The sequence below is a fragment of the Bidens hawaiensis genome, unplaced genomic scaffold, assembly GCF_021521415.1.
Source record: "Bidens hawaiensis isolate Kalapana, Puna unplaced genomic scaffold, B.hawaiensis_p1.1 tig00000512_1, whole genome shotgun sequence".
NCBI classification, from domain to species: Eukaryota; Viridiplantae; Streptophyta; class Magnoliopsida; order Asterales; family Asteraceae; genus Bidens; species Bidens hawaiensis.
The window spans coordinates 4767984-4830166 of NW_027491033.1; the positions used below are offsets into that span (position 1 = coordinate 4767984).

Sequence of the window (62183 nt, forward strand, 5' to 3'; positions counted from 1 at the left end):
GAGGATATGCTCCGATCTTGTGTTCTTGATTTTGGAGGTAATTGGGATTCCCACCTGCCTTTGATTGAGTTCTCTTATAATAACAGCTATCATTCCAGTATCGGTATGGCCCCATTTGAAGCACTTTACGGTCGTAAGTGCCGCTCCCCGATTTGTTGGAGCGAAGTGGGAGAAACTCAAATCACAGGACCCGAACTTGTTCAAGAGACAACCGATAAAATCGCCAAGATCCGTGATCATCTGCTGACTGCCAGAAGCCGACAGAAGAGTTACGCAGATCGTAGGCGAAAGCCTCTCGAATTTCAAGTTGGTGATCTTGTTCTCCTCAAAGTGTCGCCTTGGAAGGGTGTTGTCCGCTTTGGGAAGAAAGGTAAGCTTGCTCCTCGTTATGTTGGTCCATTCAAGATTCTCGCGCGTGTGGGAAAAGTTGCCTACAGACTTGACCTGCCGCCCGCGCTCAGTAATGTGCATCCAACGTTCCATGTATCCAATCTCAAGAAGTGTTTAGCTGACGAGAACCTTCACATTCCACTTGATGAAGTTCAAGTTGATGAAACTATGCATTTCGTTGAGAAGCCTGTTGAGATTATGGATCGCGAGGTTAAGCAAACCAAGCGCAGTCGTATCCCTATTGTTAAAGTTCGCTGGGAGTCCAAGCGCGGAGCCGAGTTTACATGGGAAAGGGAAGATCAAATGAAGATCAAGTACCCGCACCTGTTCGCTGCGCAACCTACTTCGAGATAAATTTCGGGACGAAATTTCTTAAAGTAGGGGAGACTGTGACATCTGCCCCGATCCGACCCGACCCAGGTACCCGTTTCTCTGACCCGATCTCTTTCTTTTATGATTTAATATTTATTTATACTTATATTTTACTTTTAATAATAATATATATTTTCCTTCCCGCCTCTCTCTCTCTTTTTCTTTCCGCCGTCCCGTCCCTCTCCTTCTCTCTTTCCGCCCTCTTTTCCCTCTTGTCGCCGTCCCGCCCTTACGCCTTGTTTCCCTCCTAACTCTTTGCTTGTCCTTTGTTCCTTCCCGCCTAAGGTTGTCTGCGCAGCTTCACGCGCCAGACCCCTTACAAGGAATCCTGCGTGAAGACCACCTGTTTCAGCGATACGCGAGACGAACTCTTCTCGCAGCGCGCTAAGAATTGTAATTCTTCTCGCAGCGCGCTAAGAACGGTAGTTCTTCCCGCGACGCGCTAAGGATTTGTAGTTCTTCTCGCAGCGCGCTAAGAATCGTAGTTCATCCCTCGACGCGCGAAGAATTATAGTTCTTCCCGCGGCGCGCTAGGAATTTTAGTTCCTCCCGCGGCGCGCTAAGAAATGTGATTCTTCCCGCGGCGCGCTTAGAAATGTATTTCTTTCCGCGACGCGTTAAGGTTGGTTCTGTCTGCCTTCGCGCTCGCGCTCTCTTGACCTTCTGTGTCTGCCTTCGCGCTCGAGCTTTCTCGCGCTGAACCCTTTGAGTTTTCTTCTGTTGAATCTAGCCGTTTGCTTTTGTGTTGTCTTATCTTTTGAGCTGTTGACCTAATCTGCTTTATGTCTGAAAAGCCACTTTTGGCTCAGCATGCGCACCAACCCCATTGGTTGGCAGAAAAAGTGACTGACATTATCTTTTGAGATCTGCTTTTTCCATGCTTGACCAGTACCTTTATCTGACCCGCCCATGCTTTTTTACTGTTCCCTGTCAGCTTTATCTTGCCTCTGCAGCTGCCATATCTTTCCATATCTTTTGCTTTTGGATTCTTATGCTTTTTGATATCTTTTGCTTGATCCTGTTAAAGATCCTTTCCCCTTTTCTAGGGATTATGTCTCCTAGGGTTTTCCTATAAATAATAGTAATATTTTCATAACACTACACACACAAAACACTTAATCTCTCCTGTTCTCTTGCCCCTTGCTCTCTCTGCCGTCTTCCTCTCTGCCTCCGTCTTCCTCCCTGTTCTGCCCTGCTTTTCCGGTAATATATATATATAATAATTTACTTATTAATTATGCTAACTTATGATCAAGACTTAAATCAATTCGTTAAAACAATAATCTTATTTATAGGTTAACTTGTGCTTGTTTAAAGTTGGTTCTTGCTTTATCTTACACCGCATCGTTTATCAAGTGAGTAATCTCGTACCTAATCCCTTTTTATTTTTACTGTTTTGGGATGTTCATGTGTTCATACAAACTTAGAGTCTTAAACTTGTTTATGAACTTTAGTCGCGCAGTATCCCATGTGTTGAGGACGTTTACTTGGCTGTTATTTGTATGTGTGTATCATTAACCGCTTTGTTCGGCCTATTCCGAAGTTTTCATGGATCCATTAGATGAACACGGGAGACCTATCGTTTACGGTTTTCTTTGTTTACACTTGCACAGATGTTTTCTCGTTTTTGTGCTCAATTGGGAGCACGGATTGAACTATGAACTATGAGCTATGATATATTTAGGCTTGATCACAATCTGATTGCACCCTTGTTAAACACCAGACATACATGTGTTGCGCGCAGATTTATGGTTATCTATGTATTGTATTAAACTTGATTTCTCACCAACACGCAAGTGTTTGACGTTTATTTTAACACATGTTCAGGTTTGCAGTAGCTGTTTTGGAGCTTGTGGACACATAGGAAGTTTCTTTATTTTGGACCTAGATTAAAATGTATCAAGACAAGTTTTTGCTGTTCGAATATTATGATTTATAATATATTGATTTATGATGTTTTATGTTATCTTGTGTTTACCCTGCGCGTGCGCGAATGAATGTATTTATTAAATATTGACACCCAATAGTGTCACGAGTAATGAAACAATATGTGGCGCCCCGATGTATAATCCGCCTTTGGTCGGGGTGTTACAGCCTATCCAATGGATCCGAATGAAGATCATTAAAATCAATTGTATGTAGAATTGAAGGACTTGAAGTCGAAGGAATGTTTAGACCAAAATTATCATCATCATCATCTTGTTCTTGCACATCATTACCAATATTTGGACTTCCATCAACATCATCAAACTCTTGAAATTTTCTTTTAAAAAATTTGCCAATAAGAACTTGCTTAGGATGTGGTTTCATCTTCAAAGTTCCAAATACCCTAATGGCCTAATTATATAAGAAAGCAAGAGTTAAAATCTTAGTTATAAACAAAGTCAATAACTAAAAATAACAACCAAACCCTAACCTAAAGTCCAATTTCATCTCTTTTACATATAACTATATAAATCCTAAAATAAACTAAAAACAAACAAGAACAATACCTTTGAAGAAGGGGTTGGTGAACAGCGGTGATGACTGGAGAAAGGGCTGGCGGACGGCGGTGGTGGCTGAGGAAGGGGCCGACGGTGGTGGCTGGAGTGATGGACTGATGGTTGATTGGTTGGTCTGGATATGGTGGGAGCAGAGACGAGACGATGGTAATTGTTTTATTATATTATTTTTTTTGGTTTTATTTTATTAAGTTGTGTGGGCTTTTAACTAATGTGTGGGCTTATCAAAATCTTTGAGGGGAAACCCAGTTTTCGTTTAGGGGTAACCAGATATATAAAACGACGAAAATAAAAAAAATTTTACACTACGGAATAGAAGTTGAGGGATAACCCGGGTTACCCCTGCCTATACCATATGTCCGCCACTGTTACCACCTCAACGTGTGAGACCGACATTGCTAGGGTTTTACCACTGTCTATGTGTAAAACACTAATTACTATTAAAACAAAGATAAATCACGATAATAAACCTTCTAAGAAAATTCAAGCTATATTCTTATAAAGGGCGGATTAGAGATTAAAGCAAAGTAGAGAAATATTCATTTTCGGGTTTAGGGACTTATGATCTCTCATCCCTGGCTTCCTTAATCGGAGATTTCTAGTTGCCATCCTTATTCCCGATCAAAGCAAGTTTGGGTGTCTGATTCCGGTTCTTCATCAGTCATCAATTTGGTTAAAGCTATGATTTGTAAAAGATTGTAAATCAAGTGGCCAAATTAGAAGTTTTAAACTATGGGTTTTGTAAGTGAAATATAAGGACGAAACAGGAGAACAAAAAAGACGAAAAAAGATGTTCTTTCATGAGGTCATCACATGCGCAATTGGACGCCCATTGATTTGTTTAATTCATAGCACTTTTTAGTCCACATTCTAGAAAATCACACACATGCAAATTCAATTTTTTAGCTTAAATGTTTTTTAGCTTGTGTAAATGCTACATAGGAGAAATCCGGAGCTTAAATGTTATTAAATGTTTTAGCCTAAATGTTTTTATAATCTTTTCTTTTCCCACATGATTTTAAAATGGACATGATTTTTTCTTACATTTATATTTTTTTTCAATATAACTTACACCATAATGAGGATGCCTTATAATCTCATTAATAATTTGGTGCAAACACAAATTAAACAAACAATACAAATATAAAAAGAGTCTTCCGATTCATCATGACCACGGAATGATAAAGAATTTTCTAACAAGAATCTGGTACTACGAACCGAACCCATTAATCGAAAATGATTTCCAATCCTTTCTTCTTTACTTTGCTTGTTGAATTTCTCATTAATCGAACCGAACCCATTAATAGATTGTTGAATTTCTCATGAATAGATTGTTGAATTTTCTAACAAGAATCTGATTTTTGCATCGCCTTATTATGATAGCTATCAACCTTCCCAACATGTTCTTTTAAAGCACATGGTTTACTCCAATTACAAAAGCCTTCAGTTGAAAAAGTAAACAAATTAAACAAACAATACAAATATAAAAAGAGTCTTCCGATTCATCATGACCACGGAATGATAAAGAATTTTCTAACAAGAATCTGGTACTACGAACCGAACCCATTAATCGAAACTGATTTCCAATCCTTTCTTCTTTACTTTGCTTGTTGAATTTCTCATTAATCGAACCGAACCCATTAATAGATTGTTGAATTTCTCATGAATAGATTGTTGAATTTTCTAACAAGAATCAGATTTTTTTTCTCATGAATATATTTTTTTTCAATATAACTTACACCATAATGAGGATGCCTTATAATCTCATTAATAATTTGGTGCAAACACAAATTAAACAAACAATACAAATATAAAAAGAGTCTTCCGATTCATCATGACCACGGAATGATAAAGAATTTTCTAACAAGAATCTGGTACTACGAACCGAACCCATTAATCGAAACTGATTTCCAATCCTTTCTTCTTTACTTTGCTTGTTGAATTTCTCATTAATCGAACCGAACCCATTAATAGATTGTTGAATTGTGTACATATAATATAATAGTAGTTTGTACATACATAACAAAAAATACAACTCAACAAGAAATATATATATATATATATATATATATACTAGTTTTTGTCCCCCGTATTACGGGGGCTGTTTTACATGACTTGTTTTTAATATTTATATACTTTTTTGAGTTTAATTTTATTTATTCTAAGGGAATTTATAATATACTTATGTTTGATGATAAAAGTGTTTCACAGATAACTAGGATGCTATAACCCGGTTTAAAAGTTATCTAGGTTGGTGAGACCCAAGACCCGCTTATTTTTTTTACTATAAAATTGTTTCTTAATTATAAATAATATCTTTTAAAAAAATCATATAATATCTTTTAGTATATCCTATTTTATAGGATTTTTACATCAATAAATTGGTGAGAATAACTTTTAATTTAATGAGATGTTATAACCCGTTTAAGAAATATCTGGATTGGTAAGACCCATACCCGTGAATTCGAGTCAAATGCATGAGAAGCCTCCATTTAAAAATCAAGCAAATCTGGTGACTCCAAAAAAAGGGGGAGCGACCACATCGCGACACTTAGGATTTTTTTGTTTTCGTTTATATATATTATAGATATATAGAATCAAGATCATGAGAGAACCTTTTTGAAATTGAGAACGTTGAGAAACATTTTGAATCACAAAAAACACAAAAATAAAAAAAATCATAAAATAAAAAAACACACAAAAATGAAAAAAAGTAAAAAAAAAACCAAAATTCTTATTTTAACATCCCAGTTTCATTAAAAAAAAACTCGGTTTAGCAAATTATATACACATATGTATAATACATACAGATATGTACATTTACATGATTTTTTTATATACATGTGTATAATTTAAGATAAATGATACTATACATATGTGTATATTACGTAACTAAAGATTAAATAAAATTATACATATGTGTATAATACAACGTTTTTTTTTTGTTTTTAATGAAACCGGACAGAAATATAAGAATTTTGTTTTTTTTTACTTTTTTAAAATTTTTGTTTTATGATTTTTTAAAATATTTTTTTAAAGGTGTTTTTAGTTGTCTAAAATGGTTCTCAATTTGTAATGGGTTCTCTTAAGATCCTTACCCTATATATATATATATAAATATATATATATGTATATAATAAAAAGAAATAGGATCTTGATTATGTCGGGTCAGGACCGTGATCTGCTTGGCCAGCACCCCAATGTACCTGGCTAAGATCTAATTGATACGTCGTGGTGCTGATCGTGTTGAAGGCTGGCTCTATACCGGCAGAGTGTGACCTCTCGAACTCGTGGTCAACCAGCCACATCAGTATGTCCTTGGGGCGGTCAACAAAAAACAATAAAACATAGTTTGACACTCTAGTCTAATACTTTCTCTAAAACAACTCATTTTAATCCACTCCATTTTGTTTAAAACCTGTTTTAACCTGAATCAAATAAATATGTATATATATTTTTAATGATGCTAGTTTTGTCCATGACTTATTTTTCTTATAACCTGCATTGACTCAAACCCGTTCTCACTTGAATCCATAACCCAATTAATCCCGCTCGACCTTCTCAGTTTACGTGGCTTAATTTGAAACACCAGAACTTTGGTGAAGTTTCTGCTAAGAAATAAAAAATGAAAAGGTCGCAAATAATAATTACATTCGAAATAAAAAATATAAAGCGTTGATCGTCCACTTCAGGTGGTGGATGGCTGCTAGCAGCTTCTTCGTGTGAAGTCAAAGTGTGTATTCTCTGCCTCCAAATCATTCACATGGAACCTGACGTCTATAAGTACCACTTCATTGTTGGCTTCTGATCTCAAACTCATTCACAGAATTAATATCCCATCGAAGCTATATATAAGTTATAACAATGACATACAAAAACGTGGAAGAAGATGCCAAAAGCCCACTTGTCACTCCCTACAAAATGGGCAAATTTCAGCTTTCTCACAGGTACGTAATCAATTTCTACACACCAACGACATGACAAACATTGCATTCTTTTAATAACTTAATTTTATGAGCGTATATATAGAGTTGTTTTGGCCCCTTTAGCAAGGCAACGATCGTACGGCAATGTCCCTCAGCCACATGCAATCTTATATTATTCACAAAGATCAACCAAAGGAGGGTTACTTATTTCGGAAGCCACTGGTGTTTCCGACACTGCGCAAGGGTTACCGGAGACTCCGGGTATATGGACCAAAGAACAAGTGGAAGCTTGGAAGCCTATTGTGGATGCTGTTCATGCCAAAGGCGGAGTCTTTTTCTGTCAAATTTTGCATGTTGGCAGGGTTTCTAATACTGGTATTGTTCTTAATTAATCACCTATTTTGCAACCAAAATCTGTTAAAATGGTTATGGAATTTACCCTTTATACGTTTTTAAAACAGGTTTTCAGCTGAACGGGCTAGCCCCAATATCTTGTACCGACAAAGGATTAACGAATCTAAAACAAGGCAGTGGCACTGATATTACAAGCTTTACACCTCCAAGGAAGCTCACAACCGAAGAGATACCACTCGTTGTTGATGATTTTAGAACCGCTGCAAGAAATGCAATTGAAGCTGGTAACATAAGTTCTTGATCATTGCTAGAGGCTGTTAATTATTATATATTCTATCATACTAAGAAACAAATAAAGTTGGTCCTTTCGGTATTGGGCTAAAACCAAAAAATTGTTTTTTAAGTTTTTAAAAATCGTTTGGTTTTGGTTTTAGGTTTGGGTTGAAAATTTTGAGTCGCAAAAAAAGTTGGCCAACAAAAATGCATTCGGGCTTAAATCTTTTTTTTTATAATTATTATTTAATTGATTATAATACATTTGAGCTAAAATAAATGGGTTACACTATTTATTTATTTATTTACTTTTTACAACTTTGTATGAAATTACAGGTTTTGACGGAGTCGAGATTCACGGGGCCCACGGCTTCCTAATCGACCAGTTCATGAAAGACGGCGTGAACGACAGAACCGACAAGTACGGTGGTTCTCTAGAAAACCGTTGCAGATTTGCTCTAGAAGTAGTTGAAGCCGTTGTGAACGAGATTGGGGCTGATAAAGTTGGCATCCGATTATCCCCATTTGCGGACTACAGGGAGTCGGGTGACTCAAACCCAAAAGCTTTAGGTCTTTACATGGCTGAATCTATTAACAAGTACAATATTGTTTATTGTCATATGGTGGAACCTAGGATGAAAACTCTTGGTGAAAAGGATGATTGTGCTGATAGTCTTGTACCTATGAGGAAAGCGTTTAATGGGACGTTTGTTTCGGCTGGTGGGTATGATATGGAAGATGGTAATAATGCTGTGGCTGAGAATCGGACCGATCTTGTTGCGTATGGTCGTTTGTTTTTGGCGAATCCAGATTTGCCGAAAAGGTTTGAGCTTAATGCGCCTCTTAATAAGTATAACAGGGAGACGTTTTACACATCGGATCCGGTTATTGGGTATACGGATTATCCATTTTTGGAATCCGGGGTCTGAGTTGAATGGAAGCGAGTTTGGTGAAAACTGAAGATTCCAGGAATCTTGGCATTGCCAATTTAGTGTCTGCTTGTTTGTTTGGTGCTCTCTTTTGTATTAAAGCATGATTTATTATTGTGTAATTTTGTATTCAAACATGATTTATTATTGTGTAATTATATATATATATATATAGTTTGGTATTTTATATATGAATCAACCCGATATATCGTAAAGCTGAATAGAAGGATCGATGAAAACGATGGTTTAATAGAAGCATCCTTAAGCTTATATGGTCAAAAATTGGCAGAAGTGTATTAATCTTTTCTTTTCTTTTTAAATATCAATTCATTTTCAGACACTCACACCTATTTGCTTTCGTTTTTAATCACCATACTATTATCCTTTTATATAGTTTTTATTCATATAACACTTACAAATTAAAATATGAAATATTACACATATAATAAAATATGAAATATTACATAATTATGTAATATTTACTTTACCTGATTAAAACAAGGACTCGTCATAGATTAACTATGAATACCATAAATGTATCACAGAGACGTACTGATACGATAGGGTTTCGATTGGTATTTATTTTTTCTTAGTGATTGTAAAGGAGGGCGCTTGGCTATATTGGAAATCATAGATTAATTATTATAGAGTAATTATGTAATTAAATCATAGATTAATTATTATAGAGTAATTACATAATTAATTACTCTACTTGTATATATAATTACTTTACTTGATTCTCACGTTTAACACGTTAATTTTATTTATATATATGCTTCACATCACACAAATATATAAATATATCTATAACTACAAATTTCATAAAAAAATAAATATTTTATATATATATATAGCCAACTAAAAAGAAATATTAATACACAATGGTTAACGGGAATGACAAATTATAAATATAAATATTTGGGATATGATTCGTGTAGACTGGTATGTGATTTCAGATGATTGAGCCGAGTATCATCCAATCCCATACTGACTATATCTATACTATATACAACATAAATCCAATGCACCTCTTAAATTTAAGAGGTATAGTAAACTAAGCAAAATATACAACACAATGCATGAAAAATATGAGATTCTAGGGCATCACGTACGGTTGTATTCAAATTTTATAACAAGATAGTTTTAATTTTCGTCCTTCAACTTTAATCAATTCTTATTAATTTATATAATAGTTACACTTTTACCCCTTATTATAAAAACCTAACACTACGACTTTTAAACGGTCATAACATTTTCACACGTTAATATTTTGTTTTTTTTAAATTACATCCTAAAAAGAAGCATTTTATTCGTTTTAACTTGAGTATATGATATTGCTACAGATTATTAATTTTAAATACCTAACGTGTAATGTGATTACCATTTAGTACCGGCATACGGGTCGGGTGGGTTTGTCTCATGGGTCAGAACGGATTGGAGTCGGAACATGTCAATACAAAAGGGTTAATTTGGTCTCATTTGGGACGGGTTCATGTCAAAAGCAACCAGATCAAAATTAACGAGCTTCGGGTTAAAGCGATGTCAAGTCAGAACGGGTTTTGTATCAAAATGGTTGGGTTAAAAAGAGGCTTATTTGAAATTATTGTACATTTCATCCTTGCTTCTTGATTTCCGCGGATGAAATGTGCGTGCTGGATTGCTCAGGTATAGGTAGTATAGGCGCTGTGTGACACGCTTATCAACACCAGTTACCCATCCGATGCCACGTTAACCACCTACCATTGCCGGGTAACGCACGTACCATTGCGAGGTTACGTGCGTACCAACACAGGTAACGTTCGCATGTACCTCGTTACATGTAACAACATGAAAATTTCGAGTTCAAAAATGTCAACTTTTCAAAGTTAAGGGACTAAAATGGCTAAATTCCAAAGTTGAGGGTTAAAAATAAAAATTCTGTTTTCTTGACCCATAGCGGTACGCGCCGAGTCAAAAGGAAAACCCATCGCGGTACGCGATGGGATTTCTGACAGCGAGACGCGAGGCGAGCCACATGTCCACACGTGGCACATCGGTCGCCACGTGTCCTGACACGTGGCCACACGTGGCACGACGTCCGCCACGTGTCAACACGTGGCACATCGTCTGCCACGTGTCAACACGTGGCAGACCTACTGGGAGACTCACCTGGGCTACGTCGCAGTACGCGACGGGTGCCCATGGACCGGGCGCGGTACGCGATGGGACCCCAGAGATGGTCAATAAATAGCGGCCAAGGGCAGCTCATTTCTGCACACCAAATCTGCTCTCACTTCTCTCTAATCTCTCTCTAGCCATACCTCGTTAAGCATACCATATTTCCTCGATAAACGTGTCCCGATCTTTCGCTTGTGTATCAACATTTCCTCGAAGTGCGTGCCACCCTCCACCCACATACATACCAAGCATGGTGTTTGTTCTCGAAGCATGTGCCATCGTGTGTTGAAGATTGGCGTTCATCGATTTGCGTGTCGAGAAAAGAATTGATCAAGAAGTAAAGCGGCGTCGGAGTGCTGCTCAATTTTGTAGGGTTTCCAATACGCCAATAAGGTTAGGCGTAATGTCAACTGAATATAATATAATATTATACTAAAAGGCTTAAGCCTTAAGTCGAGGTTATACTCGATACCTCGATAAAAGAGAAATAAACATAACAAAGAAATGAATGAAAGATAAAATATTGAATATTGATACGTATATATATGTGTGTGTGTAAGTATATATGTATGCTCTTTGTTATGAAAATATTATTTAATGAATAATGAGTATTCTTAAATAATAAAAGAAAAATCATACGTTTCTTGGAGAAGAAGAAACGTCGGGTTTTTAATATAAACTAAAGGTTTATAATTTACTTTTAAACTAAAGGTTTTCAAGTAAAAGAAAATGAACTAAAGGTTCATCGAGGATTGAGATAAGACTAAAGGAGCCGGATCGTGTATCCGACTAACAAATATTTATACTCGTACTATAGGTGCGAGATAAAGAAGGGAAAGACCCTTGGACGGTGAGTGAAGCCGATCCTAAAGAGATTAGGTGAATACGCCCCCAAACTTTTACTTATTTTAAAATGAGTCAACTTGTTTTATGAAATTGTTTACAAGGAACTATGTGTTCCTAAAACCGTTATAAATAAAGGGTATAAACCTAGCCCTCAAGCTATGGTATACGTATGTCTGGATCCTTACATAGGTGGTACTATGCGATGAATGGGCATGATCGCACCACCCTTGGTCGTAGGATGCTCTCCTGCAGGGAGTACGACCGTTGTGTATATTTACGGGTACTTAACTAAGTCGAACGCTGCGGTGTTTGCTGAGGTGACCTAGAGTAGAGGCTCGTATTTATAATGTGTTATAAGTAATATTTTTGTTACAACTTAAACGGGTATTTTTAGATTTCCGTCTTTTGAATGTATATATAAATTACACTTTCGATCCTTAAAGTTATATAAGTCTTCCGCAAATTAACGCGACTCTGATTTAATTACAAATACGATACCAACTATTGGGTCGCACTCCTAGGCCCTAGATGGGGGTCTGATAGGTTGATATCAAAGCCATCGATCTTAGCGAATTTTGTATCATAAAACAATACCCAAGCTTCGATCCAAGTATAGGAAATAATTGTTTATGTGTTTTAGGGATAAGATAGGCTGGTAACCTTTTCTTTCCCTCCACATTCTAAACCACCTGAAATGTAGATGTCATTCAAAGCACATATCGCAAACTTTATACGCAAAGCTAAAGAAGCAGGAATTGCCGAACCCTATCCCGAAGACAACATGAGTGATGGATACTACGAGGCATACTTTGACCAAGACGTGGAACACGATTTGACCAAACCGGTGTATTAACCCGGAAGCCGACACTACCCGATAGATGTTCCCGAAAGTCCACCAAAACCAAGAGTCGAACCATCAAGACACTCCAGCTATCACCCACCAACCATGTCGATGTATCAACCATCTGAAATACCGACATACCATCCCTCGGAGATTCCCACTTATCAACCATCACAAGAGCCACAACACTACCCCACTGGATATTTCCCAAATGCACACCTATCCTATACCTTCCTTTCAAATCGACCCATAAAAGAAGAACCACGAACCCCATCCTCTGACTGGATGCAGTGTCACTCTGACCCACGGAGATGGCTTACTGGAAGCTCCACCATGAATGAAGTCAACTCACAACCCAACAATGGCGAAAGGCCGTCCCGCAAGCCCAAGATGAGGGTGATGATGCCCTACGAAAGTTTCAAGATGCCCTCAATGGAGAACGAAACTACACAACCTATGGAGGAAGGTGAACCAGAAGAAGAGGAGGATCCCGAAGAAGAGGAGGATCCCGAAGAAGAAGAGGACCCTGATGAAGAGGAGGACCTTGAAGAAGAAAATGAAGAAGAACAGAAAGAAGAGCATCCTGGAAACCCCAACGATATATCAAGCTCAATGGAAGGATTACTCACTTCCCGAAATCCAAGCTACGGTTCCGTCGACCCGTATGTTCAATATCTGGAGCAACTAAGGAACCAAGCTTCGTCAAGCTTCCCGCCATTTCAAGGGAGAATTCCTTCAATTCAAGAGCAAGCTGATGAGATTCGCGAGCAAAATCAAGCCGCTAAGACATACCTCTACCTTGCATCTGACCAGACTTACGTCCTGTATCCTGAACCGCGGAATCATTACGAGATGGTGACACTGGGTTACTGCGACCCACCTCCGCAATACGGATACTCAAACGTAGTCCCGCAGTCGTATGAAGAGCATTTGGATCGTGCTCTGCACGAGACCGACGACTGGAGAAAGAAGGTAGATGAGGAAGGAAAGAAGAAGAAAAAGATGGGAGAGAAACTTCTTCACAAATGCAACAAGTTAACAAGGGTAGTGAAGAAGTTCTTGAAAGACTGAAGATGGTGGGGAGAAGTGGAATATGAAGATGTGTGTTAATATAATCCTATGTGTAATATGTGTATAATAAAGAACATTTGAAACGTTCTAATGTAATGATAGGATAATATATATATCGTTGGAACGATATATATATTTGTATTGTAAAATATATATATATATATATATATATATATATATATCTTATGTGATATATATATATGTGTGAAATAAAAATGTGTATTTAATGAAAGAAACGTTGTTAAAATTTTCAGACTATATTGAAAAAGATAAAAGAAAATGTTTGAACAAAGCAATAATAACGAGAATGCTCGTAAAGAAAAAGAAATCAAAGACAATGGGAAAGGCCCCGAGAACGAGCAAGAGGAAGAAATTCCCGAAAAATACATGAATAAAATTCAAAAGATGATAAAAGATGCGGTTAGGGAGGAATCTTTGAATAGATCTCACTCTTGACAATCTCGAAAATCTCAATCTGTTAATCCTTCTAAACCTGTTAAATCTCGTCCTAATCCATCTCGAGTTGAAGAGAGTGTGCATGAGTCTAACGCCGATGGTGGAGTTAGGCAAAAGTTTAAGAAAATGAAAATTAGTGGGTGTTCGTTTAAGGACTTCAAGTACTATGGACCAAAAGAATTCCATGGTGACAAGGGAGCCATCACTACGGTGAGGTTGCTTGAGGATATGGAAACGATTGTAATAACAAGTAAGTGTTCCGAGGAAGAGAAAATTCAATACTCAGCTCTAATGTTCAAAGGAGAAGCGCACGAATGGTGGAATGCGTTGTTGATGAGTAAGGGAAGAGACGTGATGTATGGCCTGACATGGGAGGAGTTTAAGGCCGTGGTGATGGAAAAGTTTTGTCCCATGCACGAAACCAATCAAATCCAAACGAAATTTCTCAATCATAAGGTTGTGGGGACAAATCTTCGGGAGTACAACACTAAATTCCTGGAGTACTGTCGCCTTGTTCCCCAGCTGGTTAACCCTGAGTCCAGCAAAGTTACAAGATATATTTGGGGACTCCCGCGGGAAATCCGCGATATGGTAAGGTCACACCTACCCTAAACCGCTGACTCTGCGATGGAGTTGACCGGTTATTTGATGGGCGGCATGGTTCGTAACAAGGAAGAAGACAAGAAGGTTACGACAACATCAACTCAAGGAAGAACGAGCGGTGGAAACAATCGATTCAAAGGTAAAGGCGTGAACCAAAGCCGATTTAATTCAAACGCCACGCAATGCAAGATTTGTAGGAGGTATCACAAGGGACGATGCAACTTCGCCCCGCCTTCTAAAGTTTGTGAATCATGCAATCGCACAGGTCACGATGTTGCTGATTGCTGGAAAAAGAAGATGACTTTCTACAATTGCAAGGAGATGGGACATTTGAGTTTCGAGTGCCCAAAGAACAAACCCGCCGCTAGTGGTGCGGGTGGAAGTGGCCAAAACAAGAAAGGAAACGCTCGAGTCTTTGTACTCGACACAAAGAAAGCCGCCGACCTGCCGGAAACCATCACCGGTATGTTTTAGTCAACGACACCTATGCTAGAGTTTTATTTGATTCGGGTGCCAATCTAAGTTTTATAGATTATAATTTTTGTAGTCTATTAAACGAACCATTAACAAAATTAGATAAAACTCTAAGCGTCGAGACTGCTAGTGGTGAAATCGTTAAGATCTCCAAAGCCCTTGAAACGGAAAAATCCTTTTAGCTGGTTATTTGTTGCCTATCTGTTTATTGCCTATGAGTCTGGATGGTTTTGATATTGTACTTGGTATGGATTGGTTATCCGATAACCATGCCCGTATCATCTGCAATAGCAAAATCATTGAACTTCAAGCCCCCGATAAGCGAACGATTCGAATTGAAGGGGACAAAGACGCTGGCCAAGTTAGCATAATCTCTATGATTAGGGCTAACAAATGTTTAAATCAAGGATGCCTCACATTCATGGCCTACGTCATTGAAGAGTCCAAGACAAAAGAAATTAAAGATGTTCCTATCGTTTCTGACTTTTCTGATGTCTTTCCTGATGAACTTCCCGGAATCCCTCCCGATCGTGAAGTAGAGTTTAGGATCGATCTTGTTCCCGGTACTGATCCTATCGCCAAAGCTCCGTATCGCTTAGCGCCAACTGAAATGAAGGAGTTAAAGAAACAACTTGATGAATTACTGGAGAAGGGTTTCATTCGACCAAGTTCGACGCCGTGGGGAATGCCAATTTTGTTTGTCAAGAAGAAGGATGGTTCCATGCAAATGTGTATTGATTATCGTGCGTTGAACAAAGTCACAATCAATAACCGTTATCCACTCCCTCGTATCGATGATCTTTTCGACCAACTTCAAGGTGATAGCTTCTTTTCAAAAATTGATCTTCGTTCCGGCTATCACCAACTTAAAGTCCAATCCGAAGATATTCCAAAGACCGTGTTTCGAACAAAGTATGGACATTATGAGTTCACGGTTATGCCGTTTGGACTTACTAATGCTCCGGCCGCGTTCATGGACATGATGAACCGTATTTGCAAACCTTACTTGTATAAATTTGTTATCGTATTCATCGACGACATACTTATTTATTCTAAGTCAAAGTCCGATCATGAAGTCCACCTCCGTACTTTGCTTGAAATTCTTAGAACCGAGAAGTTGTACGCCAAGTTCTCGAAATGCGAGTTCTGGTTGCACGAGGTGCAATTTCTTGGTCACATCATCAATGTTAACGGTATTCAAGTGGACCCCGCTAAGATTGAAGCTATCTCCAAGTGGGAGGTCCCGAAGTCGCCAACAGAGATCCGAAGTTTCTTAGGTTTGGCCGGCTATTACCGTAGGTTCATCGAAAATTTCTCTCGAATCGCCGTTCCCCTAACTTCTTTAACTCGCAAGAACATCAAGTATGAATGGGGAACGAAGCAACAAGAGGCGTTTGATATACTTAAACAAAAACTCACCCACGAACCTATCTTGGCTTTGCCAGAAGGTACTGAGGATTTTGTAGTCTTTAGTGACGCATCCCATTCTGGTTTGGGATGTGTACTAATGCAACGCAAGAAAGTTATCGCTTATGCGTCTCGACAACTCAAGGTACACGAAAAGAACTATACGACTCACGATCTAGAGTTATGCGCCATAATCTTTGCACTAAAGATATGGAGGCACTATCTCTGTGGAGCAAGATTTACCGTGTACACTGATCATAAAAGCCTGAAACACATTTTTGATCAAAAAGAGCTCAACATGCGCCAACGGCGATGGATGGAAACGCTCAATGATTACGATTATGAGATTGTTTACCATAAAGGCAAGGCCAACGTTGTGGCTGATGCCTTAAGTCGCAAGGAACATGAGAAGCCCAAAAGAGTTCGAGCATTGCGCTTAGAACTTCAAATCAATCTCTTTGAACAAATCAAATCCGCGCAAACGCAAGCGATCAATGAAAACCAAATCTCCGACGAAAAACGTAATGGCACCATTGACTCATTAGTCAAGGGTGACGATGGTATCCTTAGACTCGGAAATAGAATTTGGGTACCAATCGTTGGAGGACTGCGTGAGAAAATCTTGAATGAAGCTCACAAGTAGAAATACACGATGCATCCCGGAAGTGATAAGATGTACCATAATCTAAAGGCAAACTATTGGTGGAATGGAATGAAAAGGGATGTCGATTCGCATGTTGCGAAATGTTTGAAAGTCAAGGCTGAACATCAAAGGCTTTCAGGATTGCTTCAGCAACCCGAACTTCCCGTTTGGAAGTGGGAGTTAATAACTATGGATTTCATTACTAAACTCCCGAAGAAGACTCGACAACACAATGCAATATGGGTAATTGTGGATCGTCTTACGAAATCCGCACACTTTATACCTATTAATGAGTCGTACTCTATGGATAGATTAGCGCGTATCTATGTAAACACTATCGTTTCGTTACATGGAGTACCGCTTTCTATAATATCTGATCGAGATAGTCGTTTTACGTCTCATTTCTGGAAAAGCTTCCAACAAGCTCTTGGTACGAAACTTAACCTTAGCACTGCCTATCATCCACAAACCGATGGGCAAAGCGAAAGGACGATTCAAACGTTGGAAGATATGCTCCGCGCTTGTGTGATCGACTTAGGTGGAAGTTGGGATGACCACTTACCCCTAATGGAATTTTCGTATAATAATAGTTATCACGCATGTATTCAAACCGCACCATTCGAGGCGTTATATGGTTGTAGGTGTAGAACGCCTGTGTGTTGGTCTGAAACCGGAGACAATCAATTATCTGGACCCGAGATAGTCCAAGAAACCACCGACAAGATTCTCCAAATCCGTGAACGACTTAAGACGGCACGTGATCGCCAAAAGAGTTACACCGATGTCCGTCGTAAGCCTTTAGAGTTTAATGTTGGTGACAAAGTGTTATTGAAAGTCTCGCCTTGGAAAGGCGTTGTTCGCTTCGGTAAGAAAGGAAAGTTAAGTCCTCGATTCGTTGGACCCTTCGAGGTACTTGAACGAATCGGCACTGTTGCATACCGATTGCGACTGCCCGAGGAAATGTAAGGGATACATGATGTATTCCATGTTTCGAATCTGCGTAAGTGCTTGACCGATGAATCTTTGGCTATGCCATTAAAAGACATAGAAATAAACGAGAACTTAAAATTCGTAGAACGTCCAATACAAATCGAAGATTCGAAAACAAAGAAACTAAAAAAGAACGTTGAAAATTGTGAAAGTAAAATGGGACTCGCGTAGAGGGCTCGAATATACTTGGGAACTCGAATCAGAAATGAGAAAGAAATACCCCCATTTGTTTATGTAAAGCAATCTCGAGGACGAGATTTGTTTCAAGGTGGGGAGGATGTAACAACACGAAAATTTCGAGTTCAAAAATATCAACTTTCCAAAGTTAAGGGACTAAAATGGCCAAATTCCAAAGTTGAGGGTTAAAAATAAAAATTCTGTTTTCTAGACCCACAGCGGTACGCGCCGGGTCAAAAGGAAAACCCATCGCGGTACGCGATGGGATGTCTGACAGCGAGACGCGTGGCGAGCCACGTTTCCACACGTGGCACATCAGTCGCCACGTGTCCTGACACGTGGCCACACGTGGCACGACGTCCACCACGTGTCAACACGTGGCACATCTTCTGCCACGTGTCAACACGTGGCAGACCTACTGGGAGACTCACCTGGGCTACGTCGCTGTACGCGACGGGTGCCCAGGGACTGGGCGCGGTACGCGATGGGACCCCAGAGATGGTCTATAAATAGCAGCCAAGGGCAGCTCATTTCTGCACACCAAATCTGCTCTCACTTCTCTCTAATCTCTCTTTAGTCATACCTCGTTAAGCGTACCATATTTCCTCGATAAACGTGTCCCGATCTTTCGCTTGTGTATAAACATTTCCTCGAAGTGCGTGCCACCCTCCACCCACATACATACCAAGCATGGTGTTTGTTCTCGAAGTACGTGCCATCGTGTGTTGAAGATTGGCGTTCATCGATTTGCGTGTCGAGAAAAGAATTGATCAAGAAGTAAAGCGGCGTCGGAGTGCTGCTCAATTTTGTAGGGTTTCCAATACGCCAATAAGGTTAGGCGTAATGTCAACTGAATATAATATAATATTATATTAAAATGCTTAAGCTTTAAGTCGAGGTTATACTCGATACCTCGATAAAAGATAAATAAACATAACAAAGAAATGAATGAAAGATAAAATATTGAATATTGATACGTATATATATATATATATGTGTGTGTAAGTATATATGTATGCTCTTTGTTATGAAAATATTATTTAATGAATAATGAGTATTCTTAAATAATAAAAGAAAAATAATACGTTTCTTGGAGAAGAAGAAACGTCGGGTTTTTAATAGAAACTAAAGGTTTATAATTTACTTTTAAACTAAAGGTTTTCAAGTAAAAGAAAATGAACTAAAGTTTCATCGAGGATTGAGATAAGACTAAAGGTCTTAAGCCGGATCGTGTATCCGACTAACAAATATTTATACTCGTACTATAGGTGGGAGATAAAGAAGGGAAAGACCCTTGGACGGTGAGTGAAGCCGATCCTAAAGAGATAAGGTGAATACGCCCCCAAACTTTTACTTATTTTAAAATGAGTCAACTTGTTTTATGAAATTGTTTACAAGGAACTATGTGTTCCTAAAACCGTAATAAATAAAGGGTATACACCTAGACCTAAAGATGTGGTATACATATGTCTGGATCCTTACATAGGTGATACTATGCGATGAATGGGCATGATCGCACCACCCTTGGTCGTAGGATGCTCTCCTGCAGGGAGTAAAACCGTTGTGTATATTTACGGGTACTTAACTAAGTCGAACGCTGCGGTGTTTGCTGAGGTGACCTAGAGTAGAGGCTCGTATTTATAATGTGTTATTTGACTTTGTTATTCCTAAGCCACGTTGGGCCGAGGCAGGCGTAGTCTCGAGGGGTAATAAAGTAAAAGAAAATAATTTTTCGTCAGCGTGTTCACCAGCATTCGTTGCTGACGTATTTTCTTACATTTTGCAGGTGAACAATGATAGCGCTTGGAATGACGAAGTGCTACTAATATCCGATGGCTCGGATTTATTTTGTATAAGTTTAATATGGTGGTTTGTAAACATAAACAAATAATATTTTTGTAACAACTTAAACGGGTATTTTATAATTCCCGTCTTTTGAATGTATATATAAATTACACTTTCGATCCTTAAAGTTTTATAAGTCTTCCGCAAATTAACGCAACTCTGATTTATTTACAAATACGATACCAACTATTGGGTCGCACTCCTAGGCCCTAGATGGGGGTGTGACATTACATCGTGCGGACGTCTGACTAGTTTATACAAAGATAAATCATAGTAGATAATAAACTTTTTAAGAAATTTAAGCTATATTCTTATAAAGGGCGAACTAGAAATTAAACAAAGCAGAAGAATATTATAGTTCGAGTTTAGGTATTTATGGTCGCTCATCCCTTGTTTCCTCTATAGTAGATTTCTAATTAGCATCCTTATTCCCGACCAAAGCAAGTTCGGGTATCGATATTTCCTCATCATTTTCGTAGAAGATTTTATTTGAAGGGTCAAGTTATTCTACAAAGGGGAACAAAAATGAGAAGGATGGGAAAAAACTGTAGCCACACAAAAAAACTCCTCAAAAAAAATTAAAATAAATAAATAAATCATAACTAAAAATTTAATTAAAAAGAAAAATGTAAAAACACAATAATGTTTACACCGTCTTTCTCGTTCTCATAAAAAAACACAATGGTACGTGAATTTTTTTCGTAATTGATTATGTCTTTTTTGTTTGACATTGTGTCTTTTTTTCTTTATATTGTGTTATATTACTCAACATTGTGCTATATTATATTCGGCATTGTTTATATTGTGTCTGTTTTCAGTTATAATTGTGTATTTTGTTAATTTTCGTCATTGTGTCTTTGATCTCGGCATTGTGTTTTTTCGTCAAATTTTTTTTATATTTTTATTATTTGAACGGAATGACGGCGGAAACATTTTAGTTTTTAATTTTTTTTCGTTTTCTATTTATATTTTGAGTTATGATTTTTTTATTATTTTTTTTGAATTTATTTTAAAGGTTTTTTATGTGATCACAAATCATTCTTACATTTCTCATTTTTGTATTCTTTTATATTTTAACTTTACCAATCAAGTGGCCAAATTAAGAATTTTGGAACTATGAGTCTTGTAAGTGAAATATAAGGACGAAACACAAGAATAAAAAAAGAGTCTTCTTTCATGAGGTCACCACTTGCGCAATAGAATGCACATTGACCTGGGCTATTATCAACCGTATCTTTTTCCTTTTTTTAAAATATAATTATCAACTGTATCTTAGTATCTTAATTCTTACCACTTTTAGTCCACATTCATGAAAAAGACGCACATGCACATTTAATTTTTAAGGGTTTGTCTTTTTAATTATATTTTTTTAACCACCATTTGTTTTCTTTGTTTTCTTAGTTCTTTTCGTTACATCCCAAAACTCTTCCAATCTATCTAAGTGTGATTAAAGATTTTGTCTTTGTTAGTGAATACCAACCCCATTGTTTGACTTTCAACACCATACAAGCGTAACATAAACTCAAAAAAATTATAACACAATACACGCAATGGTGTATTGCATATTCTGAATAAAATGTTTTTTTTCAAATCTATATAAAGGTCAAATAAAAATAACTCTCATCAGCAATATTATATATATATATGTGTGCGTGCGCGCGCGCCCTTCATGACATTTTATAATGGCATCTTGGTATATGAATGGTCTATGTCATATTATGAAATGCAGCTGCAGTACTAATAAGACCTATTCGAAACGGTCAATCTCCAAGAGAAAAAAATAAAGAATAACAAGAATGTGGAAAAATAAATTTTTCAGATGATTTTTATTCCAAAACACAAGAGTATTAAAGGAAAAAAATAACAAAATTTGAGCACGAAGAAACAATCTTCTAAACAAATACGATATTCAAATAACATAAATTAAGGACGGTAAATAATTATATTTTTCTCTTACAATCTTCCAATATTGTTGCATCATTCTTGTAACGGGCCGGTATGTGAATAGTTAGTTTAGGCCTTTGAGTGTAGTTTTGCACCTACTGGCCCGTTTCCGGTTTCTCTTGGACCGGATCAATCATACCTGATAGGCTGGGTATTTCGAGATCCAACGTATCAAGTACCTTGTCGCAAGGTCTAACTATTCACATATCAGGCACCACATCATTTTTGATAACTTGAAAATGATGGAATTGTATTATACTAAACAAAATGCATTTATAAACTAATTGGATAAAGTTTGCATTAGGTGCTCTGGCTCCTTGCCAATTGCCATGACCGTTTTGTTTTGTTAAAAATTTTTGCCTGCTGCCGTCCAACAAAAATCACTAATCGCCTATAGAGCAATTTACTATTATAATAATGTTAAGTGAAGGTGGTGTTTCTTTACCAGCATTTGAGGGTTCAATACTCATTATAACTAGTAGTTGACCTGTTCGGTGGACGGGAATATCAACTTAGAAATGTGATTACATTAATTAATTTAGTAACAAATTATAATTGTATTGCTTCAACATGATGCACAATGCTTACCTTTTTCAGAATTTAAAATCAAATTATTTCAATGAAGGCAATAGGCGCAAGCATTGTGCATGAAAACGTAATAAAGGTTATAAGTAACATTCGTGTTGCATGTAAGCTTTGTTTTAGGTATTAATGGTATTTTGTAAAACAAATAATGCATCCCTCATATCATGTTTAAACCTTAATATATAATATAGATATGAAACAATTATTATAGAAATTTATAAAATCTTGAATTGAAAAGCAAACCCAAATTATAGCATGCTAACAAACGGTATAGGTTCCCTTATTTTGTGGGAGATCATGGGTTATATGTAAAATGGGGTTAGTGGGTGTTAGGAATAACAAAAAGATTTATTATTTGAATGTTGCACACTTGCACATATAAATCTATAACCGCATAACATGTGATTAATTTTGATATAATAAACAATTGGGGTTAACATTTATCAATCTACATAAAAATAAATAAATAAATAAATAGCACACACCAAAAAGTGCAACAATACAACTCATATGTTAACAATAAAATTAAAATGCAAGAGTCACATAATTCACCATGTTAATGAAAATAATACATAGTTTAAACGACACTAAAAAAACAAAACCAAAAAAAAAAGAAAAGAAAAACAAAGCATGTGAAACAACTGACACGAGAACATAAGTGCAGATACATCATGATATTACTAAAAAAAAGTAAGTGACGCCATCTTCAGTCAAGATCAACTCGATTGTCAACCCAACCATACTTGGTCCTTTTAGTAGGCACACGACCCTCATCAGACTCATCTTTAGAGCTAACAATCGCTATAACATCCTCCCATTTCCATTTATCAAGTGCCTTGTAGCGTTTGTTGATTCTGTTAGCCTTGACAACCTAAGACAAAATATATTAATCAACTATTAAATAATTTCAGCAAACACAACTATCAAATAGGTACCTCCTTGTTAAACTCGAGGTCAACGTCCTTTTTGCAACACACAACAATACAAAGGGATGTTATCCAAGGAGTCTAACTCGTTGGAAAAAGAATATGTTTCTTGTAATTTATATAATAGAAAATATGTTAGCAGTTGATTTTGGTAGCCTAACTAACAAATAAGCTAATTATATTATAACCCTTTGAAGAATGGACGGTTCAATTTCAACCTTGACAACTTGCTGCAGCTAAAACCACAAAACCAAACAGTTAGAAAATCCTTGTAAAACCAACATTAACAATTTTACATCCTAACAATTAAAGAAACCAAAAAAACATCAACGTACATGTGGGTATTGTTTGGGAGCTTCAACAGAAATTTCTTGTATTCAAACACATTGCTAGGTTAGCAAACTTCATATGTCACAAATTTATATTATTGTAATAGCAAAATAATCAAAACAAACCGAAATAAGTTAAACATGCCTACCTTCACGGGAATGTCATCAACAATGTTATCGGTTTCAAGAATAGACGAAAACTACAAGTAAAAAGGGATAAATGATTAGACGATTAGATCCTACAAACTTAGAAAAAAATAAATTAATTGACGTTCCTCCTCATCATAGAGAGTTGTGTGATGATTATATTCTTTATCCATGATAAGATTCACTTAACAACAAAATAAATAATGCATTTGTGGTAACTAGAATTCAATATATAGAGTCATAGTCACTATCATAGTAGTTAAAACTCCACTTCCCAACTTTGTAGGAGATAGTGGACATGTTGTGTGAGAAGAACCGTTGAAAATCAAAACTAAAACTTTAATATGGTTGCATGCATAACGAAAGCTTAAAATTTTTTATAACTATGTTAAGTAGTGGGTGGTACCCATGTAAATGGGTTAGTGGGGTAGTTAGTATGTGATGAAAGATAACCGCTTTTAATCCATCCTTATCGAATGGCCTATATTCAATCTTGAATCTTATCGGACGGCCAGCATTAATTTCCAATCTTCAGTAACCTATTATTATAATTTATAAGTAACGGTAGAGATTAACATTGGTGTGTGAGCGTGTGAGTTAACTACTGCAAATAATATTAATTAAAATAAAGCTAAGTAACTAAAAATGTCAGTTTAATATTAAAAGGTTACTACTTTGATAATACAAATTCAAACACAAACCATGTACCAATTACAAATAGACGCTGTCTTTGATGCAAAACTAATTTTAAATAGACAAATTGTAAAAATTGGATATCATGTTAATCAGATGTAGTGAGAGTGTGACATTGGTCATAATACTGTCTTATTTATTAAATTTAAAATGTTATGCACATTAGGAGCAACCATTCTCGACATTATCCGTAACACAACACAAAAACAATTAATTAGTTGTTTGATCGGCAAGTGTAACCAATTTGTTAAACAAATTACCCAAACACGATTAATTTAATAAATAAGTTTACTTGTGACGTTTCAGTTAATAAAAATTAGTTGACCTGATAACATTTTAAGCTCAAAGATCTAGAACAAAAGTTCTATTCGATTTTAAAGTGATTATGAGAATGTTTAAATTTGAATTTTGATTGACAATATTTTTTATTTGTTGATTCTATACGTTTCATGGTTGTAGAAAACAATTACAAGCTAGATAACCTAATTTAAGGGTAAATGTATTTTTACCAACATTTTTATCATTTGGACCTATGCGAGTTTTTTTTAATATATTTTAATGTTTTTCTTTGATAATTTTAGTACATAATGTTATATAAAAAAATTATAGGGTTGCGATCTATTATATATATCTACATTTTGATATAAACTTTATAGAACATGTAGCCATATCTAATATAAAACTTCACTGGTCGTAATATTTGATACTACTCCGTTTTTATAAAATTATTGTAACGTAAATAAAAAATAAATAAGCTCACAATACTATAAAAAACCGTTTTTAACCTCAATTAGAAAAATAAAAATTTAAAGCTACTCGTTTTAACCATAACTTATTTTTCCAATTTTCTTATAATCCGTATAGACTCGGGTATGTTCTCACTTGAATCCATTTTAACTCGTCACCCAAGCCTGACCGACCTTCTCAATTTACGTGGCTTAATTTAAAACAACATAACTTTGGTGAACTTTCTATTAAAAAATGAAAATAAAAGTGTCACAAATTAATATATTCGAAATAATAATTTTAAAGCGTTGAAGGTCCACTTCACGAGGTAGACAGGTGCTTCATTTCGATCATTGTGTGAAATCAAGGTCTGAATTCTCTGCCTTCAAATCATTCACGGAACCAGACGCCTATAAATCATTCGAACAAATCTGCAATAGAATCAATATCAGATACTCCAAAAATGGCATACAAGAACGGTGTAGCAGCAGCAGCAGCTAAAATCCCACTTCTCACTCCCTACAAAATGGGCAAATTTGACCTTTCTCACAGGTAATTTCATTGACTTTATCTGCACACCAACTGTTCGACGAAATGCCAAAGAGAAAATTATTTTCAATTAACTTGATTTTATCAACTTATACAGGGTTGTTTTGGCACCGCTAACAAGGCAACGATCCTACGGCAATGTTCCTCAGCCACACGCGATCTTATATTACTCACAAAGAACAACCAAAGGTGGGTTTCTGATTTCGGAAGCCACTGGTGTGTCTGACACTGCACAAGGGTACCCGGAGACTCCGGGTATATGGACCAAAGAACAAGTGGAAGCTTGGAAGCCTATTGTGGATGCTGTTCATGCCAAAGGCGGAGTCTTTTTCTGTCAAATTTGGCATGTTGGCAGGGTTTCTAATACTGGTATTGTTCTTAATTAATCTCCTATTTTGCAACCAAAATCTGTTAAATTTTGTAACTTTTTTTCGTATATTTTAAAGTTCAAAGTCCTTTGAAAAGCCCTAATTTGTTCAAAATCGTTCCCCCGAATCAATCGAACCTTATTTCGAAGCGATTTTGATGAGGATTGAGAAAGGATAAAATATGAGAAAATTATAAGAATACCCAATATGACTGAGATGATTAATAAAGTAATGGGCTTTTTAATATTATTGATCAACCAAAACGCGATATGTGTCAATTTGGTGCCATAAGTTTTATACTGGCGCAACAGATTTGATCACTTTGGCACAACAGATTTAATAAAAAAAAGTTAAGGGGCAATGATTAAAATGGTTATTTTTGCTAATTTTGCTTAATATTATTACCATGAAACATTATTAAGCTTTTTTAACATATGTTTTTGCATCAGGTTTTCAGCCAAATGGGCAAGCCCCAATATCTAGTACAGACAAAGGACTAACGAATCAAATACGAGCCAATGGCATTGACGTTGCAAGGTTTACACCTCCAAGGAAGCTCACAACCGAAGAGATTCCTCTTATTGTTAATGATTTCAGAGTTGCTGCAAGAAATGCAATAGAAGCTGGTAACATAAGTTCTTCATTAATGCTAGAATCGGTTTATTATATATAATCCATCAAACAAACAAAGGTTTTTTCGGCTTTGGGATAAAACCAAAACCAAAAACCAAAAAAATCAATATTTGAGTTTTTGACAATTAAATGGTTTTGGTTTTTGGTTTGGTCTTGGGGTTGGTTCTATTTTCGGTTTTACCATTTGGCTTGAAATTTTTGGGTCGAAAAAAAGGTTGGCCCAAAATAATGCATTTGGGCTTAAATCTTTTTGTTAATTAATGATTAATTGATTATTATACATTTTGGCTGAAAAATTTGGGTTACACTATTTATTAAATATTTATAAATTTATTTTTTTTTGAAGGCATATAACTTACTTAACGTTCAAATAACAAATGAAACTCTATACATTCGGTTCGGTTTTAGTTTCATGCAAAACCAAAATCAAACCGAAAGTTTGTTTTCTACAAAAGGATAAAACTAAACAGTCGGTTTTTTTTGTTTGGGTTCGGTTATTATGGTTTGGTTTTTTCAGTTTTATGCATAGCGAAACCCTTGGTTCCAAGTTTTTCTATAAATTTATTTGGTTATTTTGGTTCACAACTTTTTACTAAATTACAGGTTTTGATGGAGTCGAGATTCATGGGGCCCACGGCTATCTAATTGATCAATTCATGAAAGATGGAGTAAACGACCGAACAGACGAGTACGGTGGTTCTCTAGAAAACCGTTGCAGATTTGCTCTAGAAGTAATTGAAGCCATCGTGAATGAGATCGGGGCAGATAAAGTTGGCATCCGATTATCCCCATTTGCGGACTACATGGAGTCGGATGATTCAAACCCAAAAACTTTAGGCCTTTACATGGCTGAATCTTTGAATAAGTATAACATTCTTTATTGTCACATGGTGGAACCTAGGATGAAAACTGTTGGTGAAATAATTGATTGCCCTCATAGTCTTGTACCTATGAGGAAAGCTTTTAAAGGAACATTTATTTCAGCTGGTGGGTATGATATGGAAGATGGTAATAATGCCGTGGTTGAAAATCGGACCGATCTTGTTGCGTATGGTCGTTTGTTTTTGGCGAATCCTGATCTGCCGAAAAGGTTTGAGCTTAATGCGCCTCTTAATAAGTATAATAGGGAGACATTTTATACACTGGATCCGGTTGTTGGGTATACGGATTATCCGTTTTTGGAATCCGTGGTTTGAGTAAAATGGAAGTGAGTTTGGTGAAAATGAAGAATCTGGGAATCTTGGCATTGCCAGTATAGTGCTTGTTTTGTTTGTTTTGCAATTATTGTTTACATGTATGTGTTTGGTGATATCTTGTCTTATTGCATGAGTTAAATAAATGAGATAAAATTGTCGATGTCTTAAAAGTAATAGCTACTTATAATGCCATGCCTCCCCACCCTTAGTTTGTTTTGAGGCTCTATTATTATTGGTTTATTGAGGGTTATTGTTAAAAGAAACTGGCTCCCACTTTGATTCTATATATTGTATTACTCCGTATTTTACTTCTTGTCATCGGGCCACAAACCAATGGGTCCAAACCGATTCTTCTGCAAAAATCCAACCGGTCTCAAACCAACGGTTTCAAACTGGTTTCTGTTGTATTGGATCCAAACCGGCTCGGTTCATGTCATGGAACCGGTTTATTTGTACACCTCTAAATTTGGCCACAACTTATTTAGTCTTGTCTTCAAGTCCTAGTAATGGGCCATCACCTGTGGCAGTAGCATGAAATCATAAATGAGTCCAAATTAAATTACGAAACACGCAAATTTTGGTCTTTAACCAGAAGTAGGGTTGTTCGCTGGTCGAACCAAAAGAAGTGAGGGTTTGCTTGTGCTTGGCCATTTACAAACTGAGCAAAAATCGAACGAGAATTTTCCAAGCATTTCTCAATCGTGCAAGTTTCAAGCGACGACCAATTTAAAAAACCCTAGTGTGAGGAATAAGGCCATGAAATGTGACCGTGAATTGAGAGCAGACAAGCGCAGCTGAGGTCTGAGTTGGCTAATATGTTTATGGAAATAGGGTTTTGACAAATTTAGAACTTAAAAAGACTAGATATATAGTGGGTCTATTTAACTGTATGATCGAGTGTGTGTGTGTGCATACATAACAATTAACAAATTAAAAAGTAAGCCGAGCCAAACGAGCAAGCATACCTTTGCTCGTGTTTAGCTTGTTTACAAATCGAACCGAGCTACCCTGCTTGTTTATAAACCGAGCCGAATTAAATCGAGTGAGCACTTTCAAACATTTTTGTGAGCGCGCGGAAGAGAAGAGTAATAAGCAAATATTATCTAATTGTGAATAATTGAATAAGATAGATTTGGAAGACTAGAAGGTTTTTAAAAGATCACAAAAGAACTCTCACCAATTGAAAGACTTGATTTGGTGTGAAGTCATTAATCTATTCTTTCCCCCCATCCTTGGTACTAATTATTCATTTTCAGATGTGAGTCCTCTCAGGGAGTGAGTCTTTACATTTCTCTCTATTTTAAAGAATGAGATAAGAGAATAAGAAGTGAGCCTTTATATTTCTATCTCAACTTAACCCATGTAAATTGAATAAGTTATTACTTAGTCTGTTTGGTATTAAAAATAAATAAATAAAAAATACAGAAATAAAATAGAAATGAAAAATATATTCTTATATCAAAATATATAGATATAAAATACTATAAAAAAATGGCAATTACGACTGTGACAACGACAACTTTGATGATGGCGGTGACGACGGTGGTGGTGGCAGCCAAGTAGCGAAAGTGGTTGTGGCGGTTGGGCGACGTCAATCAATTACAATGGTGGTGATAGCTATTGAGACAATGGTCGTGGTGGCAATGACGGTCGATCAGGTGGGGGCGATGGTCAAGCAATGGCGCTAGCGTTGGTGGTCAGGTGGTGGCGGTTGTAACGCTAGTGGTGGCAGTGGTAGTGGTGGCGACGATGGTGGCAGTTGACAGATGGTGTTGTCGAGAGAGTAGGGTGAAAAATGGAAAAAAAAAAAAAGAAAGGCGAGAAAGAATGATTTTAATAGAATAAGATTCCTTGTGTAATAATTCATTGCATTATATTTGCCAACCAAGCACCTCTCTCTTCATTCATTTATAATGTCTCATTTCATATTTCCTTTTATTCTTACAAGTTACATACCAAATGCCACAAAGTACTCATCATCATCATCATCATCATCATCATCATCATCCCACTAATAGCAAAACTATGGTAAACTTTGAGGAGAGCGGTAAGATGTAGACAACTTACCTCCACCCTTTAGGAATAGAGATGTTGCTTCCGATGAGACTGCCGACTCGATAATAGTTTTGCATCAAGCCTTGGACATAAGGCACATAACACTCAACCATCGGGACACCACCGATTGGTGCATCTACCATTGTCTTTCGGCTATTAACGCCACCACATGATGTCTTATTAACCTTCTGCCACTTTTAACGTTATTTTCACGAGATTAGTAAAATAACGTCAAAATTAGTGCAATTTCACTTTTGCTCACCCGAGAAATCACACATATCTTACTATACTATTAAAGCAATACAAGAATTCCACATGGCATTCAACTAGCATGTCCACATTGGATTCCAAGTCATCTGGTTTCCATCTATAGAATTGCCACATATTCACCAATTAATGTTTTTAATAATCATATATAACCTCACTAATTAATGTTTTCTATAATCATAACTAACTATTTCCTATCAAATGATTTAAAAACCAATTTTGACCACAATTAATTATTTATAACTGATTTTGTGTTTCCCTTTTTAGTATAACTATTATTTTAGCAATTCAATGATTTGTATATTTATATATTTTCTCATTCCACAATTTATACATATTTTTCCTACATCTTATGGTTTTGCAGAAAATACGGTAAAGAATTATTATGGAATCTACACACATATATATATGACGTTTGAAATAGTTTTTACCCGTATGTAACACGGGCCAACATCCTCGTATACATTATATGCGCGCACTGTAAGCAAAGCGAATCAAAGTAAATAGTATGGTATTAGAAACCTGTACAACTATACATTGCATTTGCACCTACACCACTCATTTTCTAAGGCACAAAAATCTCCATCTCAATCCAAAACTAATAATTGGCTGCAGGGAAGCTATAGGGCTAGCTGTACTTTTAAGACGAACCAGGCCACTTCTTCTGATCTATTAATCAACATCAGGAAGCTTATTAAAAATGGCCAGCAAAGAAGCAAAAATATTCCCTCTTCTCACCCCCTACAAAATGGGAAAATTTGAGCTTTCTCACAGGTAGTAAATACATATATATATATATATGCTTGATCATCTACTCCAAACGTAATAGAGCAGCTGATTCCATGAACTTTACACGTACAGAGTTGTTTTGGCACCATTAACAAGGCAAAGAGCCTATGGCAATGTCCCTCAGCCACATATGATCTTATATTATTCACAAAGAACAACCAAAGGAGGATTTCTTATTTCAGAAGCCACAGTTGTGTCCGACACGGCGCGAGGGTAAGTAACTAAGGGTGTATGTTTATGAGTTATGATCCATTTGTTTTGGTTCTCAAGATGCATGTTTTGTGATTTTTTAAGGTATCCGGACACTCCGGGTATATGGACCAAAGAACAAGTGGAAGCTTGGAAGCCTATTGTGGATGCCGTTCATGCCAAAGGCGGAATCTTTTTCTGTCAAATTTGGCATGTTGGCAGGGTTTCAAATACTGGTATACTCTTTGTTCCTAATGTTTTTTCTCCGTGAACTAAGCGGGGTTATTGACTTTGTTTAAGAAATGATAAAAATGTTAAATTACTGATGTTGAAGAATGAAGAGCTTTCCTCACTTCTTGGGCAAATAGATTTTTGAAAATTAAGTGCGTTAAGAGCATTCACATTCAATTCCTTATCTCCAAATATAAAGTTACATTATAAATCATTTTCTTTCTCCTTACAATTAAATAATATTTTTTATAAACCTACTATTACCATTTTTCTTTTATTCTCTCACAATCACTTTCAAAATATATTAAAAAGTTATAGGGTGTGAACAATAAGTTTTCAAATGTACAGAAAAATCATTACATGTCTTTCTTCTCACTCATAACACACTAAACCAATCTTTATATTACAAAAACTCTAACTCACATAATTTGATAGATTGAATGTGAATGCTCTAATACCGCTTGTGAAAAGCTCTTTGCTACAAATAGGCATTAATTTACTTTTTTTTTTTGAAATAACAGTATCTAAAGACTAAAAGTGACCAACCGATCACAAACACACATATAAGTGGAGCCGGCTAAAAGGTTGGAATTTAGCCGGCACAAAAATTAATGGGCCCACAAAACCGCAGAACATGTGATCACTCAGCTCAAGTAGCATATGCAAGTTTAGTGATTACACTAGGGATGAACAAATTTGGTATCGGTACCGATTGGTACTGGTACCGAATCGGTACCAAAGTCTTGAGTTTTGAGTTTCGGTATCGGTATGGTACCGTTACGGTATCAGTATTTTCCCGAATTTTACATTCAATACCGGTACCAAGAATTTACGATTTTTGGTATCGGAATTTTTAGTACAGGTACCGTACAGTATCGATCTCATCCCTAGATTACACGTGTAAACCGCAATTATGTAAAGTGCCTGTAAGATCTTAGTCGAACCTTTTACTTAGTGGAGAGTTTATCGCATTTGATGATGGTTTCTTGGTAAGAGGTCAGATTTTTGTGGTTTTTGGGTGTTTTGTAAATGGCATTTACGGAAGTTTCCTACGTGGCAGCATATGTCAAGTTCCACGGCAGGTTTCGTGAATGGATTTGCGGATTTGTAAATGGCATTTGCAGATCTAAGTTTTCTACTAGTTGGTAATTCATATTTTTACTATGCTTTTTATTTTCTATTGTTTAGATTCTATAAGAAACACAAGCATGATGTTTCTAGCATACTTTTCATGTCTAGATTCGGTTTTAGAGTCGGGAGTCTCTCTGAAAAAACCCTCTCTATCAATAATTTTGCTAAAATTGAATGATTGTTGGTTTCTAACATATTTAAAAAAAAAAAGCTTTTCAGCCAAACGGGCAAGCTCCAGTATCTTCTACAAACAAAGGTCTAACAAATCAAGCACGAGCCGATGGCACTGAGGTTACACCTCCAAGGAAGCTAACAATACAAGAGATTCCTCTGGTTGTTGATGATTTCAGAGTTGCTGCAAGAAATGCAATTGAAGCTGGTAACATATTAGTTCTTAATCAATGTCTACAACCCGTTTACTATCTAATTGATCAATTTATGAGATTACAGGCTTTGATGGAGTTGAGATTCATGGGGCTCATGGGTATCTAGTCGACCATTTTATGAAAGACGGAGTAAATGACAGAACCGACGAGTATGGTGGTTCTCTAGAGAACCGTTGCAGATTTGCTCTAGAAGTAGTTGATGCGATCGTTAAGGAAATCGGAGCAGATAAAGTAGGCGTACGATTATCCCCATTTGCGGACTACTTGGAGTCGAGTGATTCAAATCCAAATGCTTTAGGTCTTTACATGGCTAAATCTTTGAATAAGTAAGACATTCTTTACTGCCATGTGTTGGAACCAAGGATGAAATTAGTAGATGAAATAGTTGATTGTCCTCATAGTCTTGTCCCTATGAGAAAAGCATTCAAAGGGACTTTTATTTCTGCTGGTGGGTATGATATGGAAGATGGTAATAATGCTGTGGCTGAGAATCGGACCGATCTTGTTGCATATGGTCGTTTGTTTTTGGCTAATCCTGATTTGCCAAAAAGATTTGAGCTTAGTGCTCCTCTTAACACGTATAACAGGGAAACGTATTATACACCCGATCCAGTTATAGGGTATACGGATTATCCATTTTTGGAATCCACATTTTGAGACCGTTGGTGTTGTTGAAAAATGATCCAAACTAAGTTGTTGCAGGATGTGATTCTCAAGATCATGCATGTGCATGTATCCTGATTCTCTTGTGTAAGTTTGATTTAGTATCTTGTATAAAATCCATTGTGGCTTAGTTGTTATGTTTACCTAGGTTGTTTACGTTACATGTTTGCTTATATAAGAGATCAGATGATCTCAAGTATTGTATTCAATTTCCAAAAACCCTAATAAAGAGAATCCCTTTGCTGTCGTCTCTATTCTTATTATGTTCTAAAATACCAATTGATTTTGGTATCAGATCCTAGTTCTCATGCCTTTCAACCTTCGATCCTATCTCAATTCTCCTTAAATGATTCATCCCCATGGTCGAACAAACTTGTATATTACAACTACTCCTACACCTATCCCGCGCTTAGGGGTGAGGGCTATGAGTATTGGAGCATCCGCATGAAAACAATCGATCCAGATCTTTGGGAACTGGTAGAGTTTGGATTCATTGATACAGACAAGAATGCAAGGAAAAGAGATGCTCATAGGGCCATTATTCAACAGGTTGTTCATGATCATCTCTTCTCTATAATTGTTGCTACCACTACAAAAGAACATGGGAGATCCTTAAAATGGAATTTCAAGGAGATGACAAGAGAAAGAAATAAAATTTCAAGGATTTTTAGTGATTTTAGTGTAATTGGGATTAACTTGTTGATCAAGTTAATTGTAATATGAAGCTAAATAAATGGGGTGCGGTGTGCACACTTATTTGATCTTATTATAATTTATAATCATATTGGTACTTAGGGGCGAAACCCCTAAGTCATGGGGAACACCCCCTTGACGGGGTTCCGGGGGAAACGCCCTTTGTAGCAGAGTCCAAGGGTCAGCGCCCCTGCCTAGAGTCGATAACTGCAAAGTTTTAATGATAACTAACGGGAGCGTATTTTGGACATACGTTACTTCATTAAAATCTTATAAAAAAGTTAATTTAATTAAATTTCTTTCATATATGGCTTAATTATAAATAACAAGAGCGTATTTGTGGTTTTGAAATTCAAAACATGTTAACTGTTTTGATAACTACAAAGTAGTTATCACCCAACCCTAATATGACTCATCTTGATCATACGAAACTTCTCTATGCTTCATTTTATTCTCTCACAATTTCTTGCTCAAAATTATGAGTTTTATCCGATTAAATCATTTGTTAACTACAAATAGTTTTGATCTGAAAGTGTGATCATGGCTCTCAGAAATCCTTAACACTCCTTTGCAGAAAGTTTCCCAACATTTTGAAAATTTCAGCGTGAAAGAAACCGAACCTATTGGAGATTATCTCTCAAGGGTTATGGAAATAGTGAGTCGAAAGATATCATTTGGTGAAGCAGTTGCTGATCAAACAGTAGTTGAGAAGCTCCTTCATGGTCTAACCCTCAAATTTGATTATGTGGTTCCCTCAATAGAATTATCACATGCAGGCCGGCCCGGAGGGTGTGCGAGCCGCACCTTCGACCGGGGCACGCAATTTTGAGGGCTAAAACTTTTATATATGTATATATCTTTTTCAGTAAAGGTTCCTGAGTCAATCGACATCGCCAATTGGTCGATTCGGTCGTTAATTTTGATTTTTAAACTCGCCGGAAAATACGTGTACCAGAAAACTTTAGCCGAAATCAAGTTTAAACTTACGACTTTAATTTGAAGCTGATGACTCAAATTTCAAGGAATGGCATAAATGCCCTTGCTATTTATTTAAATCAATTATTTACGTACACGGTCCTTTTAGTTTTGCTTTAGTTATACTTTATCCTTAACTTAATAACTTTTATTTCAACAACATACTAAATCCTATAAACAAGTTCAAAATTGTTTATATTAAAATATGTTAATTCTCATAAATTTTGTATTTATAAATCGTATAAGCATTCAATTTTAGAGTTTCAGAAATTGGGGTATTACATTAATACTATATTTATTGTTATAACATTAATCGTCGTTTATAAAAATTAGCTTGTATATTTCGTTATTTGTTAAGGCCTGCGGGCCTTTTTATTTCAGCTCGGCCGAGGTATTAAAAACCTCGGAGATGGCCCTGATCGCTTGATCTTTCTTTGCTTACACTAGTAAAGCATATGGAGTCTTTACGGTCACATGAAGAAAGGATCAATGACCGTATACTAGAAAATAAATTAAAAAATAAAATAGCAAGCCCTGTTGGGAATTTCGGTTCAAGGCCGTTACTTGGCGTGCAAGGTTAAGTAACGAGATTTAAGGAGTGGATAAATATAAACAATTAAATGTGCTTAGATTTAATTGTTAGTATAATTATCATGTCCTATTATTTAGCAATCCTAGTTGTAGTCTAATCGTGATAGGTTAGATTATAAATACCCGTGCTTTGGGGTTTAGATATTGTAATTGGGTAATTGAATTTTGTGAAGTTTATCAATAATTATATGACATACGTGTTTGGGTGCTTAGCCAAATTAACGTGTCTGGGTTTTGAGTCCGTGTTCAATACCTGGTACGAATTCCATTAATTGGTATCAGAGCGTTGTTAATCGACATACCTGGTAACCGACGTGAAGGTCGAACATGTGCAAGTGAAGGGTCGGAGTAACCTGTGACGTGAGGGAACTCCCACCGGCCTTCAAGACACCGTCTGCGTTCATCGGAAAACCTGTGACGTGAGGAATTCCGGCGAAGATTATTGCAATCGGTGTTCGTTTGGCGTTTCGTTCAAGACCCGTGTCACAAGACCTGCAATCGGAACTGACCCGTGACGTGAGGGAAATTCTGAACAGGTGAGCAGCTGCAATCGGCGGCCAGCGTGAGAAACTTTGTTTGGTCGTTGTCCTGTAGTAGTGAACTTTGGTTGATTTGTGGTGATTAGAACTTGTTTTGTAAAGAGGCACAGTTTCTGAGGTGGAGCCATTCAACTTTGACCAAGGTTAGAAAGTGACAGGTGCTTCACCAGACTTATTTTTCATATTGTTTAAGTTGGTGAAAGGGTTTTTTTGTGGTAAATATAATTGAATCAATCTTTATTCAATTAGATACTTTATTAAGGTGGTTTGGTTGTGCACAAATCATTTGTTGAAATCATTGAATCAAATTTACGTGATTTCTCAAAAACTTACAGCCGAAGAAACAAGATGGGTGACGCGAACCAAGCGAAAAAGGAAACGATCTCCGGGTCGTTTCAGTGTCCGCGTTTGACGAAAACAAACTACACGATTTGGAGTATGCATATGGAGGTTATTTTTGGGATCCATGGAGTTTGGGATGTGATTCACCCGGGCTCTAATGACGCGAAGCAAAATAACATCGCGAAGGCGCTTCTGTTTCAGTCGATTCCCGAGGAACAGATACTTCAAATCGGTAATTTTAAATTGGCAAAAGAGATGTGGGATGCCATAAAGTCAAGAAATATGGGCGCGGAACGTGTGAAGGATGGTAGACTTCATACGTTAATACGTGAATTTGACGGTTTGATGATGAACGAAACCGAAACCATTGACGAGTATGCCTCGAGAATGACCGCGATCTCTTCTAAAGCAACCACACTTGGACAACCGTATGAAGAAAGGAAGCTAGTCCATAAATTCTTCAAAAGCCTGTCGAGCCGGTTTATCCAAGTTGTAGTATCCCTTGAGCAAGTGTTAGACCTTAAAACAGTCAATTTTGAGTATGTTGTTGGGATGTTGAAGGCTTACGAGGAGCGTATCAAAGGACACGTGTTACGTTCTGAAGAAGGTAAACTTTTGTTTAATAATTCTGAATCCTCTTCGAGTTCGAAGCAGTTTTCACGCGAATCGAGTAGGGGGCGTGGGAAAGGTTCGAATCGAGGACGTGGTAATGGACGTGGTGGTGGACGTGGAAATCAAAATCGTGGTTCACAAGGAGGGTCCAACGTAGGGGATAAACGAAAGGGTAAAAAGGATTACTCGGAAGTTCAATGCTTTCGTTGTGATGAATTTGGTCACTTCGTTTCGAGGTGTCCAGAACGAAGGAAAGAGAGACAAGCACATTTGGCCGACGCAAAAGAAAAAGACTCATCCCTCTATATGGTGCAGTGTGTTCAAGAAAAAGTGTACTTGAATGAACAGAAGGTTATACCAAAAGATTACGAGGGTGGTTCGAACGAACAAGACTTGTGGTATTTGGATAACGGTGCGAGCAACCATATGACGGGTAATTTATCTTTTTTCTCTGAGTTAAATAAGCGTGTTGGTGGCAAAGTTAAATTTGGAGATGGGTCTTATGTTGATATTTGTGGGAAAGGGTCGATATTGCTAGTCGGTAAAACGGGGGAGCAACAATTATTGACCGGAATTTATTATATTCCTAGTTTACAAAGTAATAGTATTAGTCTTGGGCAAGCAACTGAAAGTGGTTGTGATATTCGTATGAAAGATGATTACTTGTTGATGTATGATGATCAAGGAAAATTGTTGATGCGGGTTACTCGGTCCAAGAATCGTCTTTATACGATTAAGTTAAAGACGGGGAAACCCGTGTGTTTACAAGCCCGGATTGATAACGAGAATCGGCTTTGGCACGCGAGACTATGACACCTAAATTTCGAGTCTATGAAACAAATGGTGAAAAATAATATGGTTGTTGGAATGCCAAAAGTTGATCAAGAAAATCAAATTTGTGACTCGTGCTTAGTCGAGAAGCAAACGAGGAAACCGTTTCCGAAGTCGGCGAATTTTAGAGCAACCCGAGCGTTGGAACTAATCCATGGAGATTTATGCGGGCCCATTACTCCTAGTACCATAGCCGGAAATCTTTGGGGACCTATTATGAGATTTATGGACACTATCTAATAGTAGGAAGTATAAAAAAAGAAATTCTTTATATATATATTCGAACCACTCTTGGTCATATTTCTCTTTATCGTGAAATAGAAGAAGCCATACAGGGATTTTGGCAGGGCTGTTGTAATTCTATGCTGCCAGGGGGAATTCGATGTTGTGAGTCGAGCGGGTGACACGGTGTTTGATGAAAAGCAAAGTTGGAATTGGGGTAAAAGTACCGAAATAATCGACGGGCAAGATCGAGCACCTGGCATGTTTTGGGTTAACTTTGGTGATGAAATTGACACCGGAGAAGGAACCGTTAATACTGAAAACATCGGGTCGAGCCCTGAGTCGAACTCTACAAGTTCAAGTGGTGACGGGGGTGAAGAAGACGACGAAGAACCGATAGTCGAAAATGCTCCAACAAGCCCGGCTAGTACAAGCAACACGGTTACACATGAGCCGGCTGTTCGGAGATCATCTCGATCCACGGTTACCCCGGTACATTTTAATGATTATGTCTTGAATTCGAGTATAATTGATGAAGATTTGTTATTGCTTGCGGACGATGAACCGGTTTGTTTTGATGATGCAAAATCAAAACCGGAGTGGGTGAAAGCAATGGGTGTCGAAATTGAGTCGATTAATAAAAATAATACGTGGACGTTGACCGAGTTACCACGTGGTGCAAAGGCGATTGGTTTAAAGTGGGTTTTCAAGGTTAAAAGAAACGCGGATGGCTTGCTTAATAAACACAAGGCGAGACTCGTGGCAAAGGGTTATGTTCAGCAACCCGGAGTCGATTTTGACGAGATTTTCGCGCCGGTGGCTAGACTCGAAACGGTTCGTTTATTATTATCTCTCGCAACGAATGGAGGCTGGGAATTGCATCACCTCGATGTCAAATCCGCGTTCCTACATGGTAAGTTAAAAGAACAAGTTTTTGTTTCTCAACCGCTTGGTTTTGTTAAAAAGGGTGAAGAACACAAAGTATACAAATTATCTAAAGCGTTGTACGGCTTAAGGCAAGCTCCGAGGGCGTGGAATACAAAGTTGAACGGTATTTTGTTAAATATGAAGTTTCACCGGTGCATAGAAGAACAAGCGGTATACCGAAAGAAAATTGGAACCGATCTCTTAATAGTCGGTGTGTACGTTGACGACTTAATCGTGACGGGTTCCAATTTAAACTTAATAATGGAGTTTAAACGCGAGATGGCTTTAAACTTTGAGATGTCGGATTTGGGAAAACTAACTTATTATCTCGGAATTGAAGTTTCACAAAGCAAGGATGGGATAAAAATTAAGCAAGAAGCGTATACGAAGAAAATTTTGGCTGAAGCGGGAATGGAGATTTGCAATCCTGCTCAAATTCCATTGGATCCGAGTATAAAAGTTTCTAAATTTGAAGATGAAAAAGATTTTGATGCTACGAGATATCGAAAGATTGTCGGGTGTCTCCGGCACCTTTTACAAACTCGTCCCGACTTGGCATATTTGGTCGGAGTCGGAAGCCGGTACATGCAAAGCCCGAAGCAATCTGATGCAACTCTTATAAAGCAAATTCTTCGTTATATTCAAGGTACTCTCAGTTTTGGTATTTCTTACACTCGTGGGAAAAACGTGTTACTTGGTTATAGTGATAGTAGCCATAACATTGACCAAGACGATGGCAGAAGCACTACGGGACACGTGTTTTATCTTGGGTCTTCACCAATTACTTGGTGTTCCCAGAAACAATGTACAGTTGCACTCTCATCGTGTGAAGCAGAGTACATGGTGGCAAGCGCAGCCGCGTGTCAGGCGGTTTGGCTAAGAGACTTGATAAGTGAGTTATTCGACAAGGAAATTCAAGCAGTGGTGTTACGTATCGATAATACATCAGCGATAGCACTCGTGAAGAATCTGGTTTTCCATGGAAGGACCAAACACATTAAATCTCGGTTTCACTACATTCGAGAATGTGTTGATCGTGAAGAAGTAAGCGTCGAGCATGTTAGTGGTGTTAAGCAATGTGCCGATATCTTGACGAAGGCTCTTAGGAGAATCAAATTCAAGGAAATGCGGGAATTACTTGGAGTTGAAGACTTGTCGGTTTCGAGTTCGAAATTCCGGGGGTGATTGTTGGGAATTTCGGTTCAAGGCCGTTACTTGGCGTGCAAGGTTAAGTAACGAGATTTAAGGAGTGGATAAATATAAACAATTAGATGTGCTTAGATTTAATTGTTAGTATAATCATGTCCTATTATTTAGCAATCCTAGTTGTAGTCTAATCGTGATAGGTTAGATTATAAATACCCGTGCTTTAGGGTTTAGAGATTGTAATTGGGTAATTGAGTTTTGTGAAGTTTCTCAATAATAATATAACATACGTGTTTGGGTGCTTAGCCAAATTAACGTGTCTGGGTTTTGAGTTCGTGTTCAATACCTGGTACCAATTCCATTAAGCCCTGCATGTTATGCATGACAAATCTCACTCAAACAATACCTTGAGAGGTAGAGGGAGAGGCATGTCACGTGGTAGTGGAAGAGGCAGGAGCTTGGACAAGAGTAAGAGTTCTTTAATGCTACATCTGCAACAAGCTTGGTCTTGTAATTAAGGAAAAAGTGGTTAGTATAATGAAGACCAATAAGCCAATTTTGCTGATATATGATAATGATGGAGGAGAAAAAGATGGGTGCAAGTGAAAACCACAATTTTCATGGCTTATGTAAAGATGCACAATTTTCCTTCACCAAGCAATACTAGTAACAATCTCTTTCCACATGACAGGTTAAAAGAAGAGTTGTATTCACTTAGATGAATCATTTTGAACTAATTGCTCATCTTGGTGATAAGTAAGAAATTGATGATTGATGTCAAAGGTAAACGAACAGTGAAGATTGATACAACTAATGGGAAGTATAGGTTGTTGGATGATGTTTTCACGTCTCAGCTTGAGTATAATCTTCTCAGTGTTGGGCAGTTGATGAAGGCTACTCCCTCTTACTTGATGATGACAAGTGCACCATTAAGAAAAAAGCAAATGGTGCTATAATTATCATGATTGTGAAGGTCATAAATGACAACATGTTCCTTGTAGATGCATCCAATGCAGAAAGCTCAAACAATGTGTCAACTAACATGGATGCTACAACCAAGCTTTGGCACATGAGGTATGGACATTATTAACCGAACCGATTTATGGTCAACACGGTTAAACCGTTTCGATCGGTTCATTACCATTTTTCCTATCTCGAAAATCATAACCTATCAAACTGGTTATGCTATGTCCGAAACCGGTTAACCAGTAAAAAACTGAAAAAACCGGTATTTTAATAAATAATAATAAAAGAGCGGGTTTTATTAACCAGTTTTACACTGGTTCAACGCTCAATACTCAAAACCGATATAGGAACATCATGTTAGAATCGGGTTAGGACCGGTTTTTGTGCACAACGAATATTAGACATGGTGGTGACAGTTGTAGGGCTAAATATATAAGGGTTATGTATTAGATAGTTTTTTTTATATATAATATGGGTACAAGACACTTTTGGGTGTACCAAGCCCAATGGGAAAGTCCATGTGACCCATGATGGTAATGTCCTAGATATGGAGTATATCTACTCACATATATTCCATATTCTATTATTCTCGGAACATATTTGGAAATAATATTATCCTTTTATACATCTTTCACTTTTTCTCTCAACTTGTATTAGTGTTTTTCTTGACCCGAGATCGGATAAACTTAGTGATTTCCGCTCACCAAGTTTACTGATTGATCCGGGATTAGTTGTTAGACCCATCACGAGACCTACAACAGTCCGTGGCATCTAGTAGGCTGGTGTTGGTAATTATGGTGGTGGTGGAGATGAGGGGTGGCAGTGGTGCTGCTGAAAGTTAAAGAGGGCATGGGCGTGGGCGTGGGCGTGTGGCGGAGACGAAGGTGGTACTTGGTAGATTCCAAGTTGTCTGTGGTTTCTTATAAATCTCAGTTTTATATTTTGAATTTTGAATCCTATGGTCAAATCTTAATTCTGAATATAATTCTTACAAGCTAAAAATGTTCCAACTTTATAAAACTACCATTTAAATCTCCAACTCAGCTCGAAATAAGGTGTTGAGCTTTCATTTGGATTCAAAGATACAAATGGTGATTCATGTAAGGAAGCCAAATATATCAATCTCAACTCAATAGTGAGATACCACAACATTATACTCAACAACCGCATCACCCAAAAGATTAAAACTATATGTTTTCGCGGTCGCTATCCCACGTGCCATCCTGAAAACACCCGAGCCTCCAACGATAGGCATCTCACGATATTCATGTAACACCGGGTTCCTCCCCAAAAGACTAAGACTACTACCATTAAATTCCCCATCACTAAAAGCAAAATTCATGGTCATAAGAAAACCGAGATCCTCCATTGAGGCTGATGCATAAATCCCTTGCGCTCGGCCTACAACCGTCGAATTGGGTTCAGGCCCGGATGTTAATACATCATCGGCCATGACCACATTGCCGAACCCGGTGAGCGATGTGTAGGTTGCTGGTTGAGCCACCCGCATAGCGGTTGGGCTATTGCCACTCACTATGTCATGAAAGTAGAAATGAAGTTTGGTCACCTTTTCTTTCATGGTGTTTATGCCTTTGAACCAGTCTTCCACTGCTATGGGATCTTGATCAATGCAATGCACGAATGATAGATCAACCAAGAGTAGGATTGAGCATAGAGTTAAGTGGATGTTGAACTTGCCCATGTGTGTGTTTTGTGTTTGTTTGGAGCGTTTTTGGTGGTTTAAAAGGAAAGATTATTGAGATAAATGTGGGTTGGTTGGACTGATAGAGAGGGCGGATATGACCTAGCACTAGTCGTTCAACTAAAACACTAAAATTCTAAATATTGGTCATTTGTCTTTTTTTTTTTTTCGTAAAGCCATTAGGTTTTAGGCTTGGGTTTAGTTGGGGTTATGCTTTTGGTTTAACCACTTGGGGCTTGAAATTTCTGGTCAAAAATAAATTGTTTAAAATAATGTATTTGGGCCTAAATCGTTTTTTTCAAATACTCGATCTATACTCGAAATTACCTGAAAAATAACTGGAAAATACCCCTAAAAAATTCCAATCTATACCCGAAAAATACTCAAGAAAAATCACGAAAATATGGTTTTTTAATACCCGGTTTTAAAATACTCGGTTCTATACCCGACCCGAACCCGACGCGGTTATTGCTAATAATCATACCCAAACCCGGGTTTTTCTAATACCCGATTTGTGCACCTCTATTTAGAAGCCATCTATGGATTATTTTAGAAGTTTTCCCTTTTAATAAACAATTTGAAACACACATATATAAGAGCATTTAGAACCCATCTATCATTTCATACTCTTATCTTTAAAAAATAAAAAAAAATAATCTAAAACCACAATACATCCCATCCACAATCTCTATACTACTACTTAGCTTTAGCTATTAAACTAGATTTATATATATGACGTTGGCAGTAGCAGTAAGTATTATGTGTTACATACAAAAGTTATATGTGAAATTGGTGACAGTAAGTTGTGTTAGTAAATCAGCCTCATGCCATGTTAAAACCTTAGATACGGATGATGGATTTTAACTTCTTGTCATCTTCGTCTTAAACCTTTAATGGAAAAGTTGATTTGGTAGGTTGCTTTTAAGGGCATGAATTGAAGATTTAAATTTTGATTTTCATGCTTTTTAAAAAGTTGTTTATTGCAAAAGGACTGTTCTTCATACGGATAATACACAATCATAAACAAAAGCATATCCATACTGTGATTAATTTCTATTCTATGCAGAAATAAATTATAACGCTTACATGACCTATATGTTCTGTTTAACCAACAAATAATGCAAACGTGTATAACCTTAAAAATGTATAACTGTATATCTAACTATTGTGTTACATATTGTTTAAATCACTTTTAAAAAATTGTTACAAAATCCCAGTTTTTCTTGTCTAATCTTATACAAGATAACCAAAAAAAATAAAAATAATAGCACATCTCCAATGAACCAAACTCAAGCCCATGCTTCAACATGGTACTTCCCACCCTTCTCCAACATCCTCAACCACCTTACCGCGTCATCTCTACCGACACCACCTTCTTCCGCCACGACATCCTCAAACGCCGCCAACACATCCGCAGGCATGTTATTAGAAGAACCCGCAACGTAAACTGCAGCCCCGTTACTCAACAACTCCCACACTTTCGCCTTCTGTTCACGCATTTTGTGTTGAACATACCCTTTCTTCGGTTGGTCTCTTGAAAACGCAACACAAAACCCACCCCCTTTTTCTTCAGAAAGCACGTTACCGTTTTGTGAATGCAATGCCCAAAAATCTTTGTATAAGAAATCATTTTGCTCATTTCGACATCCGAAAAAGAAAAGAATTGGGGAAGTTGGGACGCCTTTGTTATCCATCAAGGCCCGTTCCTCCACAAACCCACGGAATGGTGCACAGCCCGTTCCGGGCCCGATGAGGATGAGCGGGAGTGAGGGGTCGGGAGCAGGAAGGCAGCCTTTGTGAAACCATGCTGGTATGCATACGCCTGTTGAATAACACCATTCACATATTAGTAATGTACTAACATTTTCTTTTCTGTGGTCTATTTTGATGACTTGCTTTTCCTAAAGGCAACTTGTTTTAACCCGAGTACAATTTCGTCAGGACCCGTTTTACTTTGGACCCAAATTTAAACTGACAACCTTTTGCAAGGATCCGTCTTGACCCGAACTCATTTTGCTCAGTACCAGTTTTAATCCGCACCCAGTTTGACCTTTCACCTAACCAGACCCAACCCACATATTTTGCCAGGCTTACTGCCAATCAGTGGTACAAGTAGGGGTGTTCATCTGTTCGGTTCTTGGGTTATTCGGTTTATTTGATTCGGGATAGAATTTATTTGGGTGGAACCAAAAAACCGAACCGACCCGAATAAGCAAGGTTACCCGATTTGGTTATTCAATCTCAGTTTATAACCGAACAGAAAACCAATTGGTTATTCAGTTTTGGATTTTTTAGTGTTACTATTTTTGGGCTTAAAATGTTTAGTAATTATAAATATATTATCACACATTTGGATTTTAAATTTTCGGGCTACAGTGCTACACCCTTTATTAATTTTTTGTAAATCACTTAAAATGTGTTTTTGGTTCGGTCATTTTTGGTTTTTAATCAATAGCAAAACCGAACTGATAAAATGGTTTTGAAGAAACATAAATTCAAACCATCGGTACTTTTTTATAAAAAACTAAACTCAATCCATCATTTTTTTATTAGGTTCAGTTATTTCCGTTCGGTTATGCTTCGGTTATTAAGAAACATACACACCCCTAACTAGTGAAACCTGGTAAACGCAACTTACACTAGGCAGGTTAAATAATTTAGTAACATTAGTGATAATTGTAACAGAATTTATTAAAAGATAAGGCATACATTGGTTAGGATCAAGTGAAGTGAGCCAACTGGAACATAAACCATTACGTTTTCTCTTGAAAGGTGTGGTTCATGAAACTATGCTCACAGTGAGGTGCACTTGATTAGGATGAACCAACATAGAAGAAGATATTGAAAAGGCCCGTGTTTTCAACGGCGGAACCAGTTGTACCAACCACTCGAATGGCATATTAACCGATGGAAAATCCTCAAGCACCTACATAACATTGTAATAATATTGAATTTGTAATCATAGCTAATGCATTAATAATCATTAATATTTACCTCTAAAACAGTCCTTCGTTCTTTCTGATTGTATTGGTAAAGATCATCCCGGCCTTCGGGTGAGGAAAAATAATCGAGTCTTTCCTTCTCGTGTTGAGCACTTGTTGTTAAAATTTCGTGTCTTGCACCATCTTTATTTTGTTAGAATTTTGAATTTAAAAGAAGTTTAAATATGTTAATTAAATTGTATTAAAACCATTAATCTAATTTATTGAGTTTGACTATCCTTATTAGTTATTTAAACAAATAAGGATAGTCAAACTCAATAAATTGTATTAATGAGATACTTAAATGGATAATTTAAATGTGTCTTACCAGAAAAACGAAATAATAAACGTGATATTTATTTAGAACCTAGAAGAACAACATGTAAAACAAAAAAAACAGGAAAGAAAAATATAAAACTTCAAATAAATATAAAACAACCATTGTTATAGGTATAACACATAACCAGAAAACTTACTGGAAAAACGTAAATACGTCCACATATTAGCTTCATCGCCGTTTTTGATTTACAACCTAAACTGATTTTAATAAAATCAGTTAACAATAAAAAGAAAGATAAAAATGTTAGAGGAAACAATAATCGGAATAAAATATAAAGTTGCCGGAAATACATGTATCAACAATCGGAAGTTTATTATAAAATATAAACTTACCGGAAAACGATTAATACAAATCTAGATCTAGATTAGCCGAAATATATGAGAGGAAAGAAAAATATAAAACTTCAAATAAATATAAAATAACTGTTGTTTTAAGTATAACACATAACCGGAAAAACTAAACGGAAAACTTTGCCGGAAAAACGTAAATACGTCAACATGTTAGGTTCATCGCCGTTTTTTATTACAACCTAAACTGATTTTAATAAAATCAGTTAACAATGAAAATAAAGATAAGACGATTAGAGGAAACAATAACCGGAAGAAAATAACTAATAATGTTCTTTGCTATTAAACAATCATCAACATCTTGAGAACTTCAACAAAAAAATCCATTTTTCTAACACACCAAAAAATTGTTACAACACAATAGCAGATTATATAAATTATAAATCAAACAAAACAACATGTATAATAATTAGTAACATATAAACATTACTAAAGTTGTTATATGAAACTAATAAAACTTAACTTTCAAATTATAGTTATTAGAAAGTGTAAAGAGGTGTTGACCATATACTACTTGTATTAAATCTAACAACAATATTTAAAGAATTTATATTTTACCTTAAAGTTCATCATCAGACTCCAAATTGTCTGGAAAATCTTCATAATCACTTTCATATTACAACATTATTCTAACCATCTGACCTTCAAACTCACTTCCGCTTCCAAATTGAGATGTGCAACTTCTTTTCTTGCATTAGATAACTTCAACAGGTCAAGCTCTCTCAACATGATCAAATCATCACATAACAATAGTTGTTTAGGCTTAAAATTCTTTTACTGTCCATTCTCAAACCTGATAACAACTTTTGTTTTGATAAGGGTAAAAAAAATCACTCCCTTACATGTTCATAATGTATAGCCCGTGTTACACATGGGTGGAAAACATGTCAACAAACATAATAAATTTAAACAACAAATTCAAGCAACACAATACTTGTTCAAACTTACTGAAAGAAAATACATAATGTTGCCGAAAATACATATATCAACAATCGGATGCTTATTATAAAATATAAACTTACCGGAAAAGGATTAATCCAAATCTGGATCTAGAGTAGCCGGAATATGTGAGAGGGTGAAAGGAGATTCGGCTAATATAGAAAGAGAGAAAAATATGTTTAGGGTGAAAAATTATGAATAGTTAAGGTTTAAATATAGGGTGATTTTGTGAAGATGACACGTGGCAGCATAATAGACAATCTGACAATGGAAAGTTGCTGACTGGATGCATATGTGGACAACCTAGAATAATGTCATGTGGACAAAGTGTATTGCTTTAATAGTATTTAAAAATTACTTAATCAGTTAATTGTACATTTTGCTTGAGTGTTTATATATATATATATATATACATATATATGTGTGTGTGTTGTTCACCTTCTACGTATAAGCTTAACTATATATGTGTTTTCACCATCCTTTATCTTCCCATTATCATCACCCTAATTATCCAAGTAATAAAGTAGCATAAAATTTTCCCTAATTGACCAAATTGAAAGGGTATGTGCAAGTGCACAAAAGTGAAACATGTCTATTTGTTCAATTTACAATCCATTCGAAAATTAAGTCATACAATTATATGCAATCTGAGTAAAGGTAAAAAAAAATATTTGTGCTTTGCAAGTCAATTTCTTGACTCTTGAGTAGATTGGTGGTGTTTGATTGAAGTATTATAGCATCACCAATAAGAAAGTTTTTAAGGCTATATGTATTGGATGTGCTATAAAATGGAACGTTTTATGTTATTAGTTTGGATAAAAATGAGCTAAGGATAATATATCTAAATTTGTAAAGTGAGGTATAGTGCTAAAACGATAAGAGCAAGTGTATAATCGAAATTTTGATGAACACAACGATTTGATCACAAGGGAAAAAACCCTTGATTATGATAATCTTACTTCGGTCAAAAACTAGCAAGGTAATCTTTGGTCGAATTGCTTCGGTCAAAGATTAACAATGTAATCCTTGGTCGGATGGTACGTGATTATTATAATCTCCGGCACAAAAAACCCTCGGACGGTGAAAACTATCATCGTCAAGTTTATTAATGGTAAAAAGATGATTACAAGTGTTGTGGAGTTGTTGATCAACGAATGCTATATGTGTGATTATTATAATCTTAGCAGCTAGAATACTTGTGTTTGTGTGTGTTCTAATGTTGACCACGACTCCGTATGTATAGAAAAATACATATAACTAACTTAACAACTATGTCCTATAATCACGCTAGTCTTCCACTCTCTTCCATCGTGCGCTTTGACCACGTGCTGATAGCCGTTTAGTAACGAATTAAGTGGTGGACTAGGTCTAGGAGCCTTTGTGGTTACTTAAACATCAATCTCCACATGAAATCGTCCATTAATAGATATGTTGAATAAGGATCCTGGATCCATACTCCGGCTGGAGAATATTTCATAAGGATAATTGATGGAAGCACGTCTTCAAGAATAACATATCTTGTCTTTTAGTATCCGGCAATCGGTCTTATTATTCCGTTATTTCTCGCTTTAGCTTAGTCTTCAATCTTGACCATATGCTATAGATGTCTCGTAGCGGAACGTACAGTATACTGGATCTTAGAGTTGTTATACTCGTCTAACACATCACCATACTAAACGCAATCATTAGTAAACAAATAACGCTGAGGATCATTGATCCTTTATAACCTGCTACATATCTTAAGGATAATCTATCCATAAGATAGTTAAGGATTAAGGATCCTCAGCATAAAATTCATGCCGTTACAGTTATGTGGCGCCAAGTCAGCAAATGGTGGGTTTTGTTTTAGAGGTGTGGTGGTGGTGTAGGAATATATATATATATATATATATATATATATATATATATATATATATATATATATATATATATATATATATATATCACACACACAAGATTATAATAATAATAATAAAATACCAACACACTAGGCGACATGCAGTTCCCCCCCCCCCACACACACACACACATTTCGCCCCATTTGTAGCCTGGGGGGATGTTCGCGCCCCAAAACCATGTTTGTCGCCCCTCAAGTTCGCCAAGTACATATACCCTAATAGTGTTTTTGTATGCATTGTTGCATTCATGGCATTTGGATCCACAAAAAGTGTATTTTCTTTCTTCTCTCTCATCTCCCATCCCTCTTCATTCACAAACCAAATTCTTAGACCATGCGTAGTTAAAACTAAGCGCATCCGAGCATTTTACGTCATTTGTCGCCTATTTAGCTTTTGGGCATTTTGTAAAAAGTGGGTGTAGTAGGAAAAATACCCCAAAACGCCTCTCTCTCCTTCCTCTCTCTCTACCTCTCTCTCACAAAACCCTCAAAATTTGTCCCATATCCGCGTTTTACAGAAAACGCTTACTCCAAAACACTATGCCAAAAAGCCGGGGGGGGGGGGTGTGCCCCTGGCGTTTCGGTGTGAAAACGCCATAATTCCATCCCATTACGGATGGTCTTAAAGATTCTTCACCAAGAATCTTACCTCAACATCTCTCCTCCACCTTACCACCTCACTCTTCCACCTCATCTTCTTCGATCTCTCTTTTAAAAACACCTAAGAATCTTGTATTGGAGATGGTCTTATAGGTTGTAATTTTAAATTTTTATTAAAGTTCATCTAGATAGTACTGTTTTATGTAAGCGTGCTTTGAAATGGATTTGTTTGGATGGGGTGTTGAATATGCAGAATGTTAGTTATATACAAAACGTGATTGAACTTATTTATCTTTGGTTTGATTGCTTTAATTTGATGATGTCGTTTGGTTTTGATTTACATATATACATGTATATCATCTATTCTCAAAAGTTCCTCAATACAACAATGTAAAGTTTACATATATCAACATTTTAATACTTCTAAGAAAAATGAATAATAAGTTATTAACGTCTAAATACTATGTTATGCCCCATATTGCAAAATCGACTCGATGTATTGGGCTCAGAAGCAAGTTAGGCGATCTTTGGGCTACACTTTGAGAGGGACTGGTATAATGGTATTGTTGATTTGTGATTATATATATTTGTAAGTAAATAAATGCAGCAAGATATATCTATGAAATTTTGATGAATGATTGTTTTCAGGTGTTGAGTGTGGAATTGGATCATTGGTTATGGGCGTATGGCGTTTCAAAACCGTCTCTTTAGCATCATCGTGCTCTATCAATTTATTACTATATATGTTTACTAGCATTATTACACGGGATTTGTTAAATGATAAAAATAAATAAGGCCGTTATATTATGATTCTCAAAATACTTAGAATTAATTTAATGTACAAAGTAAAACTTATGAATTATATATTTTTTTTAGTTCACGACTTATGAAATGCATATTTCCATATTTCACCTTGTGTACTACACTTGTTGGAAATATGAACTTAATGTAATTTCTCAGGTAACAAAATTTAAAAAATAATAATTAATGTGTATAGACAATAATCTAGACCATAATGTCATTAAACAATGTAAATGTAGATCTAAATATATATTTTTTACAATGCTAAAAAACAATCACCAACCCATTAATTGATTCTATTTACAATCAATAGTTTTTAAAGGTGATTATAAAGGTGACATTTACAAACCTTTAAATGATGAAGAGTTAAGTGCCATTGTTCGTTTATTTTTTTGTTAAAAAAAGTGGACTGGTTCGTTTAGTTTTGCTAAAAAAATGGTTCGGTTCATTTATTTTTGTTAAAAAAAGAAGTTTGATTTGTTTGCTTTTTTTAAGTAGTTTGGTTTCTTTTATCTTTGTTAAAAAGCAGTTCAGTACGTTTATTTTTTTTTGTTAAAAAAGTGGTTTGGTTTGTTTCTTTTTATTAAAAAAAGTGGTTCGGTTTGCTTTTTTCAAGTAGTTTGGGTCATTTATTTTTGATCAAAGGGTTAAGTAAATGAGAGGAAAAAAAAGTACTTTATCCCTAATGAAAAAAACAAAAAGGTTAACGTAAAGTACTAAAATAGCATGATTTTGGAAACGTTAGGTGTTTATTTGCTTGAAACTTAAAAAAAATAATAAAGTTGCATAGTTGGTCAAACCTTGTGTATAAAAAGACACTTAGCTCAATGATGAATAAAATTCATACAATGTTATAACCCAATTGATAAAATGATTTTGGCCCATGGATATTTAGAATTAATGAGATGAGAGATTAAGAATTAGGAGAAATGTATGTTTGACACATAAGTTTCAACATTTTCTTTTATTAGTATTGTAAGATTACTGAATGAGTTAGGTTTCGTGTAAGTTATTAGCGCGTCAAAATTCCCGATAACGAGTAATAATTTTGTCTAAGCTTGAGGATTGGCACATGCTAGTGTATGGAAAAGACAAATCTTACTCGTAATTGCATTGGTATTCATATCTTTGTATAATTTGTTTACTTTGAATGTTGTTTAAATCTTTTACTCCGTATATGATTACCCTAGTCTTACTAAAATTAATGACGTTCACCCCAACGCTTGTGAGAGCAATGGAAATGGGTGGGGTGAAACAAGCCAATGAAACCTTCTTTCTCTATCACGTCTGCGCCACATCAGCTTTCACATACCCATTTCACATCCACATTTTTCACTGGAAATACCCTGTGTGAATCAGAGTATGTGAAACCTCAATTATTTTATTATTATTTTTTTAATCTTTTGTTTTTTATATTAACTAATAAAAATTTAATTGATTAATAAAAATTACAATACATTCAAAGACTAATAAACATAAATAAAACATTACAAGAAACGTTACAATAATTTTAAAATAAAAGCATCAATAAAAGTTACATAAATAAACTACTGATTGCTTGAACGAACGTGAATACATTTGATCAAGTCCGCCGTTAATGCGTCATGAATCTCTCGGCTTCGAATTTCTTGACGGTTTCTTCGTTTTTTGTCTTCGTTAATTTCTTCGTACATAGGCGCATCCTCATTTGGGTTATGTTGACAAATCGCTAACCCGTTGTCCTCTAAAATCATATTATGAAGAATAACACAAGCGTACATAATGTTCCTCATTTTCACTTGAGAAAAACACTTAGATGGACGATCCACAATGTGCCACTTAGACTTCAACACCCCGAATGCTCGTTCAATATCCTTTCTTGCCGTGTCATGAGCTTTTTTGTACGTTTGTCGTTTAACGCTGATGGGTTGCGAAAGCAACTTGACAATTGTCGAGTAATCCGGATATATTCCATTGGCAAGGTAATACCCACGCTTGTAAAGCGTCCCTCTAAGCTCAAAAGAGGAGTCCGGGCCCGTCTCGTTGATCCAATCGTCAAATACGGGAGATTGATCAAGTACATTTTTGTCGTTGTTTGAGCCGGCAACACCAAAAAATGCATGCCAAAACCATAAGTCTTGGGACGCCACCGCTTCTAGAATAATACTAGGATATGGATGATCACCTCGTGCAAACTGACCATGCCACGCAGTAGGACAATTTTTCCAATCCCAATGCGTGCAATCGATGCTACCAAGCATGCCGACAAAACCGTGTTTTTCGGCATGCTTCGCCTGTAACTGTTCAACCTCACTAGCCGTAGGCTTACGTAAATATCTACTACGGTACAACAAAACAATAGCTTTAGAGAATTTGTAGACACATGACCTGATGTGTCGACCCGACATCTTCAAATATTCGTCGAACATATCACTAGCGGTTCCATACGCCATATAATGAATCGCGGCGGTACACTTTTGCAAGGTGAAGAAACTGACTCGACCTCTAGCATCAACCCGTTGGGTAAACCAAGGAACTTCTCGTTCGATGTCGTGTAGTATTCTTAAAAACAACTCACGACTCATTCGAAAACGGGTTTTAAACTCTGAGGCCGTGTAAACACACGGGGTGTTAAAATAGTCGTTTCGTAGTGCTTCGTGCGCAGCCGCTCGGTCACGGTTTAAACGTTCACATCGGGTTTCGTGTCGAGTCTTCTTGTTGTTGCCGCCACTCATTACACCCCGTTGCGAAAGCACGGAACATAGAAGCGTTTTTTTCTTCGCTCGAAGACGAAGAGGAATAAGATGATGATGACATTTTTAAAAAAATAATAGGGAATTTTTATAGATTATAGAGAGGAAAAGAGTAGTTTTGTGTGTTTGTTTCAATAAAATGAGAAGGTATTTATAGATATAAAAAGGAAATGGAAAAAGTTTTTTTTTATTTAATAGCCAACGGCTATTTTTTAAAAATATTACCGTTAAATTGGGGCCCACATGCACGGTTTGTGTCTTCACCAACGTTAAAGTAGTCGCGGTGGTATGGTCGCGCCCCCTTTACGGAGGAAGGGGGGTGGTGTTTCACGGTTCACGGCGCCAAAACCCCTCTCACGGTGCACCCGTGAGGGGGTATTTCCACTGCTCCGAGTGTGAATACCAGTTATAATTTAATACAATTATACAAAAACTATTCTTGACAATAATTATTAGAAACACCGACGGCAAAATTGTAAACAGTTTCAAGCGGAACACTATCATGTTGTGATTGACCATAATTTTCCAGTAAAAAACTTACATTTTAATTTCTTTACGGTGTGCAAACAAATGCTACTTAACATGTAAGTATCATTGAAGGTCGGTTCCATCAATGAGTCGTCATTGCAATTCATCAGCGACAATTTTTCGTCCGTGAAAGTCCGTCGGTTATATGAGCCTAGGTAATTCACATAGGGACCGTAGTCACTCGTTATAGATGAAAAACCAGATTTGATCGATTTATATGAAAAGATATTTTGAAATAAGTGAATAGTAATCACCTATTGGCTTCATGTCACTTAAATTATGGTTTGAGCAATATGATAAGTGTTATAATTATACCACAATAAATTAGTTGGTTCATAAGTCTTTTCATAAATTGTGTTAATTTTACAGCCGTGATAAGTTTTTCCTTTTCAAAATACGTTGCATGTTATTTCATGCATTTAAGCATTTAGTTCTTCAATTAATACGAATATAAGACGGTTTTCAAATCCAAAACTTTTTTTTTAAACGGACAGGTGCAACTGGTTGCGGGGTCTTCAAAATGCTTACCACCCGCATACAACCCGCCTTATCCAAGTTCTAATCCCTCTTACACTGCATTGTATTTTGATATTTTTGCTTATTAACGTCCTTATCTGCTAATAGTAATATTTAATAACAATAAAAATTGATGGTTCCAAGCATGATAATCATTGTTTCAAAGTTGCATACAATGAGGCCGTCTAGTTATGGCAACAAAGATTTTATCTACTTAGTTATCATTGGTTCACTCGCCATTTTTGTCCCTGTTTTCGCTATTTATAGGCTGTTATCTTTCAAAACTAAAATCAATCCATTTTCCGCCATTGGTAAAGCATTAGAAGAAGCTAAAGATTTAAAAAAAATGGCCAGCATGAAATCCTCCATTGTTTTCAGCTTCATTCTCTTGCTTTCATTTGCTCTCCTCATCTCTATGGGAGAAAGTAAGATCACCTTTGGCAGTAGTAAGTTCCATACCTTTTATTTTAATTTTTAAATATTGATGTCCATTAATTGTTGGAATAATACGTGTCGACCAAACCATCGCCAGTCTGTCAGTGATAAAGTTGCCAGAGTTCCGTCAGTGAACTCATTGTCGGTAAATCGACAGTGGTGTGGTTTTCAATAAAGCACACCCCTAATTCAACAACATGGTTTCTGTCAGTAATCCGTCAGTGAAATATTTACCCAGGTCATAATTGCACGGGCCATCACTGACAGACTCCAGTTTGACCAAGGATCACTGATAGATGCACTTGTCGTTAAAAGTCCTTTGATTTTGGTGTATGTTTTATAATCATCTGATGATTAATAATAGGGGTTCCATCGAAACCAGCAACACTGTCGTGTAACCAGATCTACGGGACACAAGCCGGGGACACATGCTTCAGTATCATAGAGGCCTTCCAACTCACAACTGCTGACTTCAACGCCTACAATCCTAATTTGAACTGTGACAAGGTCTTTGTTGGGGAATGGTTGTGTATCAATGCCATTTGAATGTTGGCTTATCGTTCCAATGGTTAGACTTTGTCAACGTTTCTTATTCACGAATAATGTTTGTTACGCTCGTAACGTTTAGCGTATTTCATGAAAGCATTGTCCTTTTGTAATTTGTATTGCCAATTCATTGGCGCCTCCTAGTTCTTAACCAAACATGCAGATTTGTTTTGAGTTATAAAGTTCTCTTCAGAATCAACTTTTTTACACCAACTATTTAGCCTGTTAGATTCTTGTTATGGCAACTGGGGATAAAAATCTGGCCTGGCCCGAAGGTAACAAATCAACATTTTCAATGGACTGGGTCTCCAAAGATAATTAGCATTTTTAGTTGGGATTAACTGTAAAAAACAATCATTTCTGGAAAATGTGCAGTTTTAAAAAATTATTTAAGAAATCAAATCAACAAGACATGAAGAAAACATAAAAAGCAATCTGATACATAACTAAAAGCGCCTTCAAAACACAACATAACACAAAACACTGATAAATCCTTGATAACAAAAACTATAAAACTCAAGTTCAAAATTTTACAAACCATAAAACAGAACAAACTAAGCTCCAATTTGCTGAGATTTGTTAAGAATAACACCCTCGTATTTCACTTGAAACCATTTCATCGCATCCTCCTTTGTCACCCGATGCTGGATCCCAACACGCGCCTTGCATCGACGACGCCTTCCAACACGATAACCGGGCCGTTCAAGAACCACAAAAAAATCCATACCATAAATACCAGTAGAAGGATCATACCTATCAACATCACATTAAAAAAATGTGTTATATAATATACAATGATGTGTCAACAGATTCAATAATAATTTTGAATTTTCATTTGAACTAACTTACTTGATACCGAGATCGATGTGTTCTTGAATACCGAACCCGAAGCAGCCCGTGTCACTAAAATTGCGCCTCAACAACTCGTATTCTTTCACCTTCAAACCGCTCTCTAGAAGCTGCATGGCCTTGTCTCCTCTAACAGTAACATAGCATGCGATTTTCTCGTTACGCCTGATACCAAAAGACCTCACAGTGTACCTTGCTGTTTAATCAAGATTTAAAAAATCTTATAAAAAGGTAAACATTATGATGTATAATACAAAATATAAAAACTCTAGTTCGGTTCTCAATCATAATTTAGTAGTTTTATTTAATGATTATAACTACTGCTATCATGTATAGGAAAATTATAATTATTATAAATATATATATGTAAATATTTATATATATATATATATATAATATAAATAAAATCAATAAATAATAAACGAGCAGAGCTTGAAAAACAACTCACAAGATATATTATTATTATTATTATATGTAGAATTAAAATTATATATGCAAATAGGTACAAACATATATACATATATACATAAAGTTATTAATTTGATCAATAAATTTAATCAGCCGAGTGCGCTCACATCCCTACTAGGGCAAACCAACATAAAAAGAACCAACCCGCCCTGTATCAGCGGGCCTGTCGGTATTAATTTTACAGAAAAATCACATTTGGTTTAAAAAAAACTTGATCATAGCGAATAACAGTGTACATTTGCATAAATTTCTTTTTACGTTTTATTATTGTATATAAATCCAATTAATTTATTATAAATTTAAACCCCATAGAGAATAAAATAGGTTTCGGATCTTGAACTACAATTATTATATTTAAACACATATCTGCTAAATCAAATCAACGGGAGTTTCTTATCTTGTAAAAATCGGTTAAATCATTAAAAAACAAAACAAGTGGTTGGTGCAGTTAGCCTGCGCGTTATACGCGTACGGTCAACGGAAAACAGTTTAAAAATCTGAGTTCATCAATTTGGTGATAGAAGTGATCTCAATTCATGCGGTATAAATTTGGGAGTAACTAATCTTAAATATTAAACACAAAAACATATTTACAGTATAAAACTGCCAACTTTACACCGCATGCCTCAAAATCCAAACCATCACCAAACTAACAAAACAAGTTTTTCAAACATTATACTATACCATATAAACCTCTGACTAACCTCACCAGCCACCATGCTTTGGTTTTTGACAATTTAACCAGTTCAAAAACAATTATAACCACCAAGTGTTTGAATGACCAAGTATATGCAAGCAACATAATAGTTGTAGTTCAACATTTAAAAGTAAAAACATATTATTATTATTATTATTATTATTATTATTATTATTATTATTATTATTATTATTATTATACTCTACAGGATTTAACTAAAAATGTTAGCTTGATATGTAATAGTAAAACTTAAAACAAGACTTGGGAAAAAGCAATATTATTATCCAGTATATATACTGTGTAAACATAAATCTTACCCTTTGAGAAAACAGGAGATTGGCCACTCAACTGCTCCAAAACCTAAACATATTCACCAAACTTAAACACATCAAATTCACATCTTACAGACAACAAAACTCAAATTCATTGAAAACCCACGTACAAAACCCATACCTTAGCAGCACGAGTGAGCCGATCGCCACTTTCTCCAACTGAGATGTTGAGAACGAGCTTCTGAACCTTGATTTCCCTCATGGGATTCGCCTGTTTCCTCTCTGAAGCCTGCATTTGAACACCAAACAATAATTAAACAGAAGAATCGGATTACTGAACAATATACAAGTCTTTGAATCAGTAAGTGGAAGATTTACCATTGTTGGATGAGCAGATTGGGGGAAACGGTGGAAGTGATTGAAATGGTGTTAAGAGATTTATTGTTGGTAGTTGCTAGGGTTTTGTTTTGAGAAATGGAGGCCCAAGTAATGGCCCGTCAAAATAGCCCAGGCCCAAATAATGGAAGAATGTTGTTCCAAGTTCCCACTTCCCACAAGTCTTTAAAATTTTGTGATGCAAAAATAAAGTTCAGGCTTCGATGCTTGCTTTTAGGGGGTGCAATTGTGTAAATAAGTTGAGCCGAGCCTGAGTTTGACTAGACTCGAGCTCGGTTTGTTTTGACTTACTAGAGCTTGTGCTCGAGCTGGCTCGTAAATTTGTTTTTCAAGCTCAAGCTCGTGTAGTGTTTATATATTAATTAAGGTATATATGTTTTAAATTAATTTTATGTATTTTAAGAAAAACCTTAAACGAGCCAAAGTTCGACTCGAGCTCAACTGCACAATGTGTAATTCCAAATACATTAAGATCATGGTGTTTTAACCAATGAGTTGCTTTGTTCTAAATAATTTTTTTGGTGTTGCCTTTGGAATTGTACTTTCAGTTAAGTATCAATTTTATTTATTTATTTATTTTTATATATTTCAATATCCCCTAAAGTCACAAATGATGTTGCTAACTTCTTTATATTTTTTTCCCTTCGCAATTTGTTTCTTGGCTCCACCATGTTAACATCTTTGATCACCTGAAGCGTTGTGGTTGGAGTTTCTTTACGCTTGTTGTAACAAATCGAGCTAACATCTTGTTGTAACCAACTTGTTACATTAATGTGTTACAATAAGATGTTAGTATGACATGTTACAACAAACGTAAGAAAATGATGACGAGAATGAAGATAATGAAGTTTAATAATATCACTAGTATTATTACCCGCGCTTCGCTGCGCGGGGCTCGTGTAGGTAAATTATAGAAATTAACTTACAAATTGTTTCTAATATATCATCAATATGACCAGGCTATAACAATATTACACCCTTAAGAAATTCCTACCAGCATAAACTTCAAAAGAAAATGGGCTCAATCATCTTCCATTAGTTGTCTTCATTACTATTTGCTGCAAATGAAGTTGTATTTGCATCATCAATTCTCTTCCCTTTGTTATCTCTTCATTACTATCTGCTGATTTGCTACAATTGACACAAGTCAATTTTCTTGGATTCAACTCTTGCATATAGCAACTTTGTTAATTAGGATATTTATTCCATGTTACACGTCTATATAGTTTAAGTACATGAAACTTACATTATAGTCCCATCTTCCAAATAATCCATTCTCTCCTATGAGGCTAAATACGTGATTTACCAATAATGAAATAAAATTGTAGGTATATGTGGTAAATCTGCGAATTAAAAAATTCAATATCAAAGTATACAGTGAACTAATGGAGTAAAAATGATACCATGATAACTGGTGCAGTGAAGAGACACTAATCGACCCCGGCAGACTACGGATAATCTGGGGGTTAAGTAATGTTTCCCACGGGGATGAGGTTCAGCAGAGAAGGTTGTTCTTCTGGAAACCTGCAAAACAGACACCGTAAGCTCGTCACTGAGAAGGGGGGGGTTCCTCCTTGTGACCACCCTCCGGCGTGAGAATCAGACTAGATTGCTCTGAATATAAGTGTATATTAAGAGATTGCTAGATAAGATTGAGATATCAGATGATGTCCTTACCATTCCAAGGTGTTGGAGTATTTATAGCCGAAGATAGGTTTCCAAGCAGGTACAGCCGGCTGAATAGTATTCCTGTTCTACCAACAGTGGACTACGCACAGGCCATGCTGGTTGGTGGATAGGTTACGGCCAACAGTAATAAGGTCGGCTGCATACTGTTCCTTTACTGCCGGCTACGCACTGTTCCACCAACTGTAGGCTGCGCACGTCCCATCGTAAGGGTTGGTGAGTAGGCAGCGGCTAATAGTGACAAACAGTACTAGAGGGTGCTCCTCCTCGTATTGTTGTCGGTGAGCTGTCACCCTGTGATTAGTTCATGGGCTGCTCTGGTCAAACTGTCTGTTCCGCCCATACCTTAGTAGGTATAGTACGAAAGACCTTCCAGAAGCATACGGACTGGCTCATTTAGGCGGGAGTGTTCCTGCCTTGCTCATTCCTTCATGTGACTACTGAAGTAACGAATGCCTTGTGCGTGTAGCCTTCCCTGATGGCTTGTATCCGCATCTGCGGGAACAGGCGGGGTACTTCACCATTGGGAGGCTTTCCCTGCGGGTACAGCTGGCGTACTGCGCGTAAGGTTCTTTGAGCATGGTGGGTCCTGCTGGAGCAGTTGGTCATTGCGCAGACGTCCCTGTTCAAGGTGAGTCTTGCGGGTCCAACTGGGCTCTGCTGGGACCTACCTCTTCATGCAGGTAAGCTGAATCTCTTGCACACTGTTGCTCATGTTGACCATATCATCCTTTTACCTTAATTGCAAATACACATTTAGTAAATAATTTCCTTTGTTGCTGCTGAAGCTTGTTAGTCTACTTCAGCCTGCCAATTATATATTTATTTAGTTGAAAAATTCAACTTCAATAAGTTAATCTAACATTTAGAAGGTAAAAGATCGCAAGCAATATTAGAAAGTGAAAACACTAAAAGAACGGAGAACTAATGTATGAAACCGGCCACGTAATAAAACCATCAAAGGTTCCCCTAAATCAAGTACATTAAATCACTCCACGAATAATACCAATGATTCGATCAGAAAGACACCCAAAAATGTTTGCATTTGTTTGGTTCGTTTATAGACCTAATTTAAAGTAATCAAGTTGAATAGATGCAGCGGTTAAAAAACTACACCGCCATTATTGCATTATCACATTCAAAGAAAGGTGCTGCAAGTCTTCAACCAAACCTTGGATAAACCTAATCTTCTTCCAAGCTCTATAGAAATAAAATTATTACAATATTGTCAGTGCAATTAACTATAGAAAGAAAATTACAAAAAAATGAAAATTATGTGAAGATGCGAGTAAACCAGGTAACTGGACGAATTAATAAATTACTATTAGCATATATTCATATTCAAATTTAAATTATACAAAGAGTAATTAAAAGGATAAAAAAACTCATGAGTTACAAATCACCATCGTGTTTAATCTAATTTCACTGCTATATAAAGCAAGAGGAATAGTAAACTGAAATCATGGTCCAACGAACATATTAAAGTATGTGTGATAAAAGGAGAAAGAGTTACCGGTGATCTGGCGAAATCGGCGGAGAGACGAT

The 62183-nt window shown here is 36.4% G+C and overlaps 3 protein-coding genes and 4 pseudogenes across 7 annotated transcripts; 4 read left to right on the top strand and 3 right to left on the bottom strand.

The window, feature by feature from the left end:
• Positions 1-6911: 6911 nt before the first annotated feature.
• Positions 6912-8761, top strand: LOC143634570 (putative 12-oxophytodienoate reductase 11; annotated as a pseudogene). Its single transcript, XR_013153886.1, has 3 exons — positions 6912-7210; positions 7293-7827; positions 8153-8761. The product of XR_013153886.1 is annotated as a putative 12-oxophytodienoate reductase 11 (transcript).
• A 17200-nt stretch (positions 8762-25961) lies between these two features.
• Positions 25962-28635, top strand: LOC143634582 (12-oxophytodienoate reductase 2-like). Its single transcript, XM_077102617.1, has 4 exons — positions 25962-26157; positions 26252-26523; positions 26972-27148; positions 27759-28635. The coding sequence occupies exons 1-4, from the start codon at positions 26069-26071 to the stop codon at positions 28349-28351; spliced, it is 1131 nt and encodes a 376-aa protein (XP_076958732.1). The 5' UTR covers positions 25962-26068; the 3' UTR covers positions 28352-28635.
• Positions 28636-31384: 2749 nt separating this feature from the next.
• LOC143631687 (12-oxophytodienoate reductase 2-like) lies at positions 31385-34060 on the top strand (annotated as a pseudogene). Its single transcript, XR_013153406.1, has 5 exons — positions 31385-31447; positions 31535-31675; positions 31757-31887; positions 33225-33392; positions 33464-34060. The product of XR_013153406.1 is annotated as a 12-oxophytodienoate reductase 2-like (transcript).
• Positions 34061-37208: 3148 nt separating this feature from the next.
• On the top strand, positions 37209-38627 carry LOC143630479 (uncharacterized). Its single transcript, XM_077099479.1, has one exon. The coding sequence runs from the start codon at positions 37209-37211 to the stop codon at positions 38625-38627; it is 1419 nt and encodes a 472-aa protein (XP_076955594.1).
• A 4332-nt stretch (positions 38628-42959) lies between these two features.
• On the bottom strand, positions 42960-43708 carry LOC143631697 (dirigent protein 22 pseudogene; annotated as a pseudogene).
• Positions 43709-44841: 1133 nt separating this feature from the next.
• Positions 44842-51890, bottom strand: LOC143630493 (NADPH-dependent diflavin oxidoreductase 1-like; annotated as a pseudogene). The gene is made up of 4 exons (XR_013153177.1): positions 51863-51890; positions 46603-46733; positions 46318-46534; positions 44842-45430 (listed from the first exon to the last, which is right to left on the bottom strand). The product of XR_013153177.1 is annotated as an NADPH-dependent diflavin oxidoreductase 1-like (transcript).
• A 4799-nt stretch (positions 51891-56689) lies between these two features.
• On the bottom strand, positions 56690-59004 carry LOC143631708 (large ribosomal subunit protein uL5-like). Of its 2 annotated transcripts, XM_077100389.1 has the most exons (5): positions 58935-59004; positions 58738-58845; positions 58602-58644; positions 57120-57315; positions 56690-57023 (listed from the first exon to the last, which is right to left on the bottom strand). In XM_077100389.1, exons 1-5 carry the CDS (start codon positions 58935-58937, stop codon positions 56825-56827), a joined length of 549 nt encoding a protein of 182 aa, XP_076956504.1. In that variant the 5' UTR covers positions 58938-59004; the 3' UTR covers positions 56690-56824. The 2 variants fall into 2 exon arrangements, with proteins under 2 accessions (XP_076956504.1, XP_076956500.1); XM_077100385.1 differs by lacking the exon at positions 58935-59004 and having other exon boundaries at positions 58738-58851.
• Positions 59005-62183: the final 3179 nt, after the last annotated feature.

Excerpts from the sequence above, each read along its gene's own strand:
- LOC143634582 (XM_077102617.1), top strand. The coding sequence starts at position 26,069 with ATGGCATACAAGAACGGTGTAGCAGCAGCAGCAGCTAAAATCCCACTT. Across the intron at positions 26,158-26,251 it reads AAATTTGACCTTTCTCACAG|GGTTGTTTTGGCACCGCTAA; the intron begins GTAATTTCATTG and ends CAACTTATACAG. Across the intron at positions 26,524-26,971 it reads TGGCAGGGTTTCTAATACTG|GTTTTCAGCCAAATGGGCAA; the intron begins GTATTGTTCTTA and ends TTTTTGCATCAG.
- LOC143630479 (XM_077099479.1), top strand. The coding sequence starts at position 37,209 with ATGGGTGACGCGAACCAAGCGAAAAAGGAAACGATCTCCGGGTCGTTT.
- LOC143631708 (XM_077100385.1), bottom strand. The coding sequence starts at position 58,851 with ATGCAGGCTTCAGAGAGGAAACAGGCGAATCCCATGAGGGAAATCAAG. Across the intron at positions 58,645-58,737 it reads GGCTCACTCGTGCTGCTAAG|GTTTTGGAGCAGTTGAGTGG; the intron begins GTATGGGTTTTG and ends GAATATGTTTAG. Across the intron at positions 57,024-57,119 it reads CACATCGATCTCGGTATCAA|GTATGATCCTTCTACTGGTA; the intron begins GTAAGTTAGTTC and ends TGATGTTGATAG.